The 68,203-nt window shown below is 39.2% G+C and overlaps 1 protein-coding gene across 13 annotated transcripts; it reads right to left on the reverse strand.

Moving 5' to 3' along the window:
• Positions 1-2,196: 2,196 nt before the first annotated feature.
• LOC111139754 (caprin family member 2) lies at positions 2,197-50,301 on the reverse strand. Of its 13 annotated transcripts, none has more exons than XM_022492110.1 (19): positions 50,235-50,301; positions 48,835-49,100; positions 46,602-46,664; positions 35,013-35,099; positions 29,837-30,075; positions 28,198-28,280; positions 26,310-26,477; positions 25,151-25,194; positions 23,364-24,038; positions 20,526-20,648; positions 18,886-18,967; positions 17,611-17,666; positions 14,501-14,605; positions 12,288-12,434; positions 9,051-9,219; positions 7,490-7,672; positions 6,673-6,773; positions 4,451-4,514; positions 2,197-3,120 (listed from the first exon to the last, which is right to left on the reverse strand). In XM_022492110.1, exons 2-19 carry the CDS (start codon positions 49,084-49,086, stop codon positions 2,552-2,554), a joined length of 3,210 nt encoding a protein of 1,069 aa, XP_022347818.1. In that variant the 5' UTR covers positions 49,087-49,100; positions 50,235-50,301; the 3' UTR covers positions 2,197-2,551. The 13 variants fall into 13 exon arrangements, with proteins under 13 accessions (XP_022347818.1, XP_022347826.1, XP_022347828.1 ...); XM_022492118.1 differs by lacking the exon at positions 50,235-50,301 and adding an exon at positions 50,156-50,190; XM_022492120.1 differs by lacking the exon at positions 50,235-50,301 and adding an exon at positions 47,909-47,936 and having other exon boundaries at positions 48,835-48,850.
• Positions 50,302-68,203: the final 17,902 nt, after the last annotated feature.

The following is a 68,203-nucleotide window of genomic DNA, read 5'->3' on the forward strand; positions in this document are numbered from 1 at the left end:
TACACCTGTGGTGAGCACAGCAAAATGGAAAAGTGATTTGCTCTCAACAAATAAAATGGATGAAACGGACATACCTGATGTGCCTGAACATCTGAACATCATGTTATCTTTGCAGCCCCAGAGCCAGGTACAAACTAGATAAGCCACATATTTAAGAATAAATTAATCATTTATTTGAAGGAATGAAGCCCTTGAAATTAAATGAATAAAGAAAAGTAAATGGGACGCCTGGGTGGCTCAGTGGGTTAAGCCGCTGCCTTCGGCTCAGGTCATGATCCTAGGGTCCTGGGATCGAGTCCCGTATCGGGCTCCTTGCTCAGCAGGGAGCCTGCCTCTCTCTCCGCCTCTGCCTGCCTCTCTGCCTGCTTGTGTGCTTTCTCTCTCTCTCGTTCTGACAAATAAATAAATAAAATCTTTAAAAAAAAAAAAAAAGAAAAGTAATGCTTGCAAAATCTTAGAATTAGAGAGCCTCAGGCGTCCTGGTATTGATAATGGGTATAACAGTATTTTATACTCTGGCATTCACCGTCTTGCAGCAATAACAAGTGTGCTGTATTTATCAGTTGCCAACAGCTGCCAAAAGGCTAAAGTCATTAAAGGGGTGATTAAGAATACCCCTGAGATAAATTAGCAAGTCGAGGACCAAGTGTGACAAATCTAAATTTTTCATCAAAATAAAGTGTGTGGCAGGGAAGCAGAGTGGAATTCATATGGAGAAACTTTAATGTCTCTATGCCAACAATTACTCCACCTTATACAATACATAAACTATCATCCTAGTTATCACGAGAATCACAATAGAATATCAGCCATTAAAGCTAAAGAATTAAAATTTGCAAACAGGAAAGATCATAGGGTAAAAACAGTGATGTGAAAGCAGTGTGAAAATATAGCTCTTATGGAGTTGAGAAAGTTAAAACCATGAGGTGGTTGACAAATCATTGCTACAGGAGTGAGCAAATCTCTCAAAAACATGTCCTGCTTTAAGTATCTGCATTTATGCACTAAATCATTATATAGGCAAAAACTGAAGCTCATAATTGTTGGGGGAGAGACTAAAAAATTGAAAGTGAAAGAAGAAAACTTCAGGGGGAATTTGGTATATAAAGCATTTTTATAAATTAGTTTTTTAAAGTAAGCATTTTGATTGCAGTATTCTGAATATAGGGAAGGGTTGGAGAAGGGCTCTGTTTACTGCAACCAACTTGCTAAGGCAGAAAGTTGTTTTGATCTTGTTTTTAAAGTTATTAACACCTCTTACCCTGTGGTTTTAAATACTCTCAGGGAGTCAGCGTTAAATTATTATAGTTAATATTTCTTGAGCTGGGCATGGGCTCATCAGTTAAACTCTTAAGCCACATTTAACTCTCATGGTGTTAAATGTTAGTATAGTTTTTTTCCAGTTTAATAGTAAGTTATGTAAGTTCTTATTCATGAGATACATAAGCAAACTGTGAAGTGTGACAATGTGTGTCTAGAACGAATACTAAACTCTGGCAGTGCCTGCTACACTAATACTACATAAGACAGTATAAACATGCACAGAATTCTGGAAATTTTTGGAATAAAAAAAGTTATATCACCTAACACTTATTAAATGCTTATGTGCCAGACATGTGTTAAGTTTTTCAGGTATATTCTTAGTTGAACTTTACGTTTGCCCTATGAAGTTGCAGAAAAGGTCTATTACAAAAAGAGAGAGAGAGAGAGAGAGAGAGAGAAAAAATAGAGACAAAGGTAAAATAACTTGCCCAAGATCAATAACCAAGTAGCAAAATCAGGACTCAAACACCGCATTACCTGACCAGAGATTTACGCTTTCTGACAACTGAACGTTCTGCCTCCTCAAATTGAGACTCCACAGAAAGTGAAAGTCTTACTGATGGCAGACCAGTAGTATTACCTGTGTATCTCCTACTGTATCTTGTATTATTATACATTTAGTAGGTACTTAAAGATAGCTAACAAGTAACATGTCCAGCTTCAAGGAGAAATATGTTATGTAGAAGCCAATGGGAAACAGGAAATCTTTTGATGAATGACACGTATAATATCAAAGTAAAAAGAACTATTATAGTCTTATTTTAAAATAGAATGAACCCATGAATAAATACCCATTCAAAAGTTATCAGTGATGAATAAAAATGAAATATTTTCCTCTCAGCTAAATGTTTAATCAAATAAGAACACTGAAGGTGCATGTAACTTTTTTATTGAGGCACAACAAGGCATTATAACTTGCCTGAACTTGAGGCAGTCAGTTTAGTAAGCTGAACGTTAATACAGTTAAGGATTAAGTGCAAACAATATACATTCACAGCTTGACTAGCGAGGCTACATCACAATTTATAAAGTGCCAGATTAGTGCTAATTGTCATTTAGCTTGAAACTTTTCACCTTGGGGAGGAAAACAAAAAAAGTAAGGACCTCCTCCTTCCTCTAGAAATGAAACCATCTTCCTAAACCAATCAGTCACAAGGGCAAAGACTACTTCTCCTTTAACCCCACTAATTAGAACACCATCCTTTTACTGTCAATTCTGCACTGACTTTCAATCTTGATAAAGAAGGTAGCCTGAAAATGTAGAGTATTTCCAACTACTTCCATAAATTGCTCCCCTGTGCAAACGTAACCATATCTGGTCTCCCTGGAAGAGCTGCAGAATTGCATGATTGCTAGCAGTTTCATGGTCTGGAGCACCATCATTGGCATAGGCAGATACCAAGACCTCTTCATTCTTCATGAGGTTGACATACAGTGGCACATTCACTGCCAGCTTTAGCATGTGAAAAATGAAAACATAAGTGCCATTCACCGGGCAATTAAATCTACCAAGCTGAAGATCAAAAGTTTCTCCCAAGTTGTTCAGAAGAAGATCAAACACAATAGGTTGGTCTAGAGTTCCAGGGGCGAGATTAGAGGTTCTGGCTGCTGAGAAGGCAACTCGCATCTGCTGAGGCAGGGGATAGACGTGTACTGGCAGTATGGTGGCTGCTGGATTTGTCACGGGCACATCCACAGGGGTCATGCTACGGGAGTCTCCTTGTCCAGAGTCACCACTGTTAAAGGTTTCGTTGTCTCTTTCTGGGCTGCTCACCTGAGAAGAATCACTCCACCCTGCTGTTTTATTAGCAACAGTGAGTTTCTCATAATGAAGCAGTTAGCTTTGAACACAATATTTAACATTAGTCGGCTACTGAAACACAGATAAAGATACATTTTATATAGTAAATTCTAAAACAAAAGCAACAAAGTATAGCTACAGTATACTTCTCTAGATTTTTCTAACAATACGCTTGTACACTATTCTAAAGCCAAAACGGACATAAGATGATCTTATTTAGTAGCCTCATTTTTTTCAAGTCTTTTTTTTTTTTTAAGAAAATGAGCCTCCTGAAAATGTTAGCTACCTTACTAGTTAAGATTACCAAAGTCTAAAACCCAAGTTTGAGCATTCTTTTTACCTTTTTATGGAATTCTCACTCCATTCTTCTTTCCTCAAACCCACTCCCAAATATCTAATGTATGAGGACTCAAGGAAACTGAGATTACATAAAAGAACCAACTTTTAGAACAGCTGGCCAAAGATATTTTGTTATGGTACTAAGACCCACAATGAATGTTTGTTCCACATTTCCAAGTTAATGTGATATCGTGAAATTTTAATGCTTTAAGTGCCATACAAAAACACAGCTCAGATAGAAGGCCAAGGCAGTGTGAGTATTGACTACTTTCTTAAAAGGGTAAGATTCTGCTTTCTTGTGATAATTAATCTTCAGTAGTTCTTAATTTTCTCAGTTATACTGAATCTTTTAATAGCACCGTTACATTTTAAGAAATATAATATCCTGCTGTTGAAATTTCAAGTCATGGTATCTTTTTTTTTTTCTTAAGATTTTATTTATTTGACAGAGAGCACACGCACACAAGCTGGGGGGAGTGGGAGGCAGAGGGAAAAGCAGACTCCTCACTGCATAGGGAGCCTGATGCGGGACTCAATCCCAGGACCCCAGAATTTGACCTGAGCCGAAGGCAGATGCTTAACTGAGCCATTCAGGTGCCCAAGTCATGATGTCTTAATTTTGTTTATTCCTATCCTTCAATGTAGTGACATTAGAGTATCTAGAAGTTCCCATTACTACAAGAACCATTATCCTGAATCATCCCATGAAACTATCTGAAGTATGCATAGTGAATATGTACCAAAGGCTGAAATATACTACGGTGTCAGGCAAACTGAAAGGAGCACACACACAACTTTTAATTAAATGGACAACTGATTGCCACAGCCATTCCACTAGTCTAGAATCTCCCAAAGGTCTTTAGTACTGCACTTACACAAAATGAAAACTTTAAAAGATAAATGGTGAAACAATGCACTTTCGGGAGAAATTCACAGAAGATAAAGATCTAGAGGTATGTTTCGGGTAACCCAGTTAATTATCCTTACCTCTTGAATTTGTCCGAGGACCGCCAGATGTCCCTCCTCGCTTGTAACACTGCTGGAAATTATCCTGAAATGAACACATAATATTTAACCTTGGCACCAAAAATCAAAGATGATAATTAGTTATTTCCCAGTGTTACTGGCTGGTAAAACTATAAGATCAAAAGTCCCCTTAGCCTTTTATCTGGCCTTCCCCAGCAACCACAGTGGCTCAGTTGTTTTTAAACACCAAGAAAAACAAACAAAAGCAAGGGCCACAATGGCAATACTTGCTTCATCTGTTAATTCACCTGACCAACCAGGTATGCTAATATTTGCAAAAATGATAAGGCATCTAGGAAATACTATGTAAAAGATACAATGCTAAGTAATGAGGGAAATTCCAAAATATGGCATGGTCTTCTATCCCTTATCTCAAGATAAAAGGAAGTAACAAGGCAAGAACAGACTATTTCAATCTTGCCCTATTTATAAATCAAACTGTGAAGACAATTATGAACTATGTTAGGGTTTTGTTCAGTTTCAATACAGGAGTCAATAAGAATTATATTGTATGAATGTATTACTGCCTGAAAAATAATTTAATATCCTCACACACACAAAAAAAATGTTCAGGAGGCAACATTTCAAGCAGCCTCCCAAATATGGTGAAAGTCAGCCTCCATAAAATTCATGGAAAGAATATTTAATGGTATGATTAGATTAATACATGCAATAAAAAAATCAAACAAGAAGGTACACAATAAATAGTTAAGTCTCCTACTCCAAACTCCTCATCTTCCCCATAGCAACCACTATTACTGTCTTGTGTTTCCTCAGGAAGAAATTTATGTATAGATTTATTTATTTTTAATGTAAAGCTCTACACCTAACATGGGGCTTGAACTCACGATTCTGCGACAAAAAGTCATGCACACTCTACTGAGCCAGCCAGGTGCTCCAGGAAAGAATTCTACAATATTGGTGTTAAGAACAGCTCCAATGGGATTCCTGGGTGGCTCAGTCAGTTAAGCGTCTGCCTTCAGCTCAGGTCATGGTCCCTGAGTTCTAGGCTTGAGTCCCACACCAGGCTCCTTGCTCAGCAGGGAGACTGCTGCTCTCTCTGTCTGTTGCTCCCCCATTTGTGTGCGCGTGTGCTCTCTGACAAATAAATAAATTCTTTAAAAAAAAAAAAATCCTTTAGTCTCATTTGAAATAAAAAAAAAAAAAAAGAAAAGCTCCATTACTGAAGTCTGTATTAATCAACACATTCCCTTCACATACATGTTATTAGAACTAATATTTGCATGCTTGATATACATCTGGCATTGTGGTGCTAAGCATTTATATGTATTAATTCACTTAATCCTCACAACAGCTTAGAGTAAGATGAGTAACTCACAGATGAGTCTTCATCTAACAGGTGAAAACTAGAGAGCTCAGAAAGTTTATGCACCATACCCAAGGTCACACAACGAAGGAAGGAATGAAATCAGGGATCATACCCAAGTCATTTAGGTGATTTTTTTGTGTTCTTTGAAGTGTGTTCTTAACCCCCTTTCAATACTGCCTCCGTATAAACATCTACTTACCTCTAACTTTAAGCTCTTCAAATACTTTATATATTACAACAGAACTCAGTTTAGTACCAAATACATACTTAAAGGTTTGTAAAACTTCAAAACTAAAAATCCTGATGCAATACAGTCATATCACAATATGACCAATAACAGGGAGAGCCCAAGATCTCCCTTTATTATCAGTCTTTTATTATAGTTGTAAAGAAGATCTGCTGAGTTATTCCAATAAAAATAAACCAAAAAAATTAAACATATCAAAAAGGCCTTTCCTACACCTGGTACCTAGAAAAGTTAAATTGAAAGCAATACAATGAAGTAAAGCTCACAGGATCTGGAGTTAGGAAACTTGGATTCTCATCTCCTTTCTACCACCAGCTTATTGAGTGACCTTAGGCAAGTTACTTGTTTCTGAACCCCAGTCTCTCTTGTAAGGTGGAGGAGTAAATGAGTTAATACAAACAACGTGATAAAGTCCTTAAGACCTTCCAAGTTCTGTGTAACAGGCAATTGTCATTCATGCTCTATGGGCTACTGGAAAAGCTTCCAACTCAACTACTCTCCACAGTCCTGACAAGTAGTTCTAAAACAAAGAGCGCCTTATACAAAACAATCACCCGCTAAACATCAACAGCTGTACAACTATTCAACTACGACAACTATTCTTACCCTTTGGGAATAAGGTGTTCCAGGATATTCTCTAGCTTGGAACTGTAGCTGGCTATAATTTCCATTGGTAATTGAAGGTGGTCCTCTATAAGTATCAAAACCTAATAAATAAACAACTTAAATAAAATTATGGGCAAAATTATAATGAAGTTTAAAATAGTCTAATTCTATACTGCTTTAGAAGTTAAACTGATCCTATAATACCATAGATTTATTCCTTAAGCAAACTCTGACATTGCTTCCACAATAAAACACATATTTATAAAATATCACTGACTTTAAATAAGCCAACTGTAGAAATTTACTACTGCTTGAATACACGTGGGGTTCAGAAAGTGGGGTAGCTAAGGCCTGTCTAGAGCACTTCTGCTAATACCAAGCAGTGACAGAACACGTGGAACCACCTCTAAGACTTAGGAGATTATCACTATTATAGTCTCAAAGTTTATGTTTGAATCTACAGTATCCTCTGTTAGACAAACAACTAGATAGTGGGCATTGCCTAGTTATGACATATTTTGAACACTCAAGTCAATTAACAAAGGAAAGTACTTAAATATGAAAACCAAAATTCATCACTGGAAAAACAAGATGCTCAAATTTTCACTTCAGTAAGTCACAAGATCAATCTGCTTTTCATACAAAAAGTTCCTCTGTTGTACAGACAACAGGTATATTAGAAATACTGCATTTTGCAGGAATAGGGAATTCTCTACCATAATATGGAGGGCAACTAAAAAAGGAATAAGATAAAGTAAAAATAGTTAAATACATAAACAAAACAATTCAGTATAATGAAATTTTGTTCAGAGCATACCTTTATAACCACCAGGGGACCGATACGAATTGGTTAGTAATCTCCCACCACGAGTACATCCTCTAACAGATCCCCGGCTATTGACAAATGGTTGAGAGGGTCTGGGAAATACATTCGTCTGTGCTGGGTAAAAGGCAAGGCTACCATTGCTTACTTGAATAGTTCCATCAGGATAATTTGCTGCTTAAAGAAACAGTTTTAGAGTCCAAGAGTTAAATGGTAACAAAGATTTAATATTCTTTATACGTAAAAGTCATTGTATATCAAAACCTTCAATACAATTTTCTCCTTTAAAAAACTACAGTTACTATATATATATGTATGTTTACAGAGATCCTGGAAGCTATGCATATATATATACTTAGGTAACAGAGTATTATTCGGCCTTACAAGGGAAGGAAATTCTGACATGTGCTATAACATGGATGAACTTGAAGACACTATGCTGAGTCAAACAGGCCAGTCACAAAAGGACTAATACTGTATAACTGCACTTACTCTAGGTTAAGCACCTAGACCAATTCATAGAGTAGAATGGAGGTTTCCAGGGGGCTACAGGGAGAGGCGCTGGAGAGTTGGTGTTAAATGGGTAGAGTTTCAGTTGGGGAAGATGACAAAGCCTACAGAAACGTTGGTGTACAACACCAGCTGTACAACAATCTGGCTGTCACAGCGCTATACACTTAAAGGGTTAAAACGGTAAATTTTGTTATGTATATTCTATCACAATTCAAGAGAAAAAAGGCTAAATATTCCAGACCAAGGAGTAAAAGACAATGAATTTTAATTAATACTGTGACTGAGAAAGCACGTGACAAGTATGCCTTATGTAAATCATCTGCCCTATGTTTTCACCGAAGTACATATGAGAAGAGAACAAGATCATGGGCATCTAGGTCCAAGGATTTACATTTAGTACCTCTTGTTAGATTAACCAAGTACCCAGAATGCCCAATTCATTTGCTCAGGCTTAAGTTTTAGAAAACTCAAAAGGGGTCTGAAATACCAACACTAAAAATCTACAGGTGTTTATTAAATTAGGAAATAACTACAAAGTTGCCTATCCTTTCATGTATTAGACTAGCATGAAATAGCAAAACAGGTTTTCATCTCCAAGCAAACAGTGCAATAAGTACACTAAATTGTATCTTCACCTTGATCAATGCTTTATTTAAGAGGGGCAAAGGGAGGAAAGACCAAACAGCGGTCTGCACTAAAAGATTTAACAGGACGGTTTCAAAGCCTTCCTAAGAGCAGCTATATAGTGCCCTATGTACCTCTCCATCACTGTCCATGACAATCAAAGCAATCAGATTTAAAAATGCAAGCATACTTCAAAGTTAAATCAACCAACTAGGTGCTACCTCTACAAAAGTAAAAATTAAGAGGTGAACTTAACTAAATAGAAGAAAAAGCATTTAAGTGTTTCCCAACACTTGAACATGTGAAGAAATAATGCTTAACTAGTCAAGAAAGAACCCCTCAACTATCAGTACTGCGCTGCCTTCCATTCAATTAGCTGTCATCTAAGTCTTCAAAATATCCTATGCAAAGATCTTACCAGTCTCTTGAGAAAGGACAGTTTGTTCTACATGTATAGCTGGCAGTTGGCACTGGGGTGGTGTTTGTGTACTTGCTGTAGTAAAACTTTGATTGTAGCCAGATGAATAAGGGGATTCTTTTATTTCTTGTTCTTTCCGTGGAGGCAGAGGTGCATTAACATTAAATACCTTAAAAGACAAGGGTATGCCGAGTCATTTGCGAAGTTTCATTGAAAATTATTAAGGCTGACAGCTAACAAAACTGCAACCTTCAAAAACTTCTATTTGATGAGCAAAGGACTTGAACTGACATTTCTCCAAAGAGAAATGGTCCATAAGCACATGAAAAGATGCTTAACATCATTAGTCATTAGGGAAATACAAATCAAAACCACAATGAGATATCATGTCATACCCATTAAAATGGGTGTTACCAAAAACAAAACAAACAGAAAACCTAAGCATTGGCGAAGATGTGGTGTAAATAGAACTTCTTGTGTTACTGGCGGAAATGTAAAATGATGAAACCAACTGAGAAAAGAGAATCATGATTCCTCAAAAGTTAAGCATAGCAATACTGTGTGATCCAGAGATCACACTTCTGACATATACCCAAAAGAATTAAAAGCAGAGACTGAGGTTTTGTATGCTAAGATTTCAACATCTATAGTTTGGTTCTAATCTATAAAGTTTAGATATTTATTACACATAAGCACAAAATATTATTCATAACAGGCAAAAGGTGGAAACAATCCAAGTGTCCATCAATGGCTAAATGGATAATCAAAATGCAGTACAGGGGTGCTTGGGTGGCTCAGTCGGTTAAGCATCCAAATCTTTATCTCAGCTCAGGTCTTGATCTCAGGGTTGTAAGTTCAAGCCTCATACTGGGCTCTAGTGTGTGGAGCCTACTTAAAAAAAAAAAAAAAAGGCAGTATAACCATGAAAAAAGAATGAAATTCTGATCCATGATACAACACGTAAAACCTTGAGAACATTATGTTAAGTGAAACAAGTTAGACACAAAAAGGACAAATACTGTGATTCCATCTATATGAGTACTTAGAATAGGTGAAAGTCATAGAGGCAAAAAGTAGAAAAGGTTACCAGGAGCTAGAGAGAGTGGGGAATGAAGAGTTACAGCTTAATGAGTACAGTTTCTGTTTTGGATGATGGAAACATTTTGGAAATAGTGGAAGTGGCTGTATAACCCTGTGGCTGTACTGAATGTCACTGTATTATACAGTTAAAATGGTAAAACACTGAATTTTATGTCATGCATATGGCAAAGAAAACACTTCTATTTGGTTTCTAATAGATATAAACTCAAGTACAAAAATTAATCTTCCTTGGGGCACCTGGGTGGCTCAGTGGGTTAAAGCCTCTGCCTTCAGCTCCGGTCATGATCCCAGGGTCCTGGGATCAAGCCCCGCATCTGGCTCTCTGCTCAGCGGGGAGCATGCTTCCCTTCCTCTCTCTCTCTGCCTGCCTCTCTGCCTACTTGTGATCTTTGTCAAATAAACTTAAAAAAAAAAAAAAAAATCCAAAAATTAATCTTCCAAATAAAAAATTAATCTTCCACTGCTAGAGTATCTTATAATGCATACTGAGAATGAAAGCTACACAGGGCAAGATTATTTTCTCAAAAATTAAAAATGAATGAAAAAAATCTCCCATCTACTAAATTTCTACTATATGGCAGGCAATGACCTGTTCAGACTCTGGCCATTGTCTATAAAATAGCACTTCCATTACTCTCTAGTCCCCTTACCCTGCTCCATGTTTTCCTATAACACACAGCACTTGATAGTATTATATGTATGAATATTTTTCTCTCAAGCTCTCTACTATGAAATATAAGGTTCTTGAGCACAAAGATCTGTCTCGTTTTCATTGCTAAAACCCAATCCCAGTGATTAAGAACCGTGTCTGATTTCATTACTACCTGTTTGTTAAATGAATGAACAAATCAAGGAACAAATGAGAACCAATTCATACTGGATAGGATTCAAACAGGTACAGAAGACAGACTGGCATAAGCAAAAAAGGTACTGCGACAAGAACATACAAGGCAAGTACATGAAACTTGCCTGGAAGGTCATACCAGACTTCGAAAGTTACTAAGTGTCAAGCAAAGGACTTTTCAACTGCATTCTGTAATACATCACTGTTTGCTTTTAATTAGGAACAAGGAAAAAGTTAGTAAAACAAATGTGACAATACTGTACAGGGTGGACTGACAGGGTAAGACGGAAAACAAAAACAGAGATCCAAGGGCCCAAGGAGGAAGTGATAAGATCAGTGAATTCAGGTGTCTGAATTTTTCAATCTATCTCCCTGAATTGTACCTGCTTTCCATGGCCACTCCACTGGCTCCACCCCTCCACCCCTCAAAAGTACCCTAAGTGGGGCATTAAAGTATCATCAGATACTTATTGGCTAAGATTTTTTTTCCCCTAAAGAGCTGTTTTATACTATTCTGTTTCACAGAATAAACATATAAACACAGTTGTATTATTACCTTTAAAAAGGGTTTAAACAATTTGTAGAGGAATATGTAATTCTGAATACCAAATTGGAACAATTCTCTAAAAACCAGCAGAAGACCAAGATGAAATCAACATAAGTTTCAGGAATGACCGAACACCCAAGGATGTGTTCTATATTTCAGGTTTGATGCTATGGAACACCACTAGTGTGTTATTAGTAATGGTTAGTATTATTAAGCTGTTCACAGAAAATTATGTTTCTCGGGGCGCCTGGGTGGCGCGGTCAGTTAAAGCGTCCAACTCTTGGTTTCCACTCATGTCTGATCTCAGGCTCATGAGATCAAGCCCTGTGTCAGACTCCATGCTCAGTCTGCTTAGGTTTCTCCCTCTTCCCTCCACTTGTGTTCTCTCTCAAATGAATCTTAAAGAAAGAAAGAAAGAAAGAGAGGGGGAGGGAAAAAAATTATGTTTCTCAGCCACACAATTCATTTAATTAATATGGATCCTCAGCTTTGCCTACGACTCATTTTCTGAGAGGGAAAAATATTCTGATAAAACACCCATTAAAAATTCTCAAAGCTTTGGATTTAATACTCTTCCACTACAAATAATATTTGCATTGGACAAAAGTAAATTATCAACCCAAGTAAGAGTAATACAAAGGCCAAGTTCTTCACATACTGAGTACCCAGTAATGGATGTAAGAGAAACAATGCCTTTTTTAACAGGAATAATGAACTGCAGTCAACATTCACATTTCATACTCACTGTCTGCATGGCTTGAAAGGGCGCTGTGTTAATGGTTACTGAACTACTACTTGCTGGAGGTGACTGGAAGCCCTGTTCAGAGCCCTTTGACATGGGAGGATTTGGAGAAGCTAGTGAAGACGGTTGCTTGCTTGGGGGCACTGCTGCCTAGGGAGAAGAAATGCAGCATCAGCCAATCACCTGCCACATAACAAGCAGTTAACTTACACTAAACCCCAGACTGGCATAAGTCAGCAAGTTCTATAGGATGACATTTGGACACAGGAATGCAGAAGAATAGCTTTGCTTACAATTTCAAATCCCAACTGCTGAGGATGCACACTAGCATTTGCTTTCCACAGCTTGCTGACTAGGTGAATGAGTCTTACTATTAATCAGTCTAACAAATGAGGTGCTCAACTTTTTATGACTACTTAGTCCTTTCCAAACCCTAAAATGGTATTTTCCAACTAAGAATCGAATATTATTTCAAATCTATAGAAGAATTAAGAAAAATCTTAGGTTAGTTGCTTAGTCAGTGTTAATTTTTCTTGATTTTCAAGTCTTGTTCCTGGATCTCTAAGTCAGCTGCCTAAAAAAGAAAACCAAACCTGATCTAACTTAAATAATCCTTGCCTATAGTAATAAGCAAGTCCTTGATATAACAGATTACAAATCCACAGGCTTAAAAAGATTACCAAAAACCAATCCCAATCAGATTATGAAGCAGAGAGCTGTGACTCACTTGGTCACACTTTCCTCTTAACATGAGGAACCAAGTAATTTTAATTTAGACCAAGTCTGCACCATAAAACTTAATGTGTATCTGTATTTTCTTATATTCTATAATGAGCACATTCTCTTGTGTAATGGTTAACCAAAAATAGTAAAACCTAAGAGTTGCTAAATTAATCCAAAAAATCATGGTCTTGCTGTATCTACTTCAAGGTTTTGTTCAAACTTAGCAAAAACTATCACTTTAGAATTAAAAGCACAAACTTGATATAGATGTTGGGAGTGCTGACCACCCCCCTACCACAGTCAAATCTGCATAGAACTTTTGACTCCCCAAAAACTTAACTCTTAGTAGCCTACAGTGACAGGCAGCCTTACCAGTAACATAAAAAGTCTATTAATACTTATTTTGTAAGTTGTATGTATTATATACTGTGTTCTTACAATAAGGTAACCTAGAGAAAAATATCAAGAAAATCATAAGGCCCATCAATTGATGAATGGGTAAAGAAAATGTGTTATGTAGTTATGTGTACGTACACACACACACAATGAAATACTATTCAGCCATAAAAACGGAATGAAATCTTGCTATTTCCAACAACATGGATGTAGCTAGAGAGTGTAATGCCAAGCAAAATAAGTTGACCAGAGAAGACAAATGCCATGTGATTTCATTCACATGTGGAATTTAAGAAACAAAACAAATGGGCAAGGTTGGAGGAAAAAAAGAGCAATAAACCATAAACAGACTGTTAATCGTAGAGAACAAACTGATGGTCACCAGACGGGAGGGAGTGGGGAGATGGGTTGAGTGAGTGATGGGTATTTAGGAGGGCACTTACTGTGATAAGTACCAGGTGATTTAAGGAAGTGCTGAATTACTAAACTGTACACTGCATGTTAACTAATTGGAATTAAAAACTTTAAAAAAAGAAAATCATAAGGAAAATACATTTCTAATACTATACTGTATTCATTAAAAAAAACAAAAAACAAAACCACACACCATGTTATAAATGGACTTGCGCAGTCCAAACCCATGTTGTTGAAGGGTCAACTGTACTGTCAAAATGCTCTTGAGAAAATTACCCAAAAAGAGAATATAACTCTTTCCAACTGAGGCAGTGCTAACACTAACACTAGAAACTTACTGAGCCTTCAGTTACAGTAGATTTTTCCACTAAGGATTCCTTCAATATAAATACAGTGAGAAACTTGAACTTATCCTACCTAGAACTTTTCACCTTTTTTGACATCAGCAATTCAGACATATTTTTTTATCTGATAAGGCAATCACTATTAAGTCTATTTATATGGCAAAGTCACAACAATGTTACCTGTATAAGCTCCAAAACCACAATATCTACAGAAAGCAATACATGAGTAAAGTATAAATGTTAAATCATTCAACTGACTGTGCTTGCAATGCATAAGGTAAGCTGGTTTTGCTATTCTTTAAGACAGAAAAAGAAATTAAATAATTGGTCTCTTATTACCTCAGGAGTCTCTGAGGTCATAAATTCTGTTTCAGATCCCGAAGAAGCCTGATCGGTAGCAACCAAGCAAGCATTTGAGCTACAAGTAACTGAAGAAGCAGCAGCCTAGACACAGGAAAATATAGTAAGACATTATAAAACACATGTTTTGTTCACTTCTTACTTCTTGGGCCTTAGGCTTCCTGTTACTCTTACCAAGCACTCACTAGTGCCAAATACTATACCAAACACTTTATACATACTAACATACATCCTAACAATAACCCTGTGAGGTCGAAACAACTATCCCTATTTTATTGACAAAAAGGAAGAGGCAAAGAAAGGTTAGGTAATTTACCCAAGATCACACAAAAATTAACTGTTAGAGCTAAGAGTTAAACCCAAGAAATTAGCTAAATTGCCTTTCCAGGGCTGGTCACCAAAGCTACACAACTAATCCCATCCTCACTGGTCAAGATTCTTGGCCCTGGAAACCTGGGCCAGATTTTCCATCTGGTACTCAACAGCAGTTCATCAGAAACAGCTCAGCGTACATGCAACACTCCAGGCACAGCTCTGCCAGGGATCTTACTAACTATGCTTTCACTCAGTGCTCCCAATGTCTTAAAGAGATATGTAGAAGTACAAATAGAAAGGATACATAAATCACAGTGGCATCAAAATTCTAACAAAAAATTAAAGCTAATAATATTTATGAAACAAAAATTAAAGCTAATATTTATAAAACAAAAATTGAGAGCACAGCAGAACTAAGGTTTTGACAACTATCACCAATAAAAACCTGAAGTGAGGGGCGCCTGGTTGGCTCAGTGGGTTAAAGCCTCTGCCTTTGGCTAGGTCATGATCCCAGGGTCCTGGGATCGAGCCCCATATCGGGCTCTCTGCTCAGGAGGGAGCCTACTTCCTCCTTTCTCTCTGCCTTCCTCTCTGCCTACTTATGATCTCTGTCTGTCAAATAAATAAATAAAAATCTTAAAAAAAAAAAAAACTGAAGTGGCTAGAAAAGAATTCTGTGGCACAAAGATATTAGAACATAACACAGAGAGATCTATAAAAATCTAGCAATTGCATAGTCTGAAGTATCAATGAATCTACTCCTTTTATCTAAATGCTTTGAGATGTGACTCTCCGAAGCCCAAGTAACATAATGGGTACACTGGAAACTAATGAATGGCTATCAAATATCTGGAGCAGTTACGTATCAGTGACCTTCTAGAGGTGGTCACCAGAAAAGCCACTTCCTGGGAAGGAAATGGAGACCAACTTTAAAAAGGTCTTAAGAAAAATCATTTTTAAATCCTTTGGAACACTTTATATACCTAAATAGGAATAATTTAGATCTGACCAAAATATCAGAATTATTATGAGGCTATAGTGTTTCTAAAATTAGGTCTTTCTTCTGGCCCTCTCATTAAAGTAACAAGAATTGGGCCTGGCTGTTGTGGGGACATAACCCTCTCTTGCCCGAGAGAGTTGTTAAGGCAACTCAAGGCACTTGATACTTAAGCTGTTCAATTTTAGTTAAAAGATTTACTTAACAACAAAATAGAGACACATTCTTCACATCAGTATTATTCAGAAGTTATGGTAGTTCTTGCTTACAAATTATTGTTAAGCAGACCAGCTGAAGGTAGTTTTAGGTATTAGTGAGTAAACGTGAGCTGGAGACCAGTGGTTCCCAAAAAAATGGATGTGCAGATTCACCTAGGAAGCCTATTACCAATACAGATGACTAGATAACACCCCTGGAAATTCTGATCTGACAGGTCTAAGGTGATATCTCGAAACAGAAGTGATCAAGGGCTTCTGATGCAGCCACCCAGAGACCTGCCCCTGAGAACTGCTGAACAAGACCAGTGGCTTTTCAAAAAAATTTAACTTGTCAAATGAAAGCCTCGTGTAGAACCTAACAGCTAAAACAAGATAAAATGGAACATTTAAAGCAATCAGTGGGGTGAGGGACCCAACTCAACAAATGCATTTTTTTAAGATTTTATTTATTTATTTGACAGAGAGAGATCACAAGTAGGTAGATAGGCAGTCAGAGAGAGAGAGAAAGCAGGCTCCCCGCCAAGCAGAGAGCCCGATGCGGGACTCGATCCCAGGATCCTGAGATCATGACCTGAGCTGAAGTCAGAGGCTCAACCCACTTAGCCATCCAGGCGCCCCAACAAATGCATTTTGAAAGCTGAGCCACACCTTATCAAACTAAATATAAACCACTGTAAACAAATGGTATTTACTCAGAAGTTTTTGGACAGGAAGGCAACAACCGTTGAGCCATCTGGTCAAAATATTTAACCTGTCAGAGCTGTTACTGTTAAGAAAATTGCAATAAGGTTTTCAGACGGATCATGAGAAGTTTGTTTTGTTTTCTTTCTTTCTTTCTTTCTTTTTTTAAGTAATAAACAGAAAAGCAGCAAACCTCAAACTTACTAATGATGGAAATGCAATGTGGCATCAGGGATCTCAAAGATCTGGTCCCTCAGGTTAACTCGTATGTATGGAGGGAGGTGGGAGATTAGCTAACCATGGGTTAATCAAAATGAGTAACTTTCTTTAGACCCTTTACAAGCTGCTATACCAAGTGACTTAGGGAGCTCAACGGCAAAGAAAGATTCCCAAACAAAGAACCTCTATATTCTTCAGACTTGCTTTTTCCTTACTAGAATCAGCTAGCCTTTTCTTTTCTAACAGATATCTTCTTCCCCATGGTCGTTAGGTAACTTTTCGAGGACTAGTTGTACTTAATCTAAAAAACTAGATGACCCTAGAACATTATTTTCAATAATTTAGTAAAGTATATTAGAAATCAGTAAGTCTAGGGGCGCCTGGGTGGCTCAGTGGGTTAAAGCCTCTGCCTTCAGCTCAGGTCATGATCCCAGGGTGCTGGGATCGAGCCCCGCATCGGGCTCTCTGCTCAGCAGGGAGCCTGCTTCCCCTTCCCTCTCTGCCTGCCTCTCTGCCTACTTGTGATCTCTGTCTGTCGAATAAATAAATAAAAAATCTAAAAAAAAAAAAAAAGAAAGAAATCAGCAAGTCTAATCATTCTTACCCAACCAAGAGTTTCTTCCCTGAATAGCCAAAAAAGATTACTTTAGAGAAGTTACCTGTAACGGCTCTTGAAGAAAATCACTTTGACTGGATAGATTTTGTTCTGTAGATGCTGCGAAGAGTGAAATCAACAGTAAACAACTGAGAAGAAAAGTTTATGCAATCAACTGAGTGGAAACTAAAGTTATCACTTTACCAAAAAAGCACTGATGGAAGAACTAGATCCCAAATTCACCATGAATCTTCTACTAGAGCTTTAAAAAGTCAGAGGATCAGTGATAAACAGAATACTAGTTCCTTCTATAATATATAATGATGCTTTAAGGTTAGAGGGGCAAAAGCAGCATTCCAAGTCTCCCAAAAGAACTATTACTCTAAAAAATAACTAGTAATAGTAATCTGGAAGATAAAATCTGAGCTATCATGAATAGTAATCAATTACTTACAGTCAAGTTCCAAGTTTCAAAATAAGTCTTAGCTGAGTCATAGGTCTTTCCAGAATTTTTTCTCTTTGATCATGTATACTAATATAATTTTTAATTATACCGTTCTGGTTTAGTTTCTTCTTGTTAATGTCCATCACTTTTGTTAATTACTCTCTACTCTCCTTACTTCACCCATGAATTACTATACCAATCTTCTAGTTGGTGTCTGCTCCTCACTACAAACTGGACTATGGCTTTAATTACCTCATTCCTCCCCTGAGATAAATGAGTGTAGAGCAAGAAGTCTAAAGTTTGTACAACAGATCAGATTCAATTCTAAGCTGCATCATTAGTTATTGTGTTAATCAGTGTACCAAATGCGAGGTAATTTCACTCATAATAAGAACTGAAAAGTTTCCGCACTAGATTTACAGAGTGGAAAGGACTCTAGTCACTTCAAAAAAACATATATTGCAAAAACAACCATTGCACATCTCCATTCAAACATCTGGAGACTTTCCCTAAAATGCAAACAGAGGGACACCTGGGTTCCAGAGTCCTGGAATCAAGTCCCGCATCAGGCTCCTTGATCAGCAGGAAGCCTGCTTCCCCCTCTGCCTGCCTCTCCCCCCTGTTCATGTTCTCTCTCTCTTACAAATAAATACATCTTTAAAAAAAAAAAAAAAAGTATTCTAAAAAATAAATAAATAAAATGAAATGTAAACAGACCAGATGAGTATACTAATGTCTTAATGGTAATTTACCCTTACATAACTGATGACATATAGATACACTTAGAATAAATTAGCAAACAGACATAGTCTAACACTTATAAAATTATTTGTAAAAGAAAACAACTATTAAACCTATGCATGTTTATTCTGAGTATTAAGGATGAGTACATACCTACGGGGCTACCTGGAGTAGTTGAAGGCGGCTGTGACGATGGAATTGCACTTGAAGGTTTGTCAAAATCCAGAATAGATTCCTAAAGACAAGATTTTAAAGCATAACTAGAAACAATTATTCATTTAAAAGCTAATACCAAGGGGCGCCTGGGTGGCTCAGTGGGTTAAAGCCTCTGCCTTCAGCTCGGGTCATGATCCCAGGGTCTTGGGATCGAGCCCCGAATCGGGCTCTCTGCTTAGCTGGGAGCCTGCTTCCTCTTCTCTCTCTCTCTCTGCCTGCTTGTGACCTCTGTCTGCCAAATAAATTAAAAAAAAAAAAAAAAAGCTAATACCATTAAATTATTCATGATGTCATCCATAGCTATTAGCTATAAAGAATCTAGCTAGTAACTATCACAAAATGTTAATAACTTAGTCTTCATTAAGAGGAAAAAGAGAGTTAAAATCTAAAGTAACTGTCAAACCTTAAAATTATGTCAAGTAATTCCAAGGCTTACCTTGGGGCGGGGGGGACAAAAAAAACCCCACTTGACTGGAGTTCTTAAACATAAGCATTAATCCTATAACCTCACTTTTATTATGCCCAACCAATGAGGGTTTAATTATCTTATCTCAACCACTAAACTAGCTCATGCGGTTATTAAACCTTTCCTAATGAGAAACCATTCTCTTCTCCCATCTGCCTATCTTGGTTCTCCTAGAAATGTTTCCAACATTTTGAATACTTAAGCTACATTTGTAGTAATCACTTTAGTTTTTTCCTTTATCTTCACATAACCTAAGTAAGTAAGGAATTCCCTCATTTTACAAGTAGAGGGTTACAGGCTAAATACTTTGCCAGATTTTACAACTAGTAAATAGCAGAACTGAGATTAAACACAGGTCTACCTCCAGAATTCAGGATCTTTTTACTACACAAAAATATCTTATTTGGGGCGCCTGGGTGGCTCAGTTGGTTAAGTGACTGCCTTCAGCTCGGGTCATGATCCTGGAGTCCCAGGATCGAGTCCCGCATCGGGCTCCCAGCTCCACGGGGAGTCTGCTTCTCCCTCTGACCTTCTCCTCGCTCATGCTCTCTCTCACTGTCTCTCTCTTCTCTCAAATAAATAAATAAAATGTTTAAAAAAAAATATATACCTTATTTGTCTACTTCTTCCCTCAGTAATTACCATACTATCCTGAAATTCTGTAAGACTCAGTACAACACAATTTAGCACCTAACTACTGCCATAGCACTACCATCTTCTACAACTGGAATAACAACTTCTTGAAGGCGATAAATGTCTTAGGATTTTCTACACACAACAGCACCTATCAGATACTAAGCAGAGTAGGTCCTCACAGTCTGAGTGGAAATTACCAATGATCTACAGCAGAAATTATTTAAGCACTTATACTTTTTAAATGTTTAATTCATTACCCACAACAAACTTAGGAATAAGAACTCATTTTTCAAAAGACACTGAAACAGTGAAGTAGCCTTCCTGAACTGTGTAAGCTAGGAAGCAGCAGAGCCAGGATTCACCCATATTCTGAACACCAAAATCTATGCTCTTAACAATTTCATTGTAATGCTTGAGATCAGAAACTAGTAGCCCCAGGAATATCATTCAAGATTCATTTAAGAATGACTCATACTTGCATAAAGTTACAAGTTCCTTGAATCTGGGTCATCAGATCCTGCAGTTTTTCTTTCCTCAATACTGGATCCTTTGGAAGGGTCGAGGAAGAACCTACAGGCTGATGCATAGGCTTAGGCACCTACAAAATAAATCCGTAATGCGTAAGAGTGAAATTCACATCCAACATACTAATTCAGTAAACTCAGCTAGCTATCGCTGCATCTTAATGAAATCAAGACACATGGCAAAATCCATTTATCGGATTTATCTTAGATGAAGAATTTCCACATAAATGCATTTTCTAAATAATTTAACCCAACTTTAAACACTTTTTCCTCTTCAGAACACCTTTAATGGCAATATTTCTAAAACACCCTTTTTTTATTTTTCATTTATTTATTTATTTATTTATTTTTTAAGATTTTATTTAATTATTTGTCAGAGAGAGAGAGGGAGAGAGAGCAAGCACAGGCAGACAGAATGGCAGGCAGAGGCAGAGGGAGAAGCAGGCTCCCTGATGAGCAAGGAGCCCGATGTGGGACTCGATCCCAGGACGCTGGGATCATGACCTGAGCCCAAGGCAGCTGCTTAACCAACTGAGCCACCCAGGCATCCCATAAAACACCCTTTTTTTAAAGGGAAGACCGAAAATAACAGAACTTCCTTGCCAAAATTTTTTCATTGTAGATAATCAGCTTATGTCCTTTTAAGATGCCACTAAGACGACATATAAGTGATTCTTTCCCAGAGGAAAAAATTACTACCTTGTTAAATATACACCCCATTGTTAAACATCTGATTTCAGAAACATTAAGGTGTAAAAATATATACATATACATCCTAAAATTGAGGAAATATGCTATTACATTTTGTTACCAAGTAAGTATACTTTGGGGGGCTACTTATGTTTATAAAGAGGCTAGTCTTTACACTAAATCACTTACAATGCTGTATACCCTGAATTGGACCTAATGCTTGTATAGTTAACTTCTTACAGCTGCCAGTGTGCCTCCCCCTACCAGACCAACTCTTCACCTTCTAATTCACCAGGAAGTCACACAGCTAAGCCTGTCCAAATCGTCATAAGAGTTAAGAGACCCTAAGTGAAGAGATCCTCTTAGGAGGAAAGTACAAGCTTTAGTGATTCATTTCACATTATCTATCTAGTCTCTTAACTTGGAACTCTATTTTTCCCTTGACTGTACTTATTCATGTTCTAGACAGCTGAGATTGCAAGACAGAGAGACAGTATACTGTACAGAAAAGTGTCCTCTTAGTCACTGAAAGGCCCTGCAACTTCAATATAATGCCGTCTATACCATTAAAAGCAAATTAAATGAGTTTCAGCCTTTCCAACAAAGCACTGATTTTAAACATTATTCAATAAATAGCATAATATTCTGGTATGGTAAAGGCTCAGCACTGTAATACCTAATGGAATTTTAAATTAGGGTTTTTATTTTAATTTTTTTAAAGATTTTATTTATTTATTTGACAGAGAGAGAGAGAGATCACAAGTAGGTGGGGAGGCAGGCAGAGAGAGGGGGGAAGCAGGCTCCCCGCTGAGCACAGAGCCCAATGCAGGGCTCAATTCCAGGACCCTGAGATCATGACCTGAGCCAAAGGCAGAGGCTTAACCCTCTGAGCCACCCAGGTGCCCCTATATTAGGTTTTTTATAACAGCTTTACTAAAATACTAAATTGGTTTCTAAAATAAGTTTCTCAAAATAGTTATCATATCACAATTACTGTTGTGTGATATCTGGTTAATGAAACAAGACTATCAATCTTCTACAGGGTCAGAAAGAAATTAAAATTGATACTAGCATTTGAAGAAAAGAGGAAGAGAGGCAAGCAAAAGGAGACAACACTAAAATTCTCTTGCCATAAGGTAGGGACAATTTATTTATAAAATTCAATGCTTTGATTTCTCCACATAAATGTTTGTCCTAATGTTAGAGGACTAAAGATTTATCAGAAAGCCTCTGGGTAAAACAACATGGAAGTGCAGGGAACATTACGAGTAAGAGACCAGAGACGGAAAACACTGGGAAGATGAGAAGTTCATATTTCTTAGCAAGAAAGCTTGAAACAACTTTACATTTCAATAGGAGTAAAGACCTTGTAACTTAATAAACTAAATAGCAGTGCATCCAAGGATTATTCATTATAAGTCTTATCTTCCTGAAATGAATTATTTATCATTAATAGAATAAGGTCTTATATTTGAACTAAATCTCATACTCCAAAATCTAGTTACAGAATACTAAAATCTATAGTTTCCATCTCCAGAAAATTCTCATTTCAAAACAGAAACAAAACTAATTCAGATCCTACCCCACCTTCTGGAATATCTGCAACCACAAAACCACCAAAGAATACAGACTAATCTGAACGATTACAGATGAGTGAAAGAGAAACAAGAAAATACAGAAAAGTTTAACTTCTGTCAGAAGAAGTCATCTGTGTGCCAGGCGGAAGATAATGAGCGAAATATAGTTTAAAAAAAAAAAGCCCCTCATCCTAGGACATGTTTTTATTTTTCTGACTTGTTTGTATTATGATCTTGTCCAAACCATCCACTATTTTTATGTCATACCATGTCATTAAAATTATGGCATTAAACAGTATGTTCTAACTGTGGAAATTTCATCTCAGGTTAGGCTCAAAACACAAACTAGGTCTACTTCCAATTTTCTAGGGAAAACAATAAACTACGCATTAAAGAATTAAGTGAAATAATTTATATATTTAACATGGGTCTCATAGATTTTTTTTAAGAGGACTAAAAAAGTATTACAAGTTTTTATTTATGCCTACATTGACCAAAACAGACTGATAAGAACAAACTCACATCTTTGGGTTCTGTATTAAACTTCCTGGGCAGGAGCTGGTCATTTGGTATGAGGCTTGCTGAAGCTACCCCCCAGGACTTTGGAGAAATCTGTGATTGCGGTGTTAAGGGCTGTTTTTGACTCTCAACATTGTTTTCCCAGGATTTTGGAGTCTCTGGCTGCCTTGAATCCTGGTCTTCACAAACGGTAGTGGTCCATGACTTGGTGATGTCCTGGTCATTCTGCACAGAAGGTGTCCAAGACTTTGGAGGTTGCTTCTTTGGATCCTGTTCTTTCTGCAGCTGAACCGGCCAAGGCTTTGGTGTCTCCTGCTTCTTCTGTTCTTCTTGAATATATCCTGTTTTGGATTTAGGAGCTTCTTGCTTCCATTGGCTAGGAGCTGGCTTGGGTTTGGAGACATCCTGCTTCTTCTGCTCTTCCTGCAGAGTGGACCTGAGTTTTGGATCTTGTTTCCTCTGTTCTAAGGAAACTGCAGGCTTTGATACCTCCTGGTGCTTAACAGAAGGCTCCCAGGATTTGAAGGATTCCTGTTTCTTTTCCTGACCATCTGGTTCAGTAAGCATATCCCAACATTTGGGGAGATTTGGTTTTCTAGCATAATCTGCTTCCCAGGATTGCTCTTCATCTTGTTTGCTTGAATAATCTACTTCTGTCATGTAGCGTCTGTTAAGAAACTAGCAGAGAAAAAAACGTGCTTGAGTCACAAAATTTGTAAAAGACCTTGAGGGGAACACTGAATTCTGTTAGTATTCCTATGTCCATTGGTTTGAGTCACTATGCTAATGGGAAATTTCCGTCCCTATCATACTTGAAAAGACCATCCTACTTTTTTGTCCATTCCTTTTCTCTCAATTAACAGAAATACCACCTTCAGTACTTCAAAAGTAGCAATCTGTACCTGACTCACCTAAAACTAGTAAGAACTATACATCACAGTGCCAAGTTTGCTTGATTCAGGCTCTTTTACCAAGGTTGTTCTGCCTCTGCCAACCTTAGACCACTCTACCCACCTGACTCCCTAAAATGTTAAGGCAGAGGATAGTTCAATTATACACATTTACACTATTTAACCTTAAGTGTTACGTTTCCTGAATTACCAGCCTTTTATTTTTATTACATCTCAATTGTACTTTGACTCTGACTCTTCCATTCTTTTCAGCTTCCAAAAATTTTAATGTCACTTCAGAAAGAGAACAAATAGGGGCGCCTGGGTGGCTCAGTGGGTGAAAGCCTCTGCCTTCGGCTCAGGTCATGATCCCAGGGTCCTGGGATCGAGCCCCGCATCTGGCTCTCTGCTCAGCAGGGAGCCTGCTTCCTCCTCTCTCTCTCTCTCTGCTTGCCTCTCTGCCTACTTGTGATCTGTCTGTCAAATAAATAAATAAAAAATCTTAAAAAAAAAAAAAAAAGAGAACAAATATTCAATTACCAATGTGAGTAAATTCTGACAAATGCAAAATCCTACCCATCTTTAAATTCTAACACAAGGGCCAAGCACAGCAGCTAACACTTGAGCAGTTATTGTGCACCAGGCCAAATTCTAAGCAATTTAGAACTGAACTCCTTTAATCCTCACAGTAACATGAGACAGGCATTATTAGTATCCTCATTTTACATATGAGGACAACAGACACAGCTGGGCTTAACATCGTACCCAAAGTCACTAAGCTAAGTAAACTGCAAGCTGGTATTCAAGCTTAAGAAATCTAGTGTCAGAGCCTCAGCTCCTAAACACACTATACAAAAGTCTCAAAAACCAAAATCAGCAAATTACCTTTCAGAAACTTACCTCCTGGGGTTGTATCTCTGGCTGCGCAAGTTCCATAAGAGACTCTGGAAAGATAATACTCCCTTGAGTACTAAATAAACCACATGTTTTTAGGCTGATTACAACTATAGTCATTCAAGTGACATATTTCAGAAGAGTAAGAGGAAAAGGATAGTACAATGAAATATATTCACAGCAGGAGTAATCCCCACTCTTGCTTGTTGGTCAAAAGCATGTGGTCTGAAGCTAGCTGAAGCTAGTAACTCTCCTTAAAGGCCACTTTTCTAAAGTCAAGTTCCAGCTATAAACTGATTTTTGATTGAAAGTAAGACTATAAAAAAAAAAAAGAAAGAAAGAAAGAAAGAAAGAAAATAAGGCTATCCTTTCTTATGCACAAATACAACTCCTTTCAAGTTGAGACTATAGCTCAAAGCCATGGGGTAAAAATTAGTCATCTCAGCTTGAAATACAGGCCTTAAAAGGCCTCTTATAGGCCCTTAAAGGCCTCCTAAAAGCCAGTTTAAGGATAGAAGGTGGTAAGGGAATAGAGACACTAAAGCATCAGACTTAGTGTTAAGAACTAAGAGAAAATAAACATGAGAAATAACGTGAACCGTGCTAGTAGAGGCTACTGGAAACCTGCCCTGGACTACCTACACAGAATTGGAATTTTCTAAATAAATTGAGTCCCAACAAACAAGAACAAAAGTGACACTGATTCAAAGTATCTCTTCCCCCCAGAAAAGTGGAATTTTGAAAAGTTTATCCCCTTCACTGACTTTGGCACTTTTTTTCCAAATATGTTAACTTTATTTCTGTTCTCATTCTACTACCATTCTGGATTCTGCTATGAGCATTTTACACAATTTTAATTTGAATTATCTTACTAACAGTTTAATAAAGAAGTCCATTCAAATTCCATAAAGGCCTCATTTGAACAGTATATTCTCTTATAACAAAGAATAACCTTATGTTTCTGCTAAGGTTCAATCTGTAAATATGGTAATAAAGCCTACAGACATATTCTAAACCTAAGTTTATCCTGCTGTAAGTAGGTATTTCCATGCATATAGAAATTGACAAATCAAAATAAGGCAATCTTTTCACAATGATTTGACTCATTTTGTGTTAAGTATTAAAAATGCAACCACTTTAAAGAATTTCTGAGATCACAACGAACCTGACTCTTTGACAGATTCAGTTTTCAATAACTGTTTTTTCTTCTCTGATTTTATTAGCATTTCTTCCTCCAGTGATACTTCTTTTTCCTTAGCATTTTTTGGGACTGGGATACTCTCAAAATAGCCTGAGTTCAGCAATTTAGACAGCAGATCTTTCATGTGTTTATCTAAGAAAGAGTGATTAAGACTTAGTTATCACATAACCTAACAGTTCATGAAAATTATCTGGACAGAAATCCTAATATAATTTTATCCTAGTTACAGTATGTCATAATATCCTACATTGGGGGAATTCAAAGAACTGGTCAGTACCATGAAGAGTAAATACGCAGTACATCTTTGTTTTATGCTGAACCAAAATAAATTTTAAAGATCAAAATTTCAAAGTTCAGCAAGTCACTTAAGTTTCTCTGGGCCTCCATTTCCACCATTTGAAATGGGTTCAGTCATTTTAAGTGTACAGTTTTAACAGATACAACATAGGACGTTACTCCCACCAGAACCAGGATATAAAACATTTTCATCAATTCAAAAGTTCCCTCATGCCCCTTTTATATCAATCCCCTCCACCCACACCCTGGGGAACCACGGACCTGCTATCATTCTAGTTATATCCTTTCTAGAATTCCATATAAATGGAATCATACATTATGTACTCATTTTTTGGTCTGGCTTCTTTCACTCAGCATAATTACGGAGATTCACATCCATGTTGTTGCATGTATCAACATTTCATTCCTTTATTACTGAGCACATTCTACTGTATGGACATACCACATTTTGTTTATCAATTATCAACTGATGTACATCTAGGCTGCATTCAGTCTGGCACTATCATTAATAAAGCTGATACGAACATTCATGTACAAGTACTTATGTGAATGTACGCTTACAATTCTCTTGGGTACTAGGAGTGTAATTGCTTGGTCACATAGTAAGCATTTTATAAGAAACCACCAAACTATGTCCCCCAAAGTTATTCATATCATTTTGCATTGTAACCAAGAAAAAAAATTCTATGATTTAAACTTGGAAGGACTTAGGAATTTTGAATAGTTATACTGCATACTTAGGTATTTTTTAAAAGGAAGCAATCACTAGTAACAAAAATGTTTACTCACTTCTAGCATTTTCATTATCCTAAGCTAGTACACAAAACTATGTACTTCGGGGTGCCCAGGTGGCTTAGACATTAAGCGTCTGCCTCAGCTCAGGTCATGATCCCAGCTGGGATGGAGCCCAGCATCGGGCTCTCTGCGCAGCAGGAAGCCAGTTTCTCCCTCCCCACTCTCCCTGCTTGTGTTCCCTCTCTGTCTCTCTCTCTGTCAAATAAATAAAATCTTTAAAACAAACAAACAAACAAACCTATGTACTTCATGTCTATTTGTACTTGGTCATTTGGCCAAAGTCTATTCGGAAGCCAAAAGGACTCTTTCTCTCTAGATCATTTCCAGATTGATAGACAACAATGTTTCAATATACCATGTACCCATACCATTCATATTTTCTTAGATCTGGTAGATAAGCCTTACCATTAACAATGTGTGGATTTAAGATTCCTAAATAGAAAAGGTACTACCATGCAGAGAACTGAACCCCAAAATGGTTAAGCCAGTATGAGTCCTTAGCTCTTGTTCCCAAATCATAGTGACTTGCCACTTCAAAGCTCTACTTAGATTCCATTCTAGTGAGTGTAATTACACAATAGCTGCTTTTAAGAGAACTAAACAGAGATCATTCTCCAAATGAAGGAATTATTGCCTGACATGTATATTCTAATGGACTGACAGTTTCAGCCCTCGATATCAAAACAAACAACAAAACAGCCCTAAACTTCGAAACAAAGTCTAGTAGTTACTGCATAAGTCCAGAGAAGAGAAAACTCACATGTCGTTCCTACCACTGCTTTCTCACTACCTTCCAAAAGGTCCCAAAAGTACAAGGATGACTGCTCCATCTGGTCTTCAACACTGACAAGGAAAAACAGCAGAAGCACAAAGTAGCTTTAAAGATACATACATATATATATATATATACACACACACACACATATATATGGAGCAATACAATTTATACAGTATAGCTCATCAACAGTCAAGATATTAAATGTTAATTTTGTCTTTTTACTCTCTCAAAATGAAAAAGTTCAAATTTTATAGAAGATGACTAAATACCCAGTGAGGGATTTCAGATGTAAACATTTTCCCTTAAAACAAAATATTTTACCAAATAGAACTATTAAGGAATAGACAAAGCAGAGTTTAAGGCTGTCAGTGCAGTGTCATTAATTATCAACCATACATCCTAGATGAAAGAACAGTGGAATGGCAATACTAAGAGCTACATTTGACTTTAAAGACAGCAGTTTAGGGGCGCCTTGGTGGCTCAGTGGGTTAAAGCCTCTGTTTTGGGCTCAGGTCATGATCTCAGGGTCCTGGGATCAAGCCCTGCATCAGGCTCTCTGCTCAGCAGGGAGACTGCTTCCCCCTCTCCCTCTCTGCCTGCCTCTCTGCCTACTTGTGGTCTCTGTCAAATAAGTAAATAAAATCTTAAAAAAAAAATAAAAAATAAAGACAGCAGTTTATTTTCCAAATTATATTTCACTTACACATATTAAAGTAAGCCACACTCCCTAAATCCATTAAAGTGAAGAGAAGAAAACAACCAAATAGATAAAGATGATGGACTAGATGATCAGAATGGAAATAAATATATATATATATGGCTATATATAGGTTAAAATTAAGTTTTATTGAGTTTTTTTCCCCCGATACAGGACTGATTTCCAATAACAACTGAAATCTGACTGTGCTTTCGCATGGCCAAGAGAGACAACACGGGAAGGACCTGTATCTAACAAAGCAGAAGCACAGAGATCTATTCATTAGCTGATTTCCTCCATCAAACCAGAAACAGCAAATGGATAACTATAGGGGGGAAAATTGGGTAGCCTCAATTTGCTGACTTTGTCTCTTAAATTATCAGATTTGTTTCTCAGTACTTATTCACAGCATAAGACAACCACCAAATAATTCTCACTTTGAAAGTTTAATGATACTGGCCAAGTTAAATTCCATTTACCTCCACTTAAGTACAGCAGTAAGAAGTAAGAAGGCAGACTCTCAGGTAATACAAGAGCCGAGATAATTACAAAAAAAAAAAAAAAAACTTTAAGTATAACACATAATCAGTCTTATAATTAATACTGTACAGAGGCAAACTTGTATCATTTTTTAAATCAAAGTTACAATCGAAAAAGCATGTTAGTGAGATCATTCAAACTGACTTTCCTCCTAGCCTATCAATATCAACCCTGTCACAGTCTGGTCCGGCCAATGTTTCCCAGGGTAAATGAAATGAATATTTTCTTAATTTCTCTCTCTCGATCTCTCTATACATATATACTATAATACAAACGTAATTATCTGTATGCATATAAATATATAAATACTATAAATATAAAAAATTTAAAAGTAGGCTAAAATATTGTATGTTTTCTTTTAGGAAAATATTTTCATTAGCTTACCTCAGACTTTCATTTCTTTCAGGGCAGGTCAGTTTTGAAAATTTAATGAGGTAGTCAAGTTCTTTTAAAGGCAAATACACTGCACCATTCAAGCCCCCTTTGAAATCCTTCTGTACATGTTCCTGTGTCAGGTTCTGTAATACATACTGAACTTGAAGTATAGTACGAAGTTTTTTCTTCTCAGCCTCAAGCTTTAGCATGTGCTCCCTTCTCTGGGCCTTCTTCTGAGCTTTAAGTAGCTGTTAAAACAAATGCTCATTAAAGTTGACAACTCTCTACCACCCCATATTAGCAGTTCACAGTCCACAAAAGTCTAATTCCAAAGGGTTGAGATCAGATGATAAATGTCATACACACACACACACACACACATACACACAGTGAAACTGACAGGTTCATTTAACCCCTTTCCTTTTCAGTTGAGGAAGAGACAGAGTATTAAGGTGGTATGCCTCGGGTAACCAGAGCTGAAAATGTCCAAACACCTCCAAACTCCAGGTTGTATTTAGTACCTCTGACACCACCATGATAAGAAACAAAGTACTTATCACTGATACGCACAATAATCCCAAAATTTAACTTTTCCCTATTTATGTATATCAAACGTTTCTTAGGCCTACGATTTTAAGAAAATGCTTTGGTTTTCAAGTTTTGGGTGTTTTTAAATTTCTCATTCTAGGAAAATATTTCAATTGAAATGGTCAATCTTCAACAATCTGAAGGTAACTAGCCAAAGCATAAGGAATTGAAAACCAAACAGAAATAAAATGTCTTACAAGCATAACGCTAAAACATCCACACCAAATAGTTTTTAGGTTAAACTGAGGTATTTTCATAATAGTTCATCAGTCTGGATGGAGCTGTATTTTTCATTATTTAGCTAACCAAACATATACGGTCAGTTAGCAGAACATAAATTTTCCATCAAATATGTATGCAGACTGAGCAGCACTGAGTCTATACTCTAAAGCTCAGAACCATAATCCCTTAAAGTCTGATATAATACATGGGCCCCAGAAGTCACTTCCCATTTATAAACTACTAATTAATAAAAAGTATCATCTATTTCCAGTAAGAAACCTAGAAAGTCTTTTCTCCCCATTTGTTCCTCTAATTGTAGTATTTCCATCATACTGGATATTTTTCCAAGTTATGAAGATTAAGAGAACATACAAAAATCTAAAAGAACATTTTGCCTATACGCAGATTAAAGTACTTTGATATATCATCATATTTAAAACTCTACAGAAGACATGTTCATAAATCCTAACAGATTAAGATGGGAGGAAACCTCCAGGGAAAGATTCATTATGGCATTATTAATTCCTTTCTAGGGGGTATGAAAGTCACTTAATAAATTTAACTTGTGCTACTACCAAGGACAAGAGACAGTAAGTGAAGGTAAAATTCTGAGAATGAGAAATGGACTGGTTGGGGTTATGTGGGCTAGGATATTTTCAGGATGGCAAAGGCTCAGAAACGCTTTTTCCAAGACCTCAATATGGACTTACCCCAATAACATTTACCACAACTACAGGATTCCCAATTTCTTCTTGAGAGGAGGAAAGAGAATAGAGGTGGCAATTCTAGTTCTCCAAGACAGTGGGATTCTTCTGGGACAATTTCATGATGGTACAAGGAAAAGCAACTGACACAGAGGGCATCTTCAAGTTTATATCCTATGATTACCTCAGAACTCTTCTTAGCCATTCCCTAGGCTATAGTAAATGTTCTTACAGGCTCAGGATACCCTGAACTTCCCCTATCAAAGTACCTATTACATTAAATGGTTACCTTTTATTTAGATGTATCTCCATTAGGTTTCAGATCTGTGATGACAGGGACTATATCTCTATTGTTTACCAATATGTATCAATAGTGCATAGCAGAGAGCCTGACAGATGACAGGACCTCAAATATTTATTGAATCAATCAAGTGCCAAGAAAGTATGTTGTTTCCTACACCACGATCAGGGAATTACGGACAACAGACTATTTCTCCTTATTTCTATAGAAACTAAGAAATCAGGATACATTTTCTTCTCTTCTTTCAGCTGAGGACTGATTTGTAAAGAAGGAAGATGACATGAAGTAAACCACTATCAACAAATCATATGGAATAATAAATTTATCTTCTGATTCCTCTTAGAATGATAAATCTCCACCAATGGACAGAGCTCATGTCATGAAGACAGATACAGCTGGGAAGAAAAGAAAGGCTTCCAAATTTAGTTTGAAGGGATAGAAAATGTTATACACTGCAAAACTGACTCCCATAAAAAGAGATATGACAAAAGAAAAACTCTAGTAAAAGGAAAGTCCAAAAATTACTATGCTGGAAGGTAACTGGCAAGCAGCTTTAAGGCATGTTCCAATGTACTTTAACACCTCACCTAAAGTGAAAGTAAACCCACAGTATAAATGAGAAAAAAAAATAACCTAATGGTTATCAATATAATTTGGTGAACTGGTAACTACCTCTAGACAAGAGCAGTGGAAGAACATGTATATAGAAAGATACTATATCCTAATATAAAGAACACGGTACTTAGGAGCAAAAAATAGGGCCCTATACTCACTCTATCGTTAACTGGCAATATGATTTTTTCCTTTTGTTCTGAGCATCACATTTCTTATCTATAAAATGGCACTATAATGTATCTATTTCCTAGGTTGCTAAAAAAAAAATCAAGTGAACTTACATTAAGTACCTGGTACATGGGAAGTGTTTTTAAAAAAATCTAAATCTAAAAATTTAAAAAACCACCATACTTCAAAAAAATAAACACCTAAATAAAAAACTAAAATTATCGGGCGCCTGGGTGGCTCAGTGGGTTAAACCGCTGCCTTCGGCTCAGGTCATGATCTCAGGATCCTGGGATCGAGTCCCGCATCGGGCTCTCTGCTCAGCGGGGAGCCTGCTTCCCTCTCTCTCTCTCTGCCTGCCTCTCTGTCTACTTGTGATCTCTGTCTGTCAAATAAATAAATAAAATCTTAAAAAAAAAAAAACTAAAATTATCAAATAACTTCAAGTAAAGAGAGGTAATAGAAAATTTTAAGTATTACAAAAGTAAACTTCCAAACATCCAACCAGAGGAAAGAAATCAAATATTTACTTATAGTGAAGTGGGTCAAAGCTAAATAAACCTAACATGGGAGGGGTAATAATACATGTATAAGAAAAAACTTGATTTAAAAGTAGTATCTAGGGGCTCCTGAGTGGCTCAGTGGGTTAAAACCTCTGCCTTTGGCTCAGGTCATGGTCTCAGGGTCCTGGGATCAAGCCCCACATCGGGCTCTCTGCTCAGCGGGGAGCCTGCTTCTCTATCAATCTGTCTAATCTCTATCAAATAAATAAATAAAAATCTCTAAAAAAATAAAAATAAAAGTAGTATCTAAAATAGCCTACAAATATTTAAGTAACTGTGGAATTCGCAGAAAGTACTAAAATTAAGTGATAAATGAGTAAACTTGAGTTAAAATACACTATGGTTGGCACCATAGTATCACCTTAGACTTTTTTTAATTTATTTTTTATTTTTTTATCTTTTTTTTTTAAAGATTTTATTTGAGAGAGAGAGAATGAGATCAAGAGAGAGAGCACGAGAATGGGAGGGTCAAAAGGAGAAGCAGACTCCCTGCTGAACAGAGAGCCTGATGCGGGACTGGATCCCAGGACTCCAGGATCATGACCTGAGCCAAAGGCAGTCACTTAACCAAGTGAGCCATGTAGGCGCCCATTAGACTTTTTTTTAAAGTAGGGTCCTCCCCCAATGTGGGGCTTGAACTCACCACCCTATGATCAAGTCAGAGGCTCTTTTCAACTGAGCCACCTATGTGCCCCAAACTTAAACTTGCATTAACAGAATTATCCAGAAAACAGAACGTAATGGCTCTGTATGCGGCTACTTCACATTTACACACTACCTTCTGAAAGTTAAGTCAAACATCCAAAGAAAGCAAGGATATTACAAGGATTGAGATGGTAGATGTCTTCAGCCTAGAAATTATTATGTTAGCTTTTTTTATTTTGGAGGGTTTTTTGATGCCAGAGGATAAAAAAGAGAATTTTAGTTCACCACACAAAAAGAAAATATCCAGGGGCACCCAGGTGGCTCTGTCAGTTAAGCATCTGACTTTGGCTCACGTCATGACCTCAGGGTCCTGGGATCCAGCCCTGCATTAAGCTCTGCACTCTTCCAGGAATCTGCTTATTTCTCTCCCTGCTCGTATTCTCTGTCTCTCTCTCAAAATAAATACAATAGCCTACAAATATTTAAGTAACTGTGGAATTCAGAGGAAGTACTATCTTAGGAAGTATGCTCCCCACCCCAGAAATGAATTTACAAAAAAAAATTTCCTTAATTGTTAAAACATGATCTCTAAAGGGCCTTTTAATACAATTCTAAAGCAGCTTAGAATATTTCATTAATGAATGCTTAAGTCTTCATATTAATTACTTCATATTAATTACTAACTAAATCTGTCAGAGACAAAAATTTCTCTGCCAACTGCCAACACAAAGAATATAACAAGCTGTGAAACCAGACTCAACTCTAACAACAATCACAAATCTTCCTGGTAATGACTATCATGGTCTCAAGAAAAAGTTTACCAATTGTGTTTCCTAATATATTAAATAATGCTAAACTTATAAGCCTATGCTACATAAATTTATAAACCTATATTCTAAAATCTCTTCCATAGAACTGACTGGGTGGCTCAGTTGGCTAACTCCTGACTTCAGCTCAGGTCATGATCTCAAGCCTGTTTATATTATCTCTCTTCCTCTGCCCCTCCCTCTCCCTCTTACCTTTCTAAAAAATAAGTGAATAAAAATTAAAAAGGACTGCTTAAAAAAAATAAATAAAATCTTGCTCATAAATGTATTCATTAAATAGCTGTTATTACCCTTCTCAATGGTTGCCATAACACCACAGTGAATACACACTTAGAGAACTAATACTTTATTCATGGTATCTCATATTCAGATACCATTTGTGTTTTCTTGAGATTCCAGAAATCTGGAAACAGTAATTCTTCATTAGCTATTGTCAATCCCAATAAAATATCAGCAGGAATTAGATGGATGATAACTGAACATCATTAATGGACACTAATATTTTCCTTAAGATCAATAAAGTGGTTTCAGAAAAAGCAAAGAAAACATACTCACATCTTGGCTCAGTCCAGAAAAGGTTTTCTGAAGTTCCTTGGCAAATTCTAAGTTATGTAGTACTTCTTCATATTTTTCTACCGCTTCCTACCAAATAGAATAAGAAAACATCAATTCTGTTAACTTCTAAGTACCAATATGTCAGAATCTAAGTGTTCCTATAAAAATAATAGAGAAGACTTAAAACTTTATGAACTAGCCATTTACTATACATACTCAAAAAAGCAGGAAGGAGATAGAGCATTTAATAGAAGTTATATAAAGTTAAATTTAAAAATTCAGTTTTTAGGGGTGCCTATGTGGCTCCATCAGTTAAGTGTCTGACTCTTGGTTTTGGCTCAGGTCATGGCCTCAGGGTTGTCAGACTGAGCCCCTGCTTGAGATTCTCTCTCCCTTTCTGCCCCTCACCCCCTCCGAATAAAGAATCTAAAAATTAAATATAAAAATTCAATTTTTAAAAAGATTTTATCCATTTATTTGACACAGAGAGAGAAAACACAAGCAGGTGGAACATGCAGAGGGACAGGGAGAAGCAGGTTCCCTGCTGAGCAGAGATCCTTGACATGGGGCTTGACCCTAGGACCCTGGAATCACAACCTGAGCCAAAGGCAGAGGCTTAACTGACCGAGCTACCCAGGTGCCCTAAAAATTCAATTTTTATACTAGAAATCTGAGCTATAATAACAGAGCTGGAGCTGAGTTCCTATCTATAAGGTATAAAGTCACAGAGACCTGTTGTTCTTAGGAGCAATAAGCCAACAGAATTCCTGTCAATATTGATTCACTACTCAAATACAGTACGCAAGAAGCATAGTGAGGATCACACAGATGAATAAGCAACTTCAAAAAATCGGAGGCGCCTGGGTGGCTCAGTCGGTTGATCATCCAACTCTCAGTTTTGGCTCAGGTCATGATCTCATGGGTCATGGGATTAAGCCCCATGTTGGGCTCCATGCTCAGCAGGGAATCTGCTTGAAGATTCTCTTCCTCTACCCGTTGCCAAATGCAGGCACTCTCCCTCTCAAATAGTTTCCCAAGAAAAAAAAAGAAATTTATACTATGGTAGAAAAGATTTGTAAACAATTACCTGTAACAGACAAAACTAAGTACTGTAACAGAAATATTGTAAATTTAAGGGTTTTTTTAAGACTTCATAGATGAACAAAAAAAAGATTTCACTGGTGAACAAAGTTGGTAATTAGAAAAAGTGTAGATTTTTTAATGGGACTTTAACTGAAATCTATATGGAAGAACAATAATATGAAACAGAAGAAGATAGGGAAATTGTCCAGCCACATAAAAGATATTTTAAGGGCGCCTGGGTGGCTCAGTCATTAAGTGTCTGGCTTCGGCTCAGGTCATGGTCCCAGGGTCCTGGGACTGAGTTCCACATTGGGCTCCCTACTCAGCAGGAAGCCTTCTCCCCCTCCCCTCCCCTACTTGTGTTCCCTCTCTCGCAGTGTCTCTGTCAAATAAATAAATAAAATCTTTAAAAAAAAATTCTTTAAGTCTTCATAAATACAGTATTCCACTTATAGCTATCTACCCAAAAGAAATGAAAACATTTGTCCACATAAAGACTTACATGCAAATTTGTATAGCAGCATATTCCTGATGGCCCCAAATAAAAACAATCCAAATATCCAGCAACTGGTAAACGGATAAACAAAATGTGGTATGACCATTCAAAGGAACACTCGTCAGCAATAAGAAGAAACTAATTACTGATACATGCTATACCAAAGGTGAACCTCAAAAACAATGCTAAGTCAAAGAAACCATGTGGGAAAGACTATCTTATAGAAAGATCCAGAAAAGAAACTTAGAGTTAGAAAGCAAGTAAGGACACAAAAAGGAACTTGGAGGGTTACAAAAGTGTTTGAAAACTGGACTGTCATGAAGTTGCATACTCTACAAATTTACTAGAAATCATTCACATACACAATTAAAATGGGTTAATTTTATGTACGTGATACTTCAAAAACCTGTTTTAACATAGTCTGATAATACTAATCTTTCAAGATTTTATTTATTTATTTGACAGAGAGAGGGAGCATGAGCAGAGGGGAGGAACAAGGGGAGAGGAAGAAGCAGACTCCCCACTGAGCAGGGAGCCCCCGCCCCCCCACCCCGGGGCCCATCCCAGGGTCCCATCCCAGGGCCCTGGGATCATGACCCAAGCCAAACGCAGATGCTTAACCAAATGAATCACCCAGGTGCCCTGATCTTTACAAAGATACAGAACAGTAAGAACTCCTATGATAATACCAGTATTAGCATAAATTAGTAAAATTTTGGAAGAGTATGGCATTTTTATGTTATGAAGTGAACTACGGGCATACCCTGCAGTCCATTGTAGGTATATAACCTGAAAAAACCTTGCCCTTGTGTCTCAGTAACAAGTGTTAAGATTGCTCAAAGTAGAAGATGGTCTACTTACAAAAGTACTACTGAGTAAAGCAATTTAATTACTTTCATTAATATAAAAATCCTAAACTTAATGAATGAAAAAGGCAAACTACAGAACATATAATAAGGTAACATTTATTAAAAGATACAAAAGGGTGCCTGGGTGGCTCGGTCATTAGGCGTCTGCCTTCCGCTCAGGTCATGTCCCAAGGTCCTGGGATCGAGTCCCACATCAGGCTCCTTACTCAGCGGGAAGCCCGCTTCTCCCTCTCCCACCCCCTCTGCTCGTGTCCCCTCTCTCGCTGTCTCTCTCTGTGTCAAATAAATCAACTCTTTAAAAAATAAATAAGTAAATAAAAGATAGAAGAGAGCAATTCTGACAGATTTCAGGGCAACAAACAAGTGCTATTAAAATAAACCAAGGAGGGGTGCCTGGGTGGCTCAGTGGGTTAAGCCTCTGCCTTTGGCTCAGGTCATGATCTCAGGGTCCTGGGATTGAGCCCCGCATCCAGCTCTTTGCTCAGCAGGGAGCCTGCTTCTCTCTCTCTCTGCCTGCCTCTCTGCCTACTTGTGATCTTTCTCTGTCAAATAAATAAATAAAATCTTTAAAAATAAATAAATAAACCAAGGAAATGGTGGTAGAGAGTTTAGAGTCAGGCTACAGCAAAGATAAAGGACTGGAAGGAGCCTCAGTGGTGCTGGTAACGTACTGCTGGAGTTGAGTGGTGGATTCTGATGCCTGCTTTATGGTGCAATATAACCTACATGCAGCACTTTGTTGGGATCATGTTTCATAATAAAAACAATGAAGAAGCGTTTCAACTACTGAGCCAAGAATGCACAGAAAACACAATCAGTATACATCCCTCAGAGGTATGTTAAAACCAGAAGGGAATACACTCCCCACACCCACCCCCCCCGCAATATTTATCCCAAATGGTATTAACTTTGATTCAAGAAAAGAAGCATCACATAGAATTATCTCAACTTTCCATTATCCAATGTGGATCCATCCTTTCTTCCTCCCTTTCCTTGTTTACTGGAGGAGATATCCTTCTACCTGTGCCCTGGATCCTTTTCACTTATGCTTTCATAAGAAATCTTACTCGGTGATTCCCATTTAAAAATCTTTGAGTTTTTCCCTCTCAGCTGATGCTTAAGCCAGCATTTTAAAAAGTTCAAGTCTCCCCCCAGCTTAAATTAGAAAAATTAAAAGTGCCTTTTTGGCAACCACCTCCTTCCAGTCCCAGAAAAATTTCAAAAACGTCTACACAGTCCATTTCCTCTTCAGCCCTAATCAACCTGGACTCTGTTTCCACCATTCTACCAGAATTGTCTTGGCCGAAAGCAGCAATGCCAATACCACCTTTCAAACCCCACTCATCTTTTATAGCTCTTGTTTTGGTTTACTTCTCAGAAGACTTCAAGATGAAGGCATCATCTGGCTTTACAAACATCTGTTTTTAATAACACTACACTTCCATTCTTCTCCCATTTCTCCAGCTATTTACCAGTAATTTTTCTATTACCTTCTCTCACCTCAGTTTTTAGCATTTATGAAATAAACAGGACCTACATCAGAGAGATGTTGGGCAACTCAAATGATTTCATAATTTATAAATCACTCAAAATGATGCCTGACCCCTAAGGTAAGTTCACTAGAAGTATTTTTAGCCTTTATTATTCAAACATCAAGTATCAATAATCCTAGGCTCTTTTCCTTTCTATATTCTCACCCAAGACAGTCTCATCTTTTCTCGTGGTTTTAATTAGCAGCTATACAGATGACAAATCTGTAGACTAAACTCTGTGCTTCAGGGCACCTGGGTGGCTCAGTTGTTAAGTGTCTGCCTTCGGCTCAGCTCATGAGCCCAGGGTCCTGGGGATCCAGCCCTGCTCACCGCGAAGCCTGCTTTTCCCTCTCCCACTCCCCCTTATTGAGTTCCCTCTCTCACAGTGTGTCTGTCATAAATAAATAAAATCTTTAAAAAAAAAAAAAAATCCTCTATGCTTCAGACCTGTATCTTAAATACTACACATCAACCCTTAATGTTTCACAGGCACATTAAAATCAACCGTCCAAAATTGAGCTCTTTATCCTAGCCTCCCAGTGTTTCTAGGCCAGTGTTCTCCCCCAGTGCTTCCAAGCCCAACAAATGGTTTTTGCCATCCACCCAAGTGTTCAAGCCAGAAACCCGGAAACCATTCTTGGCTCTTCCCTCTACTCCTGCATCCTGTCACCAAGCTATGTTAATTCTACCTCTCAAATCCAGCTACTTTACTCAAACCCCTCTGCTGCTGCCTTGGTACCAGCAAGATACCTATAGCCTCAGACCCAGACTATAGTCAACCTTTATCTGGTCTCCTTACACCCATACTTACCAACTCTAAACCATTACTCATGCTACAAAGTTATTTTCTTTAATTATAAATCTGTAGTCATGCTCTGCTTAAAACCTACCCATATCATTTCTGATAGCCTTAAGAAAAAGCACAAAGTCTTTAAATGGCGAACAAAGATGTGCATGTGGCTTCCCCCCCTCTACATTACTCTATCCATATCGCCTTTCTTTCCAGTTTCCTAGAAAGGCTCTTTGTAAGAACATTCTCTTCCTACTCAGGCCCTCAACACATGCTGACGTCCGCCTAGCCTGCTCTTCCTCCTTTCCCATTTTAATTTGCTAAGTCCTATTCACTTTTTAGGTATTAACTAAAGCACTTCTTTCTCAAGGAAGCTGTCCTCAATTCTCCAAACTAGGTTAGATTCCTCATTATAATCCATTATCACTCTGTACTTCACCCTAGCATCCATCACATTTGAATTTACTTATTCCCCACCTCTCTTTTCCAGCACACTATATCCATGAAGTCAAGGATCACATTTGCGCCTTAGGTTATATCCCTCACATTAAGCACAAAACCTCCCAGCAAAATACTTAATGTATTATTGCTGAAATAATAAAATGAAGTTCAGAACATGATTATAGCCTGAAATATGCTGAAGATTCTAAAAAGAATTTTAAAAATTTTGAACAGAATTATATTCTGAGACTTTGGTTTCCAAACCAAAAAAAGGACACTAGTGGGAATAGGACTGGTGAACTGAAAAGGAAGGTCTCAAGACAAGGATATTAATTAGGAAGACTACATAACATTCGGGTGGTGTGCCTGGACTAGGCCAGTTGCTGTGGGACTACAAAGCAGAAGAGATTCCATATTATTTAATGAGTTTTGCATTATGCAGTAAATTTAACACAGGGTCAGAGTTTAGCAACTAGAGATGAGTACCAAACCCTAATTCTTTAAAAATAAAAACTTCAATGAAGCTGAAAGTGCCTCTTGCTATTTGCTCACTCATTCACTTGAATCTCACCTCTCCATTTCAAATCCAGGCTGAAACAAAATAGACATTATAGTTGTTAAGTAGGACTCTAAAAAACCTCATTAAGACAATTTTCTCAGGGCGCCTGGGTGGCTCTGCCTTTGGCTCGGGTCATGGTATCAGGGTCCTGGGATCGAGCCCCACATTGGGCTCTCTGCTCTGCAGGGAGCCTGCTCCCCACCCCACCCCACCCCCTGCCTGCCTCTCTGCCTACTTGTGATCTCTTGTCTGTCAAATGAATAAATAAAATCTTATTTAAAAAAAAAAAAAAAAAAAAAAGACAATCTTCTTACTAGGTGCCTGGGTGGCTCAGTCAGTTAAACCTGGACCTTCAGCTCAGGTCATGATCCCATGGTCAGGGATTGAGACCCACAGGAAGCTCCTTGCTCAGCAGGGAGTCAGCTTCTGCCCCTCCCCCCTGCTCAAGCACTGCTGCCCACGCCAGCTCCCTCTCCTGGTCTTAAATAAATACAATCTTAAAAACACAATCTTCTCACTGTTTCAAAGGAAAAATCTAGGTTTATGCTAAAAATCTGAATGAAATCTTTTTAGTCTTTAGCTTAGTCTTGACAGGTTACTTCAAAGTTACTACCAAAAAACGTTGTAACAGCCATGCAGATCACAGACAGCTTTATTTACAATATTAAAAACATATATTGGGTTAAAGAAATACAAATTGAAATTAAAAGTTTCTAGCCTATAATACTGAAAATACAGTATCCAACTTATAGCTGAAGCAATGCTTGAAGGAAAATTCCCAGCCTTAAATGCAGGCCAATGGGGGAAAAAGGGAAACAAAGGAATTAAGCACTCAATTCAAAGTTAGAAAATGAAGCAAATAAACCAAAAAAAAGCAGAAAGATAAAAGGAGTAGAAAAGAAAAACTAAACCCAGACTCCAGCTTTAAAAAAACAACAAAAAACTAGCTAACTTAAAACAGAACCACACAAAACTAGAAATAAACAGAAAGTACCATAGACTTATACCAAAAATTAACTTTGCCCCAAACTGTGCAAAAAAAATTTTTAAACTGGATGAAATAAGTGATTTCCAAAGAAAAGTTTTGAGAAGTTGACTCCAAAAAAAAGAAAAAAGCTTATCAATTTCAAAAAAAAAAAAAAGAGAGAGAGAATTAGAGAATATTTTCAAATATCTCCCACCCAGAAAAAGAACCAGACTCAGAGTTTCAAAGAACAATTCAATCCTTAAAGACAACTTATCATGGAAACACTGACATGGTATTAAAAAAGGAAACAGTGGATGAACAGCCGGAGCAGGGCAGACTTTTAGAGCAGTGAAACTATTTTACATAATATTGTAATGGTGGATACATGCCATTATACATTTGTCAAAAATCCACAGAATGTACAAAACTATGAGCTAAACCCTAACGTAAACTATGGACTTGAGATGTGTCAATTTAAGTTCAATTACAACATACCTTACTACTCTCGTAAGGAATGTTGATGGCAGAGGAGGCAGTGCACATATGGGATCAACGGCTGTAACTCTAACTTTCTGTTCAGGGTTGCTTAACTACTCAAAAAATAGTCTATTAAAAAAAAAAGGAAAGGGCAAGAATAAAGTCCCCAAAAGCATCTATAGCTAAGCCAAATTGTATAGAAAATGGAAGAAGAGAAGGAGGCAAGGATTGCTTGCTTATCGAGACAAAGTCTGGACAGATACATAATCTACTAGGGATCATTACAATAGTTCCCCCTTATCCACCAGGGATGTGTTCCAAGACCCCAACAGATGCCTGAAACCAGACAGTACTGAACCTTATTTATTTATTTATTTATTTATTTATTTATTTATTTATTTAATTGACAGAGAGATCAGAAGTAGGCAGAGAGGCAGGTGGGGGTGGGTAGCAGGCTCCCTGCTGAGCAGAGAGCCCGATGAGCCACCCAGGCCCTCCAGTATTGAATCTCACATATACTTTTTCTTTCCCTATACATACATTTCTACAGTGAAATTTATAAATCAGGCACAGTAAAAATTAACAATAAAATAGGACAATTATAACAATATACAGTAACAAGGGATGCCTGGGTGGCTCAGTCAGTTAAGCAACTGCCTTCAGCTCAGATCATGATCCTGGAGTCCCAGGATCAAGTACCACATCCGGCTCTGTGCTCAGTGGTGAGTCTACTTCTCCCTCCGCCCTTCCCCCTACTCATGCTTGCACACACACTCACAAGTAAATAGAATCTTCTAAAAAATAGATAAAAAATATTTCCTAATTTCTGAACTATGTGAATTATTACCAACTTTAAAACTTAGTTAATAAAGGAATTAGTGATCAAATAAATAAGATCAAGATATCCACTAATCTATTTGACAAAATTGGGAATTGGGAATCTTTTCTAAGGGATGTGATCATAACTCTGAGCCCAATACTTCATGTTCATCCTTTTGCACGTGCTGATGCATATACCGTTTGCTGCCCATCGTGAAACCCTGGAGCCAAACCACAAGCTCCTGGACCGGCCCCTAGATATGTTCTAACTGCCACACAGCTCACTGCCCCATTTCAGCGGGAAGCAGCCAAAGGGGTCATGGTCCCATTCCCTAACACATAGTGAAGGTTACTATTTCAGGGAGAGGATCAGTGAGGGACAGGTGAGGCTAGGTAGGGAGAGATACAGAGGGGGCTATGTGATCAGGCTCACTGAAACCTCAAAATACGGAGGTGTGGAGAAACCAGAGGTAAGGGGACAAATGTGACCACCCTGCCCTAGGTGTGTGGGTGGGTGTCTATGATAATCACCTGTAACCAACAAAGAATAATCAGCCCCTAAAAAGGAAGTAAGCCATTGAAGGTGTTACCAATAGAGGTGTTAAAAGGCTTTAAGTTCCTGGGTTAGCTTTCCATATAGAAGACCAATCCTAAAGGCACACATTTGGCAACCCTGTTGGGACCCCTCTCACTTAGAGCTTTTTCTCTATTTTCACTTAATAAACTTCTATCACTTTACTCACACACACAAATGAAACAAAAACTTAGAACTTTTTAATTAAATACTACACTACTGATGGTAGTTTTCTGAGGAGTCAGATTACAAATTTTTCTTCTTCCCATTTATCCACATTTTCTAAATTTCTACTTCAAATATACATTGCTTGTATGAGATATTAGTTCTCAAAAGTACTGCAAACTGTATGCTTAATTATCTCTAAAAACCTAACATTCAATCATTTTATATTTAGTAAATCTAGACATAATAAGTATTTTACATGTCTACTTTACACTCTAAACTATCCTAAGTATTAGGAAAACAGCAACAAACAGAATCTCTACGTTAATGGACCTATATTTTCAGAGAAAGAGAAACAAAATAAACTTTACAGTTGGTGAGAGAAGCAAGGCAGGGCGCCTGGGTGGCTCAGTCAGGTAAGCATCTGACTCCTGATTTTGAGTCAGGTCATGATCTCAAGGTCATGGGATGGAGCCCAGAGTAGGCTCTACACTCAGTGCAGGGTCTGCTTGAGTCTCTCTCCCCCTTTCCCGCTGTCCCTCCCCCCACTCTAACACTCATTTTCTTTCTCTCAAATAAACAATCTCAAAAAAAACAAAGTGCTAATGAGTCTGAATGGGGGAACGGAGGTATTGTGCTGTCAGGACAAGCCTTACTGAGATGACCTTCAAACAAAAAGGTGAAGGAGGTGAAAACTGAGCCATTTAGACATCTGGGGAAAAAGCACTAGGAACAGCATGTGCAAAAGCCCTGAAGCAGAAGCGTGCCTGGATGTTTGAGGAACAGTAAGAAGGCCAGTGTAGCTGGAATGAAGTTAGTAAGGGATGGAAGCACAACAAAGACAATAAAGACGTGAAAGGAAATAGGGAGCATCTTTCATAGGACTTTGTTGGCCACAGTAAGGACATTTTGCCACCATGATGGGAACCAATGGTGACCTGAACAGAGGAATGTCCAACTGACTTGCATTGGAATAGATTACTGAAGTTACCATGTTGAGAACAGACTTGGAGAAAGAGCAGAAATAGAAAAACCTGTGAGGAAGCTATTACAGTAATGTAGATGAAAGATGATGTGGCTTGGACCAGATGGCAGAAGTGAAATTTGAGAAATGGCCGGTTTCTGGATTTACCTTGAAGGTAGAACTGACCTTGCTAATAGGCTAGATGTGTGGTATCAGGAGAAAGATGAGAAATTCCCCAAGGTTTTTGGTCAACTCCATCCTTCTAGTTTCTCAAGCCATTAACTGACATCACTAAGATTAGAGGAGGAACAGGTCAGGGTGAAGTCAGGAGATGCCAAATAGGCAACTGAACATAGGAATCTGAGGACTTATCTATTGGCAGTGTAAATGTGGCAGTTATCAGCACTCAACTCGAGAATTCAAAGTGAATACTATAGGGACACCTGGGTGGCTCAGTCGGTTAAGCAGCTGCCTTCAGCGCAGGTCATGATCCCAGGGTCCTGGGATTGAGACCCACATCAGGCTCCCTGCTCAGCTTCTCCCTCTGACAGCCTCTCCCCGCTGCTTGTGCCTATCTGCTCCCTCTCTCTCTCTCTCTGACCCCCCAAAAAAAAAAAAAAAAAACCCTTAAAAAAGTGTTATAAAAAAACCAAAGTGACTACTAGAGAAGCAACATGTAGCTATGAAGACAGTAATAAAAGACTGAGATCAGAGTTTGCCTGACTGGAAGTCAGAAATATAGCTTATCCTTGACATAAAAAGCTACCAAGAGAACCACCTACTTCCCTAACCCTAACCCTCTATTTCCCAAAAATCACATACTACTCTAACAGAACACTTCCTTTAAGGATATTTACACAAAGAAGAGTATTATCACTTTAAAAATTATTGAACACACCATGACTACTTGAAAACAAAGCTATGTTGAAATGCTAGATGTCCAGCTAAGTCCTCTCACCAGCTATGTGAGCACATCATTCTCAGAGCTCACACAATTCAAATCTGTGTCTCAGCGAAATTATAATTTACTACATTACAAAAATTCTAGGCCAGTGAAGAGGAGTCAAGATGGCAAGGGAAAAGACCTTCAATGACAGTATCCGTGATACACAACCAAAAATTTTAATTAAAAAAGATGAAGACAACAGATCTACAAACTAGATCAAATAATTTTGTCCCTTCTTAGCCAAGAGATATGACCAGGCAACATCAATTAAGCACTTTTTTAAAATTCCATATTGCACAAACTTTCATAACATTAGATAAACTTGCAGTTACCAGGTATACCATAAACAATATTTTTAAAAGTTGCAAATATTTTATAGTAAGGTTTAAAAAAGAAAAAGGCCAGATATCAGATAAACATGCCTCCTGAGAGGTGACATAGCAATCTAGAAAAGTAGGGAGAAAACACAAAAGGGCTTAAGGGGAAGCAAAAGGAGAAAACCTATGCAAGCTAGAATAAATATTCTTTGACATTTTACAGCAGAAAGATGACCGCTTTAGAATAAATCAGTAAACAGTGGAAAATTAGTCTTCCCTCCAACTTCTCCTTCAGTCCACACTAGCAAAAGTTTAAATCCATAGGCTAACTCTTAGTGATGGTCTACATTTTCACTCTTAAATTAACAACCCACACCCCCATTCGTACCACACCCCCATTCTGCTAGTGCAAAAGAAGTCTGTAAGATCTCATAAAGACAGTCTTTTGAAAAATCCAGTTGATTTTCTTCACTGGTCTTATCAAATATTTGGTCTCACCAAACCCATTTAAAGTTTTATTAAGAAAAAAACAAAAACAAAAACAAAAAACAAAACTAGCAAGTGTGACTGAAGGATCATAAACCACTTACCAACTGGTCTGGATTAAGTTGCTCCCCATTTTTCAGGCGATCCTTATAGTCTTCCAGTTTGAGCTACAAAAGAGAAACGTGTATCTATTATAGTCTGATATAAAACTCTGAAGAATGAAATAACAGACTGCTTCTTATGAAAACAAAGTTCTTGAAGTAAGCTATTAATCTGTAAGAATATAGTTTACTATATGTAAGGCAAGCAGCAATTGTAGGTAAGGTTCGTCACAGAAAATGTACTACACACAATCAACATTAATCTGAAATTAGAAAGGTTAATCAATAATAAAACTCTTTTCTCTTCATGGCCCTTATTTATAATCAGACTACTTAACACAGAGGACTTAACTAGTCAATCCTATGCCCCTAACCCAGTGGTGCTCAATCAGGGACAATTTTAACCCTCAGGGATCTACAGAAATGTCTAGAGATTATTTTTGGTCCTCACTACTTGGAGGATGGAAAAGAGGTGGAGAGTGCTACTGGCACCTTGTGGGTAGAAGCCAGGGATGCTGCTAATCATCCTACAATCCAGAGGATAGCCCCTCCCCCGACCAACAAAATTATCTGGCACAAAATGTCAATGGCATTTAGGCTGAGAAATTCTGCTCCAACCTCATGCTTGAAGTATTAGTTACTTGTTGAATTATGTGGCATTTGTCTAATAGCAAACTTTTTTTTTTTTAAGATTTTATTTACTTATTTGACAGACAGAGATCACGGGGGGGGGGGGGGGGGGGGGGGAGAAGCAGGCTCCCCACTGAGCAGAGAGCCCAATGCAGGGCTCAATCCCAGGACCCTGGGATCATGACCTGAGCCCAAGGCAGAGGCTTTAACCCACTGCACCACCACCCAGGCGCCCCTCCAATAGCAAACTTCTTAATGGAGTATAGAAATGTAAAAGGTATTTTCTCTAGCATTGTAATAGCCTTAATTCAAAGCTCTTTTTCATATTAAATTTGATTATTTCAGTACACCACAAATGGCAATTATTGTCCCATAATAATGACAGGACCCACTTATGGTATTCTAAAAGCAATATTTAGGCTCCTCCCATACTGGCTTTACAGCTTTAAAGTACTTTCCCAGAAGCTTGAAATGAAAGCATTAGTACTGACTAGATAAGTATTCAAAATTAATAAGAAGTACTATAGTTAAGCTAGAGAGTATGAATTAGTATTCACATAGTTTCTCTGCCTGGGGAGGACATTAATGAGTCTCCATCAACACATCCTGCTTTGAATAGATCCTGCTTTGACTAGTTTCCCATGGTGGCAGGGAATTTGTGCTGACCCAGGCAAGCTCACCTTATCACACTTGCAATCAGCTGCGTAACTGCGTGCATTCAAAAGACAACTGGTGAGAGCTAGGGCTACAGAGAAACTATTAGTAATTGGCCTTCTTCACTATCTTCACTACCTCGGGGTGGGGGAAGGAACAGAAACAGTCAACTAGACTTAATCTCTTCATACTCCCATTAAAGCAACTTTCCTAAGGTTGAACTAGGTCATAGAATAAAAATATGTAAGAGTTCCCAGGTCCAGATAGTCACTCACTCACCTTACTCTCATAAGCAAAAGAGAATCATGACACAACAAAGCAACGTGCAGTACTGTTTCACAGGCTACATGACTCAGGAAACAAGCAATGAGTTGGATTCTTTACATCAGCATTTGCTGTAACGGTAGACTGATTACCATGAGTCTCTTTATAAGGCTTTCTACAACGTTTCACCTACCAATCTTGAAGGATCACCTAGCAACACAAAAACTAGTGCTAAAACATTTTCTGGCACTATCATTGCTGAAGCTTCCAAAGACTGCAGCAGCTATACTGCAATATCAACTGCTGCAGAAAGTCACAGGGAAAACAAGCTAAAAAAAAAAAAAAAAAAAATCAGGCTATTACTTATCTATGAAAAGAAACATTAATACTACACTCAAAGAATTAATCTGACATCAAGTTGCTAGCTCTTCAAGTATTTCAACAGCAGCATACATCATAATTTTACTATGAAGAATATCTGTATTTAGTTATGCTGAAAAGTCAAACAGAAAATGTTTAATATACCTAATATTTAACCTGCTTTTATGTTTTCAGCCAGCTAAATCCCAAGCTTAGTTACATCTTTTATGAAAGAGTATCTATGAGCCCTGACAGAAAGCAAAACGTCAGTTCCCTGACCCTTATTAAAGATGGTACATATACGGGGATGGGAGGTGGAGAAAGTTACCTTCTTTTTCTCGATGTTTCTAATTTTGTGTTTAAGGCATATGAGTCCATTATCAATATATGTCTCATATGCTTGGGAAGGAGAGGCAGCAGAACTGAGAGCAGACTGCAAGGGGCTCATGGCCCGCTGGCTTTCCCCATGCTGACTGTGGTTCACTTGAGGCTTGGCTGACTTCATATTCCCCTCTCTTCCCTCCTCTGAACCGCCTGAAGGTGACTGGTAACCAAAAGGAGATGAAGAGAGTTGCACCATTGAAACAGATGAAGCTGAAGAAAGGAGGAAAAAAGTCAGATATAAAAGTAAATTCAGAGTAGAGAAATACACAGAAGCTTTAACTTCCCTGTGAAGTCTAGACCCAATCCCTCAAAATTCTTTTCCACAGAAGTGAGCTCAAAACGCAGTTATGCATTAGGTACTGTGTCTCCATTTCACTACTTTTCAGACGATTAGGCCAAGCACTAGCGCCTTTATGTATGCAAAATCTACGATACAGAGGATGTTTCCAGAAATTCAACTTTCCACAGATGGAGAACTGCTAATCAAGCAATGGCTTCAGAGCTCCTCTTTTCTCGTAAGGGCAATCCACATCCTGAATAATTTCTATGCTCAAATGATGACACACAAAAAATAAGTTCTCCCTATTAGAACCCTAAGGCAGCCTTTCAAATCTCTTTACATTATTCCTCACCACTAGCCCCAAGCCCAATCAGAACGCCATTTAAGAGAACATACCGAACACACAATTCTTTTAAAGCCTCATTCACTAACTCAAGAGTGGCTTCTTGAACGAGACCCCTAACTTCCTTTCACTTGTTCTGGGGCCTACAAGGCAAGTCCGTCACCACTGGACATTTGTAGCGAGTTACTTGCAAGAGCCCCGGGTTGGTTTTCCGTTCCGTTTAGACTAAGCCATAACCATTCACACCACACCAGTATAAAGGCTCCTCCTCGAGAGCCTTACACCGCCCTGGTCAGTGGTCCTCACACCCCCTCCACCCCCGCGCATCCCCTTCCGGAGCACCCCCAAACCAAGGGCATAACAGGCCCCATGCAGGCCTGCGCTGGTCCTCAGTCCCCGCAGGGGCCGGCGTGACAGTCGCCTCTACGGGGCGCCACTTCAGCGCCCCGAGGGCACCGACCCCCGCCCTTCCCTCAGCCTTCCGGACGCCAAGGAACCAGGCTAGGGCCGCTTCTGCAGGTGCCTCTGGGGAGGTCGACCTGGAAGAAAACGCACTGGCCACCTGCCCTCGACGGCCCCGCCCCGAGGATGCCGAGCCGCCCTTCCACCTCACCGCCGCCGCGGTCACCCAGCTCTGCCCACCCTGGCCGGGGAGGGGGCGGGGGCGGGGGTGCCGCCTCCCCACGCCGAGTCGACCCAGGCCGCCGCAGCTCGGCTTCACCTCCACAGGCCGCCGAGGCCGCTGCCGCTGCCGCAGCCCGGGCCCGCCTTCGAAAGCCGGCGGGAGCCAGGAGAGCTGCGGAGGTGGACGGGCGCCACCCCGCACTTGCGTCTCCTCCTCCCGCCTCCTCCCTCTCCCCTCCCTGTCCTCGCTGGCTGCGTCTGCGGCGCCTGGAGCTCCGCCGACTCAGCCGCTCTCGCCCAGGCCCGCCCTTTCCGCCGCGCAGGGCTTATATAGGCGCGCCCCGCCCCCATCCGCCCGCACGCGCATCCTCGGGCCGCCCGGGCACCGCCTCCTTCCGGTGCCCCAGTCTCCGCCGCCGCCGGGGGTTTCTCTCAGCCTGGGAGGGCGTTTGTTCTAGCCCCGGCTGCGGCGGGAACTCGGTCGCGAGAGGGCGCGTTCTCCCCGCGATTGCGCAGATTGCGGGGGCCCCGGTGGGCCCGGTGTGTCGCCGAGAGCCAAGCGGCCGTAAACCCAGCAGCCCTGCCCGACCTTGCTGATTGCATGCGGTAACTAGTGGATGTGCGACCTTGCACAGGTGATTTCGATCTTCGGAAAAGGGCAGCGCGCCCTTCCTGGAATTGCCAGTGAAACGAGCTTGAGCCTCTGGGGGTTTAGGTGCGCATTCTTGAAATGCTGGCGTGCCTTTGCCCTCCCAGATTCCGTCCTTCGCAGTAGAATGGGGGAAAAAAATCACTGTTTCTTCAGAAAGGACTCAGCCTGTGAGAGCAGAATGCCCCGAATGAGCACTGCTGTAAGAACGGAGTGAGACTCCGCGCAGCCCTCGGTATAAGATTATGTTTATTTAGGCTATGTCATTTGCTGCTTTGGATCTTTTGGCGCTCAGAGAAAAGACTGATAAAAATCCTGGTAAGGTTGCATAAAGTTAACGGAAAAGCTGGAAATACACGGGCGTTTCTCATACCAAACAAATAAGGGGGGGGACCACCCAGCAACATCTGGGCCCCAAATTGTGTCCCTCTGTTATACCACATAGAATTTATTTAGGTCCTGTCTCTGAGGCTCTGATAAAATCTTCTGAGACCAGCAAGAAAAGAAGAGAGAAACATCAAAAATATAATCAAGGAAACAGTGGTCCAGTTTAAAAAGTGTCAGCCAAGCCCACACAAAAATTACTGTGATTTTTAACATTTCTTGATACAGTATTTTGCCACTTACTACTATCTGTGTTCTCTTCACTCCCTCCTGAAGTAATGTACCTGAATGTTGCATTTTTGGCTTTGAATCTCTGAATCCCATATGTGACCTTGAGGGTAAAACAAATATTAAACTGTCCATTTGTTTCATTGTCTGTAACTAGAGAGAACAGAAGCTGCTGAACATGAAAGGAAACAAAAAACTGGACATGGTTATAAAAAAGATGTGAAGGACACACTTTTGGATCAATGAGAAGGCACAAAGTTACAGCACAGGTTATGACTGTTGTAGCCTGAACTAATAACTAAGAATGGTATTTCAGTCATATTAATCATGATATACTTGTCTTCTAATTGACCAGGGAAAAACTATTTCTTGCATCATATAGATACGGCCATATGTCCTAAATATTCCATTAAATGGAACAATTTGGAGTAAATCTGTATGGATTTATTTCCCAAAATGGATTCAGAAAATGAATTGTGAAAGAAGGCAAAAACAGAACTAATTAAATTTCAAGTCCAGTAAGGTACAGCATAGCATACCATTTGCAGGAGATTGTAACTCAGTAGAAGTAGATAATGTTGCAGTGATGTCTTCAGAAAAAAAGAAAAAAGTAATTCAGAAAAAAAAAGCTTTCCTGCTAGAGAAAAATCTTTTAAGCCAGTGAATCTGGCTTATTTCAGAACGACATGCCCAAAGCAAAAACTTATCCCCTGTTTTTCTCTCCCCCATTCCCTGTTTTCTACAGCGCCTTGATTTGTGTTGCCAACTCTGAGGCAGTGTTTGTGAAAAGTCATGTCCAAGCTTAGCAAAGAAATACTACACTTAAAATACGATTTTTTTAAAGTGTCATTTCCAATCCATAGGGAAAGAACACAACATTTATTCATTCAACAAATATTTATCATTATATGTTACATCTCAATAAACCCCGGGGGAGACAAATATTTATTGTGCATCTGCTATGTGCTGGGTGATAGGGATCTGATGGTGAGACAGGCGTAGCCCCTGATCTCTTTGGAGCTGAGTGGGGAATTCAGTAAAAGCTGCAGGAATGAGGTGCCTGAATGGCTCAGTTGTTAAGCCTCTGCCTTGGGTTTGGGTCATGATCCCAACGTCCTGGGATAGAGTCCCAGCTCCCTGTTCAGCGGGAAGCCTCCCTCTCCTACTCCCACTGCTTGTGTTCTCTCTCTCTGTGTCTCTATCAAATAAGTAAATAAAATCTTAAAAAAAAAAAAAAAACACTGCAGGAATAAATAGCAAAAACAACCAAGTCAATAAAACCTAAAGACTTATAATGGATGGTTTGTTTGATTTCTATAAAAACAGCTGCATTTTACAACCCTTGAAAATGTGAAGGGGTTAAATATGCATTGTCTGGCAAATGTATGGTTCCTGCAGGGCTGGTTATCCTGTAATCACTTAAAATTAATGTAGCTTCATGTTACTGAAACTAGAAAGATTAATTCACCAAAGGATGCTGAAGCTGGAAGCATATGAGTGGAGATACAAGAAATGATCTTAAAATTTTTTTGTTATGGGTGATAGAAATCCACGTCTCGAGGTGGCTCTACAAGGCTTTGCAAAGTGTTAATGTGGAAAAAAAAAAAAAAAGAGAGAGAGACCAAGAAAAATAACAAGAAGGCTGGGAAAGACAGAGATTCCCAGGAAACATTTAACCAAGTAAAACTGTTTAAAATATTGCACTTTCACATGCTTTCAGTTTCATAAGGTGTCTTTTCAAATATCTGAGGAGAGAAACAGGAAAGTAAAGGACTGGCCAATATAGACTTCAGGCAGAAAAAAAGTTGCCATAATAGTTTCAGGCATTTTTGAGAGAATTCCTTTAGCTTCTAAAGTTAATATTCATGTGGGCTTATTTTTTCATAAAATTATAAAACCACATTCCCAGTGGTTCAGTTTATACTGTTTTTCTGGTATTGGAATTAATGTGCTAATAATGCTTCACCTTTTAAGCCCTTTGAAATAAAAATTCTTGGGGCACCTGGCTGGCACAGTTGGAGGAACATGCAACTCTTGATCCTGGGATCATGAGTTTGATTCCCACGTTGAGTGCGGAGATTATGAAAAAAATAAACTTTATATATACGTATGAATAAAAATTCTTGGGAGAGAAAGGATCAGTGTAGAACTTGGGAATGTGTGTGTAGTCAATGATATCAGTCTCATAAATAAATAATTTCTGTCCAACTTCCAAATATTGTAAAGTGTCAACAACACAGACTTTGGAGCCACACAAAACTGGTTTCATTTCAACCTCTACCCCTTAACTTGAGTGATCTTGGGCAAGTTACTCAAATTCTCTGGGCCTCAGATCCTTGAGCTATAAGACAGACATAATAATACCTGCTTAACAGTGTTTTTAAAGACTTTATTTAACTTATGAACAAACATATCTTGGGGAGGGCTGGCTGGCTGAGTCCTTGAAGCATGCGACTTGATCTTGGGGTTGTGGGTTTAAGCCTCACGTTGGGTATAGAGATTACTTAAAAATAAAAAATCTTTTTTTAAAAAAAGAAAAAACCGTATCTCTTCGTAAGGGACCATGAAAACATACCCTTCACTGGGGTATCTTCATTTGCTGCTTTTCTGACAGTGCAGAGCCCCACATTTCTCCTGGTAGCCTGAGGAGAGCTAGAGAATTTTAGGACTGTGAAATCCCTCCCTTATCTTGAAGATAAGACCAATAAAGCTTCTGGACTTCTGGGAGTTTTCCAGGACCTAAAGAATCTAGGTCTCTGCCTACTAGTGCAATGGGCATCCCAAGTTTTTCACCCTTTTTCCTTGCTACTTCCATAGAAAATACAGAAGTAGGCAATTAAATACACTGGCAGAATTGAAGCTGAAAGGAATAAACAATTCAGTATTACTACTTCTTCAAAGGAATTCAGTCAGTAAGACTTAACTAAAACAGTCTTCTCTTTTGACCCCATAGTCCTTATTTTAGGAACCTCACTTATGGAAATAAGCAGAGAGGTAGCCAATAGTTTATTTATTAAAATGTTAATTATAGCATTTTTTTAGTGATGAAAAATGATAACCTAGGCATTCAGTGATGGAGTAATAGCTAAATAAGATGACTCTGATGTATGAATTATAATTCCAGCAATACAAATAACCTTTTTAAAGAATATTCAACAACATGGTATTATGTGAAGTTTTTTTTTAAAAAGGCAGGATAATAACATGACATAAAATGTTATTTAGTACAGGGACCCTTGGGCGGCTCAGTCAGGTGTCTGCCTTCAGCTCAGGTCATGGTCCCAGGGTCCTAGGATCAAGTCCTGCACTGGGCTCCTTGCTCATCGAGGACCCTGCCTCTCCCTCTGCCTGCTACTCCCCCTGCTTGTGCATTCTCTCTCTCTCTCTATCAAAAAAAAAAAAAATTTTAAAAAAAAAAAAAAAAGTACAATTGTGATTTTGTAAAATGCTTAATTTTTAAATATGCATAGAAAAAGCTAGAAGATATTTTCCTGTTGTTTATAGCATGTTTATTCTAGATATCAAATGGGACAAAAATTTCTCTCCAAAGGTAACCACTATTAATTTTTGCTTATCTTCCAGATTTATTTCCAAGCAAATACCTGTATAATTTTATTTACAAAATGGAAACGAACTAAACATATAGAAATTCTATTTTCACTTAAAATATAGTCACTACTTTTCTATTAAAACAAATTTTATCTTTTTACTTTTTAATGTAAGCTCTACACCCAACGTGGGGCTTGAACTCAAGACCCGAAGATCAGAGTCACTTGGGTGGCTCAGTAGGTTGAGCGTTTGCTTTCGGCCCCAGTTGTGATTCCGGGGTCCTGGGATGGAGCCTGGAATCCAGCCCTGAGTTGAGTTTCCTGCTCAAGGGAGAACCTACTTCTCCCTCTGCTGCTCCCCCTGCTGGTGCTTTCTCCCTCTCCCTCCCTCCCTCTCTCAAATAAATAAAAATCTTTCAAAAAAATTTTTAAAAGGGTGCCTGGGTGGCTCAGTCCTTAAACCTCTGCCTTTGGCTCAGGTCATGATCCCAGGGTCCTGGGATCAAGTCCTAGGCAGGGAGCCTGCTTCTCCTTCTGCCCCTCCCCCTGCTTGTATTCTGTATCTCTCTGTCAAATAAACAAATAAAATATTTTAAAAAAAAAATAAAAATAGGGGTGCCTGGGTGGCTCAGTGGGTTAAAGCCTCTGCCTTCAGCTCAGGTCATGATCCCAGGGTCCTGGGATCAAGCCCCACATCAGGCTCTCGGCTCGGCAGGGAGCCTGCCTCTCTCTCTCTCTCTCTCTCTCTCTCTCTGCCTGCCTCTGCCTACTTATGATTTCTGTCAAATAAATAAATAAAATCTTTTTAAAAAATTAAAATAATAAAAAAAAATTTTTTGAAAGACCGAGATCAAGAGTCGCATGCTCTATCTACTGAAACTGGCAGGTGCCCCACAAATTTTAACTCTGAGTTAGCTTTAGGAGATAGAATTTCATAATATTTTAATTCTCTTCTTTTTACTTTCCTGTGAACAAATTAGAAATTATAAAAATAGGCTTTTAGGTGATAGCTCATTATTTAATAGAAATGTTCATCATCCAAATGGGAGCCACAATAATAATATATGATAGTAAATATTTGAGTAAATGGTAATCCACATAATTCTTTCTCTCATAAAAGGGCAAGAATCCTAAATGAAATAAGAAACAGTTATCCTAAAAGAGTACAACTTGGATTGCCTGGGTGGCTCAGTTGGTTAAGCGGCTACCTTCAGCTCAGGTCATGGTCCCAGGGTCCTGGGATCCAGTCCTGCATCAGGCTCCTTGCTCAGCAGGGAGCCTGCTTCTCCTTCTGACTGCCTCTACCCCTGCTTGCGCGCGCTCTCTCTCTCTCTCTCTCTCTCTCCCTCTTGTGAATAAATAAAGTCTTTTTAAAAAGTAAAAAATAGGGGTGCCTGGGTGGCTCAGTTGGTTGGGCCACTGCATTCGGCTCAGGTCATGATCCTAAAGTTCTGGGATCGAGTCCCACATTGGGCTCCCAGCTTTGCAGGGAGTCTGCTTCTCCCTCTGACCTTCTCCCCTCTCATGCTCTCTCTCTCAAATAAATAAATAAAATCTTTTTTTTTTAAGTAAAAAATAAAAAAAATACAACTTTCTTGCTATTTGAAAAATACTTCTTATTCACCATCACTTTGTTACCCCAGAACTCACATAAATTACTCATTTTTATAAGCAATAGATGTGATGCCAGTGATGAGGGAGCAGAAGGCTAGCAGAAGATGAGGCACAAGATGACACCCTGCAACGTCCCCCGACCCCTCACTCCTGGGTGGGACACGTGTGACATTCTTCCAGGGATCTCCCAACTATCTTAATGTTAATACCTTGCTAGAGGGAAAAACAACCAGAACTTGACAATGGCTAGGCCTCTGGTGTCTTGTAGGCATCTTGTAGATTGATCATCTTCAGCATATCAAAGTTCTTTTGAAACCTCCCTTTTCCTTACTTCCCCAACTCCTGAGGATATAATCATATAATCAGCCGCTCCTCAAAACCCAGGGGCCTCCACTCTTTCTGCCTACAGGCCCTCTGCCCCGCTGCTTTAATAAAACCATCATTTTGCACCAAAGAATTCTTTCTTGGAGCTCCGCTCTGGACTCCACCCCATCGAACTTCACCTATATTCCATAACCACATCAACCAAGAGCACAGCAGTAGAATTACAAATAGATAAATTGGACTTCATCAAAATTGAAAACATTCTGTACTTCAAAGAATACAGTCAAGAAAATGAAAAGAAAAAAGTTCCCTTGAGACATGTAACTTGCCATCAGTTTTGATATGGAAACACTGTGATACATAAATGTTACTGGAAAACAGTTTTTAGAGTAAAGTATGAGAGGCTGAAAAGGTTGGGAAAAAGCAAGCTCTGTGCCTTTTTTATTGAGACATGTTAAGGCTTTTTCCTTTGTATTTCCATTGTATTAGATAAATGTGAGTATAGAACTGTATAAAAAAAAGAAAATGGGGCAACCCCTTCAGATCCCCTTCCGCCTTGGGAGATTTGCACTATCACTTTGCTATTGTTCAATAAACCTTGCTTTGCTGCCCACCACTGTGTCGGTCTCTGTCTTCATTCTTCGAAGTGGCATGATCAAGAACCATGGGCATGAACGGAGAAAAAATATCCTGCAATGTTTTGGGGACTCGTCCAGGGTATCGGTCATCGTTAAGGACAACTAACCAGTAAAGGTCATCAAACTCCAAATGGTGGTGGTTCAGATGGACCTCACATGGACCAGATTAGACATCTACAGGGGACCCCTTGATATATTGAACAAGAGGAACCCTGACTGCCACGCCATCCAAAGCCCCTGACCAGCTACCATTGGCTGTCGCCCTTTTTCCCTAACAGCAGTTAGGGTTACCTCTTTAGAAAGGGGAATGATGAAAAATAACTGGAAGGCAGACAAGCCTTCCCCACCCCCCCAAGAGGAAACCACCCTTGAAAGGATTTTGCACCACCCGGGAAGGAGCCCTCCACCCTTTCTTACATGATAGATAGATGACAAAAACCTGATTGGATGACAGACACAGGGAGGGTTAATCAGATTAAAACAGCCTGTCAACAAGCCCATAAAAACCCGTAGAGGTAGACACTGCTGGCAAACTCTCCAGGTCCTCTCCCTCCTTGGGAGCTTTGTACTATCACTTTGCTCTCGCTCAATAAGCTTTGCTTTGCTGCCCACAAAAAAAAAAAAAAAAAAAGGAGAGAGAGAGAAGACAATCCACAGAACTGGAAAAATTTTGCAAATCACCTATCTGATAAGGTACTGGTATCAATAATATATATTGTATTTTATATATATATATATATATATATATTTTTTTTTTTAATCTTTTTAAGTAGTTTCCACACCCAGCCTGAAGCCCAATATGGGGTTTGAACTCATGACCGTGAGATCAAGATCTGGACGCTTAACCAACTGAGCCACCCAGGTGCCCCTTACATATTTTATATAAGAATGTATAAAGAACTTGGGATTCTTTATACATTTCTTGGCTCAGTCGGTTAAGCATCTACCTTCAACTCAGATCATCATCCCAGGGTCCTGGCATTGAGTCCCCCATTGGGCTCCTTGCTCGGCAGGAAGCCTGCTTCTCCCTCTCCCACTCCCCCTGTGTTCCCTCTCTCGCTGTCTCCCTCTCTCTGTGAAATAAATAAAATCATAAAAGCATTTCTCTAAAGATATACAAATAGCCAATAAATACATTAAAAAGATGCTTAACATCACTGTTCATCAAAGAAATTCCAATCGAAACACAATGAGATGTCACTTCACACCTACTAGGATGGCCCCAGTCAAAATGAGAGATAACAACAAATGTTGACAAGGACGTGCATCCATTGGTTGGAACTCACACACTGCTGGGGAGAGTATAAATGGTGTCGCCAGCTTGGACAACAGTGCGCAGTTCCTTAGTTAAACATGCAGTCTCCATATGACCCAGCAATGCCAAGTATATACTCCTAGCTATACACCACAAGAAATGAAAACCTATCTCCACACAAAAATCAAGACACAAATGCTTGGCCGGAAGCCTGCATCTCCCTCTCTCGCTCCCCTTGCTTGTGTTCCCTCTCTCACTGTGTCTCTCTCTGTCTAATAAATAAATAAAATCTTTTAAAAAAGAGATAAAATAATAATAATAATAATAAGGATAATATGAAGTTTAAAGTTTGGTACATCAGACACTTGTATACCTTGTTCATCACAAAGAGGAGGCAGAGAAACCAAAGCAGTCCTGGCCGCCAGGTTCGTCAATGAAGGAGATGAAAAGAACCAAGCACATTGATCAGAACTATATTAGAATTTTTTATTTCTTTAAAAAAAATAGGCTTCTTGAATTTCCCATTGTCCTCTTTTTCTTAGAAATAATTACCACTGCTTTAGTTTTAAAAGTACTTTTGGATAAATAACATGCTTTCCATGTTGTTTTTAAAGACTAATTTTTCTAAGAAACCAATGAGTTAAAAAGTAGCAATTATTCAAATAAGCTTATTTACATGCTAAGACTGAACAACAAACTGGTATCTGACCTGCGATAATAGGATAAAATAGCAAGTGAAAAAAATAATATAATAATAACTACGTGCTCATTTCATGTAATTTAATACTCACGGAAACACTATGAGTTAGTTACCCTTGTTTACAGAAAAGGAAGTTAAGACACAGGGAGGTTATGGGGGCGCCCCAGTAGGTCGGTCAGTAGTTAAGCATCTGCCTTCTGCTCAGGTCATGATTCCAGCGTCCCTGGGATGGAGCCCGAGCCCTGCCAAGCCCCACATCAAGCCCTGCATCTAGCTCCCTGCTCAGCAGGAAGCCTACTTCTCCCCAGCCTATCCCATCCCCCCACTTGTGTTCCCTCTCTCTGTGTCTTTCTCTGTCAAATCAATAAATAAAATCTTTCGGGACGCCTGGGTGGCTCAATTGGTTAAGCGGCTGCCTTCGGCTCGGGTCATGATCCCGGCGTCCTGGGATCGAGTCCCACATCGGGCTCCTTGCTCGGCAGGGAGCCTGCTTCTCCCTCTGCCTCTGCCTGCCTCTCTGTCTGCCTGTGCTCGCTCACTCTCTCTCCCTCTGTCTCTGACAAATAAATAAATAAAAATCTTAAAAAAAAAAAATTAAATAAAATCTTTCAAAAAAACAGAAAGACACAGGAAGGTTGAATAACATCCCCAAAGTCATACAAGAGTATGTGACATTTAGTGATTTTCTTTTTAATCTCTATCCGTTGATTTTTTTATTTCTATCATTTTTTTATTTTCAAGAGATCATTTTATTCTTTTAAATATGGCTATTAGGGGCACCTGGGTGACTCAGTGGGTTAAAGCCTCTGCCTTCGGCTCAGGTCATGATCCCAGGGTCCTGGGATGGAGCCCCACATCGGACTCTCTGTTCAGCAGGGAGCCTGCTTCCTCCTTTCTCTCTGCCTGCCTCTCTGCCTACTTGTGATCTCTGTCAAATAAATAAATAAAATCTTGGGAAAAAAATATGGCTATTAAAAAGCATTTCATTCTTTCTTCCTAAATGCAAAAGCTTCATCACTGAGACCATAACTCATAGGTCTTAACTTTTTTGATTCATCTACTATCTTGGTTTCCTCCAAATTCTTTTCTGTTTGTTTTTGTCTCTGCATTTTCATGCTGGAGACTTTCCTCAAATGTCTTCTAATTCTTACGTATTCCATAGTTCAGAGTGAGGCACCAAGACCTAACAAGAAAATCTGTGTGGGGGGAAGTGGTAGACTTCCTGAACTTGGCAAGGGAGTGAAGTTAGTTAGGGGAAGAGGCTTGAGAACCTTACTTTGCAAGGGACTGATTCCGACTTAGTCTCCCTGCTTTCTGCAGAGCTCCCCGTCTTTCACATCTGCCTGAACTTGGAGTCCCTCCATTCGATGCTTCCTCCTCTCTCTCTGCCTGCCTCTCTACCTACTTGTGACTTCTCTGTCAAATGAATAAATAAAATCTTAAAAAAAAAAGATATGACTTACAGAGATGTGATATAGTATTCATTTGTAAGCATAGTGAAGCATTGGCTTTTCTGTGTACCTGAACCCTCTGAAATTCAAAAGGTCTCGGTAAGTATTCTTTCCTCCATGGCAATCATGGTCATTTGCATCAGTCCAAAAAGAATCTCTTCTCCTTGTAACAAGACACCATTAGAAACATTGGTTATTTTACCAAGGCTTTGACTGGAATGTCATATTTGAGAGAGACATGCATAGACTCAGATATGACCAGACAGCTTTAAGGAACTAAGGTTGACTTTATGAAACGTGGAGCCATTAAGGCCCTTGGACATTTGGCCTGATACCTGGCTTACAGCATTCCCAGCAGCCTCACCAGGTGAGCAAAGAATGTCACCTCCTGGCAGGAACAGGAAACTCAGGATACTCTGGGGACCTCAGGAAGAGGAATCTACCCACATCTACAGGTAGTGCAGGCATGTCTGATGGCAAGTACTGGGCTTGGCTTCTGACCTGGAGAGGCTACTAAAGTTCAACCTAGAGATTCTTTAAAAGCTCCAGCAAAGCAGAATCTAAAAGATCTGTATGAGCAATCATTCCTGCTGAGCTTATGTAAATAATTACACTGCTTGTTAAAACTGGACTTGTTTTTCAAACAACTAAGTCTTATTTGGCTATCTCTGGAAATGAGGGTTTGTTGTTTTTTTTTAAAGATTTTATTTATTTATATAACAGAGAGACAGCAAGAGAGGGAACACAGCAGGGGGAGTGGGAGAGGGAGAGGGAGAAGCAGACTCCCCACTGAGCAGAGAGCCCAATGCAGGGCTGGATCCCAGGACCCTGAGATCATGACCTGAGCCAAAGGCAGACGCTTAACGACTGAGCCATCCAGGTGCCCCAGAAATGAGGGTTATTATAGAGAGAAAAATTATGTTGCAATAACATGCCTTTGTGGATGTTAAATTCTAGTTGTGATTGTCTTTGAATGTTGCCTAATCTAGATAACTTGAGGTAAACTTGAGAGACACTGCCACAATAGCTCATGTATAGACGATCTCCTTGCCTGTCATTCTGTGGGGACAATAGGACTCCATGGCATATGATTACTTGAACAACTGGGAAATGGGGTAGATTCCCCAACAATTGTATAACTCAGCTATCACCTTGACCAATTCTATGTAGCTGGGATGACAAAATCGCTCTTTAAAAGCCCAAGTGAACCCCATGGAGATAGTGGATGGCCCCGCTTTATTTATGATTAGATTGGATGATGCACATGGGGATGCCCTTATCCCCTGAGACAAGTTTTCTCCCATTTGCCAGTGATGCCTTGTAATCAGGATATTGTTAAGGTTGGACCTCAAACAAAAAGGGCTTCATGATGGTTTCATCCCTCATAGTCTTTTATCCTAGAAGCCCCCTCTACAGACATACAATTGCAAAAAAGGCTTTTTTTTTTTTTTCCTAAAGATTTTCATTTATTTGAGAGAGTGTGAGTGAGCAAGCATAAGTTGGGTGAAGGGCAGGAGGAGAAGCAGGCTCTCTACTGAGCAGGGAGCCCAGTGAGGGGCCCGATCCCAGAACTCGGGTACCATGACCTGAGCCAAAGGCAGAAGCCCAACTGACTGAGCTGCCCAGGCACCCTAGCAAATAAGGCTTTACCTAAGCATATGACAGCCCTCCTGGTAAAAAGAGCCTCAAAGCTCACTATGGGATTTAGGTTAGGGCTGCAATATAAAATAAGCAAAAGAGGATGCTTGCCCAGGAGGATGCTAAATGATCCTTCCCAGGCACTAAATGCACTCAGCCAAGAATTAAATAAACTCAGAGAAGGACTTCTCGAGAACCACTATTGACTGTCTACTATTGCTACACCATTTGCGGTGTGAAGTTTCCTCATGTGTTGTTTTAACATGACAGTTAACTCCTGTAAGACGTCCTAATTCATAGGGGACATTTGTGACCAGTTAAATAAGATCAAGATATCCACTGATCTATTTGATGGAATTGGGAATTGGGAATCTTTTCTAAGGGATGTGATCATAATTTTGGGCCCAATACTTCATGTTCATCCTTTTGCACGTGCTGATGCATATACCGTTTGCTGCCCATCGTGAAACCCTGGAGCCAAACCACAAGCTCCTGGACCGGCCCCTAGATATGTTCTAACTGCCACACAGCTCACTGCCCCATTTCAGTGGGAAGCAGCCAGAGGGTTCATGGTCCCATTCCCTAACACACAGTGAAGGTTACTATTTCAGGGAGAGGATCAGTGATGGACAGGTGAGGCTAGGTAGGGAGAGATACAGAGGGGGCTATGTGATCAAGCTCACTGAAACCTCAAAATATGGAGGTGTGGAGAAACCAGAGGTAAGGGGACAAATGTGACCACCCTGCCCTAGGTGTGTGGGTGGGTGTCTATGATAATCACCTGTAACCAACAAAGAATAATCAGCCCCTAAAAAGGAAGTAAGCCATTGAAGGTGTTACCAATAAAGGTGTTAAAAAGGCTTTAAGTTCCTGGGTTAGCTTTCTGTAGAAGATGAACCCTAAAGGTCCTAGAGACCCCTCACTCTTGAGAGCATTTTTCTTTTTAAATATTTAATTTATTTATTTATTTGAGAGAGAGAGCACAAGTAGGCAGAGCAGCAGGCAGTGGGAAAGGGAAAAGCAGGCTCTTCACCGAGCAGAGATCCTGATGTGGGGCTCAATCGCAGGAGTCTGGGATCATGACCTGAGCCAAGGCAGAGGCTTAACTAACTGAGCCACCACGCCCTTGAGACCTTTTTTTGTATCTTCACTTAATAAACTTCTATAGCTTTACTCACATAAATAAATAAATAAATAAAAGCTATGTTTACACTAAACTGTAGTCTAAGTGTATAATAACATGTCTAAAAATCAATGTACATATCTTAACTTAAAAATGCTTTATTAGGTATTAAAAGTATTTAAAAAGGCTAACCATCATCTGAGCTTTCAGGGAGTTGTAATCACTAATCATAGATCACCATAATATAAAAACAATGAAAAAGTTTGAAATATTTTGAGAATTACCACAGTGTGACACAGAGATGCAAAGCGAGTACACGCTGTTGGAAAAAATGGTGCTGATAGGCTTGTTCAATGCAGGTTTGCCACAAACCTTCAATTTGTTAAACTGCTAAAAAATCTGTTTACAAAAATGCAGTATGTGTCAAGTCCAATGGAAGTGCAATAAAAGGAGGTACGCCTGTTTATATAGAGACACATTTATAAATGTACATTTATATAGAACTCACTGGCATTCACTCACGAATCCAAAGTTAAAGGGACCAGAAAGAAGTATGCTTCCTTGCCGCCTTCAATTCACGTGGTTAACGGCATGTAACCTGAACATGACTCATGAACATGAGTCCTCAGAACCAAACTCAAACCCAACGCCCTTCCTGATACAGAAACAGACCTGTTCTCACCCCATCTTTCATCTGAAATCTTTCAACGGCTCCCCATCGCGTCCAGCAGAAGGCCCCCAATCCATGAGAAAACTCACAGGCCCCCTTCCAGATGGGGCTCCCTCGGCAACCCTACTGCTATTTATTCTCCCGCTACAATGAAGCCCTCCAACCGTGCAAACTGATTCCCGGGACTGACCAACCTCTCCTTCATCCGGGGTCTTTGCGCACATCAGACCCCTGGCCTGAAGGCTTCCCCTTTCTCCTTGTTTGTCTACCTCACTCACAGGCAAGCTTAAGTCTCCACCGAGGTATCACTTATTCTCCAAGAAGGGTTCCAAAGAACCCTGACTTCACACTTCTCTTATCTCAGCCCACGAGTGGTCCAAGTCATTGAGCAAGTTGAGGAAAAGAATAAAGCCCAAGCCTTTGGCGGCCTCCGCCAGCATTCCTCCCACAACACGAGCTGAGCTCCACGCGTGTGCCTAACAACGGCTTAGAAACTGCTGGTTAGAAAGCAATGGATTTGACTCAGATTTGTATATAAACATACTAGATGATTTTGTGTTAGCTGATTTCTCAAAAAATTGATTTTTGGTAAATATGATCTGTCAGTCTCCAAAAGAGAGTATGTTTAAAATCTCATTCCAGTTAGGACACCCGGGTGGCTCAGTTGGTTAAGCAACTGCCTTTGGCTTGGGTCATGATACCGGGGTCCTGGGTTCGAGTCACACCGGCTACCTGCTCTGCGGGAAGCCTGTTTCTCCCTCTTCCCCTCCCCCTGCTTGTACTCTCGTGTGCTCGCTCAAATAAAAAAATAAAATCTTTTTTAAAAAATCTCATTCTATTATACATTTGTCTATTTCTCCTTGTAGTTCCACCTGTTTTGACTTGTATCACAGACCTGTGGCTGGTTCCACATGATGTCATAATTATTATATCTTCTTGGATCGATGTTCCTTTTATCCCTAGGAAATGTTTTTTTCTTGATCTCTTTTAATATTGTTCAGTGTGATAGTATTTTATTATATGCCTAATAAATATTTTTAGATGTCTTTTTCTAATCTTTGTGCATCATTTTAAAATAGCTGTACTCTTTATCTTCTTAGACTTATTTTTAATTCTTTGTAATAGATACTGAGAGAAAGTTTCAGGGCACCAGAAGTTCAGAATACCAAGACACAGAAGCCAGTTAAAGGGAACTTCTGTTTCTCCCTTCATTCTCTTAAACAATGCTGGAGATTCCTCAAAAAGTTATATATAGGGATGCCTGGGTGGTTCAATCGGCTATGCACCTAGCGCTTGGCTTCGGCTCTGGTCTGATCTCAGGGTCTTGGGTGGATCCTGGCATCAGGCTCTGAGGTCAGCAGGGAGTCTGCTTGTGTTTCTCTCTCCTTTACCGCCCCCCACCACTCTCTCTCTCTCAAATAAATAAGTAAATCCTTTTCTTTTAAGTTATATATAGAATTACCACATGACCCAGCAATTCCACTCCGAGGTATATATCCAGAGAAATGAAAACATATGTCCACACAGAAACCTGTACACAAATGTTTATGGCAGTATTCTTCATAATAGCCAAAAACTAAAAACAACCCAAATGCCCATTGATGAATACATGCAGAAATTGTCATATATACATACAATGGAATATGATTTAGCTATAAAAATTAAGCAAGTACCGATGCATGCTACAACTTGGACGAACCTGGAAAACATTATGCTAAGAAAGAAGCCAGACACAAAGGTCGCATAACTGAATGATGCCTTTATAGGATAGATCCAGCATAGGCAAATCCATAGAAGACAGAAAGCAGAATAATGGTTACCAGGAGGTGAGGGGAGTGGACAGTGATCACTGCAGTGTATGGGTGCTTATGATGAAAAAATGTTTTTTAATTGTCTTTTTAAGATTGTACTTATTTGAGAGAGAGAGAGAGAGAGAGAGAGAGCACGAGCAGGGGCAGTGGCAGGCAGAGGGAGAAAACAGCTCCCGGGTGAGCATGGAACCCTATGTGGACGGAACTCGATCCCAGGACCCTGGAATCATGACCTGAACTGAAGGCAGATGCTTAACCAACTGAGCCACCAGGCACCCCTATAATGAGAAAGTATTACAACTAGAGAGGGGTGGTAGTTACACAACATTGTGCATATGCTAAATGCCCCAGAATTGTACATTTTATAATGGTTAATTCTGCTATCTGTGAATTTCACCTAAAAAAAAAAATGAATACATAGACCAACACTAGATATTGACTTCTGCTGGTGAGAGGAATTACTTTTTGCTAACACGTAAGCAGTTCTGATCTCATTTACTTCTGCAGGCAATGAAACAGAGGGTTTGTCTGCAATTTACAGCCAAATCTGTGGCATGTCAACTGTCTGCTTCAAAGGGGGAAAATGATTTCTTTTTATAACCTCTCTTGGGGCAACAATTATGGCCTGTGGTAACAATTCAGTTGTAATTCTAGTACTCGAGTTACATAGGAGAACTGGCCAAATGGGCAGACTCTGCTTTAACAGCAACATTAAATAACAAAAATGAATAGTTTCTGAATAAAGAAAGGCTTCTTAGGTATTTGGCAAAATTTACCCTGTTCTTATCTCATCTTGCGAGATACATGATTTACCTTCAGGAAGAAGGGACTGCACACATCTTCTTGGTTAAGTTATTTCATGGCTGATTTTTCTGAACTCAGGGATCTTCAATTTTTTGCAGGTAGGGATTTTAGATACACAGTCACTGTCCTTCTGTCCCAAGTGTTGCTCTTGCCTAGCCCAGACACCCCAAAAGAAACACTGCCTAGACCTTTGACGAGTAGAAGTTGGGGTATTTGCAAGGATTTCCCAGTATAGTAGTTAGCTTTGCTGCATCCCAAATCATCCCAAAGCTCAGAGGCTTAAAATAACACCCGGTTTATTCAGCTCATGACTCTGTGGGTCAGCAGTTTGAACTGGGCTCAGCGAGCGGTTCTTCTACGGTCATGTCCGTGCATTTGTAGATTTGCAGTCAGTGGCTGGATATGCAGTCAGCTGGCTGGTCCCAAACGGCCTCGCTTGCTTGCACGTCCGACAGGTGGCTGGCTTATCAACTATGACACCTTGGTCCTTCTCCGTGTCCTCTTCTTCCATCAGGCCGGCCAAGGCTGGTTCACATGGCAGCAGTGTTTAGAACTTACACAGTGTCCATTCCATCACATTTTTAAAAATTTATTTGTCAGAGAGAGAGAGAACATAAGCAGGGGGAGCTCAGCAGGGAGCCTGATGCAGGACTTGATCCCACGACCCTGGGATCATGACCTGCGCTGAAGGCAGATGCTTAACCTATTGAGCCACCCAGGCATCCCTCCATCATGTTCTTTTGGTCAAAGGAAGTCAAAAGAACAGCCTGGACTCAAGGAGTGGAGAAATAGATACCACCTTTTGGTAGGAGATGTATTGTGACCATTTTTGCAATCTGTCGCAACTGAAGTCACTCTTCCTGCTCTAGTAACCCATTATTCCCCATGCCGGTTTCCCCTAGACCCCATCCTGGCCTGACAGTGTCTAGGCATGAGGCCCACTTGGTCACTGATCCTTTGTGATCCCACTCTTTCTTACCTCAGTCATACTCTGGGTCACTAGTTTCCTGTTACCTCCCATTCTTTGTATCTTCAGTTCCAGAACACCCTCAGTTTATCATCCTCGGAAAATTTTTTCTCTTTTTTTTTTTAAGATTTTATTTATTTATTTGACAGAGATCACAAGTAGGCAGAGAGGCAGGCAGAGAGAGAAGAGGAAACAAGCTCCCTGCGGAGCAGAGAGCCTGATGAGGGGCTTGATCCCAGGACCCTGGGATCATGACCTGAGC

The sequence above is a fragment of the Enhydra lutris genome, unplaced genomic scaffold (assembly GCF_002288905.1).
Source record: "Enhydra lutris kenyoni isolate GAN:26980312 unplaced genomic scaffold, ASM228890v2 scaffoldscaffold116, whole genome shotgun sequence".
Lineage (NCBI taxonomy): Eukaryota > Metazoa > Chordata > Mammalia > Carnivora > Mustelidae > Enhydra > Enhydra lutris.

Coding starts and splice junctions, on each gene's coding strand:
- LOC111139754 (XM_022492110.1), bottom strand. CDS start 49,086: ATGGTGCAACTCTCTTCATCTCCTTTTGGTTACCAGTCACCTTCAGGC. Junction 28,281..29,836: donor GAAAGAAATGAAAGTCTGAG/GTAAGCTAATGA, acceptor TTTCCTTGTCAG/TGTTGAAGACCAGATGGAGC. Junction 6,774..7,489: donor GTCCCCTGGTGGTTATAAAG/GTATGCTCTGAA, acceptor TTTATTTATTAG/GTTTTGATACTTATAGAGGA.